At 35.9% G+C, this 72,089-nt stretch overlaps 3 protein-coding genes across 3 annotated transcripts; all 3 read left to right on the forward strand.

Moving 5' to 3' along the window:
• Positions 1-17,974: 17,974 nt before the first annotated feature.
• LOC145038576 (WUSCHEL-related homeobox 9-like) lies at positions 17,975-20,924 on the forward strand. Its single transcript, XM_078986891.1, has 4 exons — positions 17,975-18,311; positions 18,710-19,507; positions 19,622-19,867; positions 20,706-20,924. The coding sequence occupies exons 1-3, from the start codon at positions 18,182-18,184 to the stop codon at positions 19,861-19,863; spliced, it is 1,170 nt and encodes a 389-aa protein (XP_078843017.1). The 5' UTR covers positions 17,975-18,181; the 3' UTR covers positions 19,864-19,867; positions 20,706-20,924.
• Positions 20,925-29,596: 8,672 nt separating this feature from the next.
• Positions 29,597-32,068, forward strand: LOC145039691 (uncharacterized). The gene is made up of 3 exons (XM_078987713.1): positions 29,597-30,021; positions 30,097-30,394; positions 30,527-32,068. The coding sequence occupies exons 1-3, from the start codon at positions 29,597-29,599 to the stop codon at positions 32,066-32,068; spliced, it is 2,265 nt and encodes a 754-aa protein (XP_078843839.1).
• Positions 32,069-32,607: 539 nt separating this feature from the next.
• Positions 32,608-34,562, forward strand: LOC145042032 (putative calcium-binding protein CML21). Its single transcript, XM_078990385.1, has 5 exons — positions 32,608-32,976; positions 33,341-33,552; positions 33,629-33,831; positions 33,934-34,099; positions 34,195-34,562. Exons 2-5 carry the CDS (start codon positions 33,372-33,374, stop codon positions 34,287-34,289), a joined length of 645 nt encoding a protein of 214 aa, XP_078846511.1. The 5' UTR covers positions 32,608-32,976; positions 33,341-33,371; the 3' UTR covers positions 34,290-34,562.
• Positions 34,563-72,089: the final 37,527 nt, after the last annotated feature.

The following is a 72,089-nucleotide window of genomic DNA, read 5'->3' on the forward strand; positions in this document are numbered from 1 at the left end:
GTGGGAGGTTTCGTGATGGAAGGTGTCAATCTTTTGCATGTCGCAGGTGTGTCAAGGAGGGACGATTCTCTAGGGATTATAGGTAGAGTGTGAAGGTTTGTTTTCATTGCAACCAGGATGGCCACATAAGAGTTTATTTTCCCCTCCTCATTTTTTATGAAGTGCATAACCCTACACCTTTAGCTTGGCAGATGTCAGATGGGCGCCAGGGGAGAGCTGAGGTGCTTGGGGTCGAATGAGGATCCTACTAGCTTGTTGCATAGGATTCTAAGTGGTGGAGAGTGGAGATTTCATATTGGAAATACTTCAAACCATGATACAGCTTTCAGCCAGATTGCTCAAGTTCCAAAATTTCACATTGTTGCTTAATCTTCTGATTTTCGCGTTGGGTCATTTCCAATTGAATGATTTCCTTCCGGATTGTCTTAATTGCAATTGTGTTAGTATTTTTGTAGGGCATCATTGTGCTTAGCGTCCTAGGGTAGTAGGAGCTTAGGTCGAGGGTTGTGATGAAGATCTCCTCGTCTGTTCTTGTTTATTGCGAATTGAGGGTCCGAGTCACGACCCAATGGCCTGATAGGGATAGTTAAGTTTCACAGGTTCAGCATATGCCTAATAATAGGTTGAGTGGAATTGTTAATGGTTGGTGGATCGGGGTTAAGCTTGAGAGTTTTTAGTGTATAACGGATCCAGGCTCTTAGTGCCTAGTGAGTAAATAATCTATTTTATTATGCATTCATTGGGTTCAAGTCTTCGGTGGTGCATTGTGCGTGAGTTTATCGTCCATGGTGTTCAGCTGTGGGTTCCGTAAATTTGGTTTACTAGTAGGACGATGTGTGGCCGGGAAGATCTCGGATCGATGAAATCTGCGAATTTTAGATCAACCTGGTTGATGTGTGGGTTATTTTAGTCTTTGCCTGCTAGGATTTTGTTTAGGGTTTTGTTGCTACGTATGTGTGTGAGATTTTCGGCTATGATGTTTGGTTGAAGATTCGTTCTTCGATTATTTGGAAGACAATGTAAGGTTGGGTGGTCTGGGGCGGATTAGGTCTGTGAGCTTTCTGTCAGCATGGGTGACGTATGGGTGGCTCTATTTAAGTGAAAGTTAGGAATGACATTGGAACGAACAAGGAAGTTAGTGTTGCTAATTGTGGGTTAGTGGTGTTTTGTTAGTGTTAATTCTTCTTCTGGTCATGTTGTTCTCTCTAAGGATGGATTCAACATCAGTGCTAGAGGGTGGTCGTCAGATTTAAGTTTTGATCCAGTTTTGAGGCATTCGAGAGATCTATTATAAGTCATCTAGTCCATGAATAGAATTTTCTTTTATCCAGGAAGGTTTTGCGGTGGGAGTTGCAAACCATAACAAGAGACTCGTACCGGCCATGCACTTAGAGTGGTATTAGAAGAACCATGAGGTGGTCGTGGTGGATATAAAAGGAAATTGTAAGAGCTGATTTCAAGGACAAAATCTAAATTAAGTGGCGGAGAATTGTAACACCTGTTTTCCAAAATAGATCGGTCGACGGATGAGAGGGATGAAAGGTAAGATTTTTGGGAAAAAAACTTGTCCCACGACGGGGTGAATGGAGCACCATGACATGGCATGATAATGCGTGAAATGCGTATCCGGATGGCTTACACGACATGGCAAGCAGAAGGACACTACATGGCAGCGAATGCAACCCATGCCCATGATTTTAAGGCTTTTCTCCATATTTAAGCACCTAATCTCTAGGATTAGGGCATTTCTCTAGCCTCATACCCCTGACCACAAAACCCTTGCCTCCATGAAGAATAGAAAGCTCGTTTTGTTGATTTGAAGCTTATTTCTTTGATTTTGGTGAAGCGTGAGAAGAAGGAAGTTCACAAAGAAGCAAGGAAGTAAGGAGTTGATTTGGATCTATCGTTCTCTTCAATTTTATAAGTTACTTGGGGTATAAAGTTCTCACCTTGAAATATTTTCTTCTTATTTAAAGTTTGTGGTCATTATCGAGTGGTTTTGATTCTTTCCATGAATGCTCTTGGAATTTGAGGAACTCCAGAGCTTGTTATGGCTTTCTAATGATCCATAGGTTCTGTTGAGTGAGAAAAGGTCTTAGTTTGGATGATTTTTGGTTCCATGCACAAGTTTTGGCCCCATTAAGGACTTAATTGACTTAGGGTTGTAGATCTAGCCTTAGAATGGAGTCCTAATGGATAAAGTTGGAAACTTTATCCATTAAGTCATTGAAAAGAAGTAGATATGAAGTTTTAGGATTACATTTATAAGGATTAAGCACTTAATGAATAATAAAGCAATCTACCAGTTCCTACGATGTGGCAATGGGATGCCCACGACGTGGGGTTCTCTGTTTCGTGACTATTTTGTGCTGGTATTCCCACGACATGGCTAGGAAGTCTCCACGTTGTGGTGAGTGCTGACTTGGTTGAATGTTGACTTTTGTTGATCATTAACTTTTGACTAGTTTGACTTTGTGTTAAACTTGAAGGAATTAGGTTATTAATTAAGGATTTATCTGTATTGGTGTCAGTCTGTTCGCAAGGGTGATCAGTGCAAGGGAGTGGGGGTGTTGTTGTACTTCTTTGGGTCTTCGTTTCATGTGAGTTTCTTCACTATACTATGTATTGTAGCATATATCCTTATGTGTTAGGATATAAGAGTAGAAGTGTGTCGGTTAGAGTACCAGGGGTCAGTGATCATCTAGTTGAGTGCCATAGGGGTTGTACGTAGTCATGTAGGATAGTGTGATAACTCTTGATCTAGGTTCTCTTGCCGATTCCTTTTTTTGGTTGTAGCTCAAGAGGGGAATCACTTGTTCGACTGTTTATCTCACGTTTAATTACATATACCTAGGCATTTATTAGTTATATTCCAGTAGTAACATAGAGTATTGTGTGAGGCTTGGTAGGTTGTAGTTAGCTGTTAAACATGTTGAGTAGAGTAGAAAGTTGCATGTGTTTATGCTATTTCTTGATTGCTTGTTTGTGTTATATGTCGACATATGTGGTTGGTTGGATTGAGACGGTCATGCTTTATGTTGTAGGCCAAGATACCTGAGTGGGCTAACGGTGTGCAATAGGCCAGGTGCGGACCATTTGTATGTTGTAGGCACAGGAGGGTGACCATGTTGGGTTTTCAGTACTATAACACTCCTGTGGTGCACATACAATCCTAATGTCATCGATCAAAGTTTTCTCCAGTTATACATGCAAAAAAAGTTATCCAAAGCATGAAGCCTATCTAGCATATGAATTTGTTACATGAATCATAAAACTTGTTAGAAGAATACCTCTTATTTGTAACTTGTAGTTGTTGGCCTTTCAAGAGCTTAGCACCTCAAGTGTGATGCCTCAAACAAGTCACAAACACCATGAACAAAATGGATGACTTTGAGAGAGAGTCCAGAACCACCAAAATCGGCTAGATTTCTCTTAGAACCTTTGGGGTGGTGAATTTGGAGCTAAGGGGTTACTTTTATAGTGTGGAATTCCTAGGGTTTCATCTTGTAAACCCTAATTCACCTAGGATTTTAATCCAATAACCCATTAGCCTTATGGACTAACACTTCATGGACTCTCAGATAAACTTAGTCCATCACTAATCAATCAAGGATCATTGGGAAAACTATATGTATCACAGATTTACATAATCAGTCGTCGTTAATTTAATTAGTCTCTTTTGATCACTAAATTATTCCAAATTAATTCTTTATCAATACCAATTAAATAATATGATTTCTCAATTAATATATTATTCTTATAATATATTAATAAATCACAAATAACCTCTTTCTCAATTATCCATCCTATCATATTGTTCTGGTGAAGACAACCCAAAATGGACCATGCTACTCTCGGATCAAGTACATACTAATTATAGTTATAGGCTTAGACACCTAATCCAATAGTGTCCCTCTTGGATAAGTCTAATAACTATAACTGCAAGTATGACTTCAAAACCCTAATTGCAATCGTAGCTCTCAAAATCCACTGTTGAACTCTAATCTTATCAGCAATGTGTCTATTAGATAAGGGATCATATATTCCTCCATTCTAAATATCGTATGGACATGAGACATGGATTATAATCATTCTCTCTGTCCATGTGTTGTTTCCCGATTTTCGATTTATGACGAATGACTAATTGAACAAATCAAATCAGTCCAGGCTTGGCCAAGCACTTAGGGTTGTCATCACTAAATCATCGAGGGGCCCACAAATATCGCTTTTATCCCTTTTAGGGTAAAAGAAACAAATAAACTTCAACTCATATGCTTGCTCAATTTACTCATCAAATCACACACAACAATACATTTTACAGCACCAAGTTATTGGTGTGGTTACATATCATCAATGTGGAACCAACTTGTAAACTGTAACTCATATCTCTCAGTTTCAAGAATATAAGATATTATTGTCTCACAATCACTCGTGATAAAATCCATGAAGTGATTCAGATGAGCGTCGGTTTAATACAATATTCAAATCTTATTACAAGAGTACTCATGAACAATGCAGCAAACTTGTGTTGTGTCTAATACTTAGACAATCTACAGACGGATTCATGACAGTTTTGCCTCAATACCTACTTCCAAAGTATGATCGACTGTGGCTGGTTTGAATAATCTTATTATTCGGGAAGTCAAAACATGAGAAGTGAAACACAAGAATAATCGAATCCAATATGGTCTCAAAACTTTTGAATATAAATAAAACACCTTTTATCTAATCACCATATCGATTACACATTATTCATTGTATAATGTTTCGACTGATCAACTTAATACTTCAATTAAAACAATAGCCATCCCATGCTCCAAGCATGCACACTATTTTTATGTAAGGTCCTTACTTCGTGAAATAGGTCAATTGTAAACATTTCCAATGACACTCATTTCATAATTCCAAATCCTTATCATAAGTGTAAGAATACAAGTCCTTGCCACTTACTGTAATCTGTTAGATTCTAACTTATATGCAGTGATCCTTTTGTAACGACTATGTACACAAGTCATAGAGACTTTGCAGATTACAAAACTTTCCATTGGAAATTGTTATAAGACAATTCCATAGATACGAAGTCTCATATTCAAAGAAAATTCCTTTGAACATCCTTCTTGCATAAAAGTTTCTAACTTGCTCATAAATTCTTGATATCCAACTCCTATTATGGAAACTTTTCCATAATTTCCATATGACTATTCATTCTTAATAGAATCCTATCTATTCAGAATTATATCAATATGGTCCATTCATTACCATACTTCCAACTATACACAAGCATCCAATCCTTGGTAAACCTCAGATTGTCCTTGACGATTGTTTAATGACTTTCAGTCATAACCAGTTCTGGTCCCTTTTCCCTCTCAATGCCCTAGGCATTTGGAAAATCAGTACAGGTGAATATTATAGCATATGCAATAGATCCTATACCTGAAGCATATGGAATACGATTCATAATGTCTTACATAAAGACATGATACATGACCAGTCCTTTGCTATAATATTGCCATGTATAGAATTTCTTACGTTGAAACATTTCAACATGACATTTATGACCAAGTCTACTAAAATTTCAATCTAAGCTTTTAGATACGAAATGAAGTATGATTGCCTCTCCCTTAAATCCTTCTATAGCGAAACAACTTTTCAAACTTTGCAACTTGGCAAATTCTTAACCTTTGTTTCCTATAACCAGTATCGCTAACTTGCAACACTTCACATAATAATCATGCTCCCACTATCATGATAATTAAATTCTTACTAGCATAACACTTATGCTCCTACTAGCTTTGACATGTACCCAAAAATCAACTAGACTTCTAGAAATCAATACTTATTGAATTTCTTATCAAAGTTCAGATTTTTGATACAAGATGCTTTAATAAGACTTTATCTAGTCTTCTGAAACTCATACACCTTTCCTTAGATAGCTCATATGTGTGTCTAAACTATTTCAGAACTCACAACAGTAAATCCCGAATGTTCATATTATTTGCCATTTTTCATAATTCGAACTATGAAGAAGGATGTCGTAATCAGAATCGAACTTGAGAATGCAATTAACACAACTGCTATATCCTTAAAATCTACTTAGTGAAAGTGTTTTAGTTGCATAAAGTGTTTTAGTTTACAAATATTTTCAAGATTTGATAGAGTTTTCGAGATTTATGAAGTTTCTTCACATAATCACAACATATAACTTACAAAACACACATAAACATGCACAAATACATAGATCTATCACATAATCAACTTGTATTCTCCCCCAAAACATTGTGGAAACCAAAAACAAGGGGGTATGAACTCACATTGCTTTGATGTTTCCGGTTTTTGGTGATGTGATAAGGAGTTATCGGCCCTAGCAACCTTCTTGAGAAGGATTTTTGAACTTCGATGGTTCTAAGAGGCATGATTCATGAAAACATGGGTGTAAGAGGGGTGAATGAGTTTAAAGATGAAGTATATGAACTTGGGTTTGTAAGATCTTACCAATATATGAAGCTTGAAGTGATTCTTTTGGTGATCTTCCTTATACCTATGATTTTCTTGAGAGGAAAAAGGGTGGAAGAGTGTTGGATGATTGAGAGAATAAGGGTTGAGTTTGAAATGAGAGAGAGGTTAGAGAGTGAGAGAGTGGCTGGGAGATAGAGCGAGAGATAAGAGGGAGGTGTAAAGTTGACCTTGGAGAAGAGTGAGTTGATGTTGCATGGTGGTATGGGATTTATTGATACATGATGGATAACATGCCTAGGTAACCTCTACTCCATAGTGAGGTGTCATGCAATTAGTTAGTTAATCTTGCTCTTTTTTGTATTATTGTTGGGCCGAGAATAGGGTAAGGAGGAAGGAAATGAGAAGATTTGGGCCCTCTCTTGTCTTATTTCGAGTTTGTGAGGCCTAAAATAATTGTTTTTCGTCCTATTTGGCCTTTATGAGGGTTCACGGCCCAATGAAGCACAAGGATGTAGTTTACGGCCCATTAGGGCTTATGAAACTAGTTATGGTCCATCATGGCCCATTAGAAATAAGATGGATCATTCTAGGCCCACATGGCCCAAAATGCCTTAATTTCATGTATGTGGGTCCAATTAGAGCTCAAATAGGGTACCTAGGCCCACAGTAGTCAAATTGAGGTTTATTGGTCCATTAGGCCCAATACGAGAATCCTAGTCCATAATAATCTTGAATCGGGATTTTTTTTAGGGTTTTCAATCCATAGTTGAAAATATGAGATGCATTGTATTAGGTTTTGAACTTCAATCCAGAATTTGGATTCAAATGGATCGTTTCATCTTAGTATATAACATGATATCCCTTAGAGTACAAGTTTTTACAATAGCTGATGTTTATATGAAAACAGAATTTCCTAGCTGAAAATGCTAGTTGCGACAAGGGATGTTGTAATCCAATTGTAAAATATTTAAAGGTACCTTTTCAATAGCACCTTTAATCTTGATTACGCCCTTCAAGTTTGTGACTGGGATACCGAGGATCACAAACAATGTGTGAATAACCATGCAAATTAGCTTGTGCGACAACCCGAAATTTCATTTTGTACAAATTGTTCAAAATCAATCAAATCAGATTTGTTTCTGCTATTGTTTAACATTGTTTTGGGTCTATTTGGGGTTTTCTAAACTTAGTACAATCAAGGTTTGAATTCAGGGATGAGTTATTCTAAGTCATAACAAAGCATTCGGGCCAAACACTCCTTCAAGAGGAGTGTACGGCCATAAACATGAGTTTACGACCGTACACCCCCCCCCCCCTCATGGCTGTAAACTCCCCCTATATAAGGTGTGACATCCCCATTTTCACGGCCAGAAAAGACCGATTTGTTTATGCTTTGTTTTATAAAATCAGAGTAATCTTTTAAAGAAAACGGTTGCGGAATTTGTTCCCAAAACAAGATATGATAATAACTTATCAAAACATTTCTCAAAGAGAATGTATTTTCATTTAATAATAAAACCTCGGGATGTCATGTTCCGATACAGACATATAAGCATAAACAGAACGTACATTTAATTACACTAATCATTTACATCTCCTTTAATCTCTTAGTGCAAAGCAGCTTCGTATCGATACCTGTGATACAATTAAACTGAGTGAGTCAGGCTTGGGAGCCTGGTGAGCATATAGGGTTTTCAACCCACAATATTATATCATATATATATATATATATATATATATATATTAAATCATCAAACAATCAACCCAATTACCCATCCCCGTTATCTCCATTTATTTCTTAAGTACCTTCCCTAAGGAATTATTCTAAGGGTCATCTCCTACATCGTATTTATCTCTCATCTCCTTACATCACATTTCCTTGTATGTTTGTTCCTAAGGACTTTTTCCTAAGGATCATCGCATGAATACGTACTCACAACATCGTCTGGACTAGTAAGTCATAATAAGGGTTAGACTATCATCGCATGAATACATAGCCACAACATCGCCTGGACTCGTAATTCATAGTAAGGGTTAGTCTATCATCGCATGAATACGTAGCCACTACATCGCCTGGACTCGTAATTCATAGTAAGGGTTAGAGTATCATCGCATGAATACATAGCCACAACATCGCCTGGACTCATAATTCATCACCTACAGGTTATGAGCCTGCTGGTGTTTCCACGGGGTCACCTAGAATAGTCCGTAGTCGCCATCTATACTCTGGTAGATGACTACATCGCCAAATTGCCACCTCGCCAGTCAAGGTTATGGTATCTCCTCTCATCTCACATCACCTATTTATCATCACCTATTTCTCATCACCTTTCTATCATCACCTATTTCTCATCACCTAATTATCATCACCTATTTCTCATCACCTAATTATCATCACACATCATCTAATTCATCTACCCATGTTCTACCCAACATATTTTCCATTCCAGACTCACCTCAAATAAACAACAATATATAAACACATAGCACGTATTTCATAGCAAATACTTAATATATGTATGTTTGAAGAAAGTGATCACATACTCACACGTATAAACAACAATATATATACACATAGCACGTATTTTATAAAATACTTCATATATATGTGTAAGATGAAAGTGACTATACACTCACACATATAAACAACAATATATATACACATAACACGTATTTCATATAAAATACTTCATAATTATGCGTTAGAAGAAAGTAACCACACACTCACCCAAACATATACTTAATACATTCAAACAATACTTGTATTATACCTGTGTTTATGAAAGGGACTATACACCCACACATATAAACAACTTTATAATATACACATAGCATGTATTTTATATCAAACACTTAATATTTATGTGTTAGAAGAAAGTAACTACACACTCACTTGATCAGAAGATGATCGGACAGCACTACGGCTTGTAGAAGTAGTATTCTTCGGTAGATCTGGAAGATCTTCACAAAAACCGGACTTCTCGCGGACAGAGCTTCGGCTTGGGAATTGCACTTCTCGGGATCTTCAGGGCCTCGGGACTTGCTTCGGGGCTCGGGAATGATACCGGGGCTTCGGGATATTTCTTGCACGAAAAACGATGCAAAAACGCGAGAAAACGGGAAGAAACGAGAAAACTACTCGGCTGCCCTCAACACCCTTTTATAGGGGCTGGAAGGCCGATTTACGCGGGGCGTAATCTTAGGTTACGCGGGGCGTAACCTGGATAAGTCCGGTGACTCCCCCCCTTGGATAATATCGAAAATTTATATTTAAATAAAATATCGAAAATATTTAATAAACTTCAAAAATTCACATCTTCCTTACACGAACTCCGTTTTCGACGTTCTTTATATCCACGCGTAGGTGAGACTACGATCTACAACTTTCATTTAGACTCCGTCGGCTAATTTTGAATTTATTTTTATTATTTATTTTTAGTAGGCCGGAATAGGAAAACTCCGTTAAAAAATCATAACTTCTTTATCCGACATTCGTTTTCGCCTATCTTTTTATCGTTTTACTCCTATTAACGAGACATTTGATTCTCATTTATATTGTTTTGGCTAAAAACCGCTCGGTCTCAAATCGAGCATTCGGGCTGCATACTGCTAAGTCGAAACTTCGAAAAATCATAACTTCCTCATACGAAGTCAGATTTGGGCGTTCTTTTTATGCACGCTCATGGTTTAACATATTCTACGACTTTCATTTAGATTGCTAAGGCTAAATATCGCTCTAACGTAAATTCACTTTTTATGTCGCGCTGTGTCGTGTCGGTTCTGTCGCGAAATTTCGACAGGTCATAACTTCTTCGTTATAACTCGGATTTCGGCATTCTTTATATGCACGAAAACCTTGTAACATATACTATAACTTAATTAAGATTATTCCTTCAAAATAATCTTCCATCAAAAAGTCATTTTTTGATGCTTAACATCTCTAATTGACTAGCCCGAATCTACTGGCGTTACCTAAGGGGTACTTAGCCATCATTCATCACTTTGCACACTATCAATTCTAGAGCTCTCTCTCTTTCTCTCTCTACATTCATCGAGTTTTCATCAAGATCTTCAAATATGTAAGTGTTTCCCATCTTGATTTGTTGTTACATTCCTTTATCTAGTGGTGAATCCATATTTTCATCTCATAAATTTCATCTTTGGCTAGATCTTCATCTTTCAATAAGAGCACACACTAGTTCTTGGTGGCTAACAACCCTCTTCAAGCTTCCAAATCGTGAGTAACTGCTTTCTATGCTTGTTATTGACTAGAAATGCTTGAACACTTCCGGGAGGCTAGAAAGGACCTTAAAACACCTCAAAATGCACAGTGTACGGCCGTACACTCCTTGGCAGTACACCCATGGGCCGTATACCCATGGTCCGTACATTCTTGGGTCGTAAACTCCTTTTGTTCGTACACTCATGGTCGTACACACCTTAGTGTGGTCGTGAACCTCCCTCATTCAATCACATATTACTTTAACACTTAGTTTCAAGTGTTTCCTAGTCCTTAAGGTGGTTTCCTTTCACAATCATTTGTGGTTTACTCAAATATAATACATATATGTGCTTTTATATGTTAAATAGGATTCGTTTGTGTTCGAGACTTCACTTGACACTCAGCATCCCTATCGACCTTACATTTGAATCACACATCAAACAGTGAGTTCATACCACTACACTTTTATGGTTTTATACATTTTCAGGGGGGATACAAGACAAACACAAATGAATTTTTGTGAATAAAACAGAAGGGTTTTCAACCAGTTCAAAACTTATGCAATTGATACAATCCAACGATTTCCATAAAATATATAGATATTTTATCCCTTTTGTATTATTCGGAGCATAAGGGACATTTTTCTAAACATAATTACATAGTTTTCAGAACAATTCACAAACATAACATTTAAGTCAAACTATAATAGGCATAGTTTGGGGAATTCATTACCAGTTTTACCGATACAAACTACTTATTTGATCAAACATATAAACCATGACAGATTTAGTTTATGATATTCATTTCTACGTTCAAATAACAAGAGTATAACACTAAGTAATTATTTAAGTATAATTATTTATACTCTACCAAGTATACAAACGACTTCATTTACGAGAACATGATACAGAACAACACGTAAACTAGTTAATACAGGATTGTGAGACATCTCTTCATTATACCCTTCGGGGTACTGGTTAAATCCTCTACATTTAGTATAGCCAGAGTATCCTAGAGGGAGAGCATGAGATTTGTGAATAGATCTATTCGGGACTGACAATCCCACACCTAAACTGCTAGCTACAGTTAGGTAGACATGCCTGGGGTGACAAATATCATACCATACGACGCCTGAAGAAACATCATGGATGTCATCAGTCATATCAAACATGGTTATGCGAACTCACAATAGTATAAACTAACCTTTGTTTACGGGATTTCATTCTTCACTGGTTTTATTTTAAGTAATAAAACTACTATACATACTGGTAGTAGCCAGGGTTTTGAAACAAAACATATTATACATACAGTAACGAACAACATGTTAGAAAATATTGAATTTTCTTGGGAATCATGCATACATTTTTCATATTCATTAACAGGTTTTCGCTACAAAACAATCTTATGAACTCACAAATTTAATGCTAATACACTTTCAAAATCGCTTGTATTCTCTGGAAATCAGTAAACAGGTATTGTTGCAGCATTTTTAGAAGATGGAGGATATCGAGACACATCTTTCACTTATTTTTTCATAATTTTGATGTATACAAACTTTATATCAAACAGATGTAAATATTCATATCTTAATGTAATGGTTGTGTTTACTTTGATTACTATGATGTAATTGTTGTGATACTATACATGATGTCCTCCACCCTCGAACGTTTCTAGCAATCCGGTTTGGGGTGTGACAGTTGGTACTCTTGAATCATTTGTCACCTAATCAATGTGCTTGTTAACCACACACGCTCCATTAATCTATGACAAACTACAAGCTACCCATTGTCATCCTTCATTAGTCACATATTAGTGTGCGAGTTATCCATTCACGTTCCACTAACGACTAATAAGGTGCAATGTGTAATTTCATGGGTTAGCATCAAATTCACATTTTTCCTAAGTAACTAAGATTGGGAATTTATAAAAGTATTTAGTTACTTAGTATTTAAGTATACTTTTAATGAGAATTAATGTCATATCCTACATGTTCGGCTAACGCCTCCACCAGTCAAGGAAGCGGTGGGTGAGAGTGGACACCCATTAAACCATAATTTTATAGGAATTATCCCTATACCCCCTTATAGAATGGCTTCGTGAATGAGGCCCACTAATGGTAAGATTGACATTTTACTTATACATATGTAATATATTAAACTTTTAATTTTATATAGTATAAGGGTGTATTTTTAAACTTTTAAAATACTAGATGGTTTAATCTATTAATTATACTAGACTTTAAATTTAATTAAACTCAAACCGTATATTTATGGATTTATTAATACTATTTTAATTAATCTTTTAATTAATTATCAACAAAACCATAATTAAAAAACTTTTAATTCTAAACTTAAGTTATCAAGTCAAAAGGAGTATTTAATATTTCATAATTAAAACTTTTTAATCAAATTTTAAATTCCAAAACTTGAGGGAAAGTTTTGTAACTCTTTAAAACCTTTTGGATTCCAAAGGTTTTGTAACCTTTCAAGACTCTTGAAATCCATAACTTAAGGAGTTAATTTGTTTCATGAATAGAGACTTTTCAAGCTCCATAACTTGAGGACACGTTATGAAATTATTCAAGAAACATTTAGATCAAACTTTAAACTAATAAAACAATCATATCATTTTATCTATTACTAAATTGATCTAATTCAACTTTTGTAGCAAAATGATCCAAATTTTACAAATAGTTAGTTTTTCACAAAATCAATTAATTATCTTAAAATTTAGCAATAGTCATGTTATCGGATGGGGATAATCATTATCATACCAACAAAATAAAATTTTATGGACCAAAACATTTTATGGTAATGATCCTAATCCAAAACAGACCAAAAACTTGAAAATTCTACTAACAAACTACCTAACTCGTTGAGTCGGGGCATGGACTCGACGAGTTATCCCCAAATAATCCAACTCGGCGAGTCCACTCATGGGACTCGTCGAGTCCAGCAGTCAGACAGTAAAAATTGAAATTTTCCAGCTTTGAAAATTAGCCATGCATCAAATATAATAGAAAACAACTCATAGCTCTGATACTATTGTTGAGTTTTCAGTATTATAACACTCCTATGGTGCACATACAACCCTAATGCCTTGGATCTAAGTTTTCTATAATTATACATGTAACAAAAATTATCTAAAGGATGAAACGTATCTAGCATACAAATTTGGTACATGTAAAACAAGTTTGAATAATACTTCTTATCTGTAGTTTGTAGTTGTTGGCCTTTCAAGAGCTTAGCACCTCAAGTGTGATGCCTCAAACAAGTCACAAACACCATGAACAAATGGAGGACTTTGAGAAAGAGTCTAGAACCACCAAAATCGGCTAGGGTTCTCTTAGAACCCTTAGAGTGGTGAATTTGGAGGTAAAGGGTTACTTTTATAGTGTGGAATTCCTAGGATTTCATCTTGTAAACCCTAATTCATTTGGGCTTTCAATCCAATAACTCATTAGCCTTATGGAATAACACTTCATGGACTCTCACATAAACTTAGTCCGTCACTAATCAATCATGGATCATTGGCCCAAACTATATGTATCACTGATTTACATAATCAGTCCCCGTTAATTTAATTAGCCTCTTTTGATCACTAAATTAATTCCAAATTAATTCTTGATCAATACCAATTAAATAATATGATTTCTTAATTACTATATTATTCGTATAATATATTAATAAATCACAAATAACCTCTTTCTCAATTATCTATCCTATCAGATTGTTCTGGTGAAGGCAACCCGAAATGGACCATGCTACTCTCAGGTCAAGTACATACCAATTATAGTTATGAGCTTAAACATCTAATCCAACAGATCAGTTGTGGACTAGAGGACCAAGGGAGCAGTCTAGCTATTATATACCTTGTGAGGCGATCCAATAGACTGTAAGCTTAGTAGAGCGATCATGGCCGGTTTAGACGGTGGGCAACCCGGGCGACCGCCCAGGGCCCACGACTCCAGGGGGCCCAAAATTTATGGGCTATGTAGTGTACATATATAAACCAATTATTACCAAAATGATTTTTAGGGCCTAAAGTTGGTTCAAACTCAAACTAGCTTAAAAGATAAATAATTTGTCTTGCTTGCTTCTGCTAATTGAATATGTTTATAGTGAAGAATAAATGATATTTTTTTTTGAATCTTTATTATATTTGTCTTTAAGGGGTCATTTTTTTCCTTTTGCCCCGGGCCTCATATACATTTGGACCGGCCCTGAGAGCGATCTAGGCATCTTGTAGGCCTTACAAGGCGGTCCAGGCAGACTGAAGGCCCATGTGTTCATGCATTGTATATGTATTGGCTGTTTGATATTTTGGGGGGAGTCACTAAGCTTTGTCTTACAGTTATATATTAAATGTTTTTCAGGTATCAGTGGTGATTGTGGGAAGGCGAATGCGTAACTGCACACACTTATCAACAACAATTTAGATTCCACATTATTTATATTACTCTTATTTTCAAACAACTGTATTTTGGAACAAATGAAATTTCATAACTTGAGTTTTATATAAATGATGATTTTACCTTATTTAGAAAATAATAGTTTGCTTGTGAAAACGAGACATTACATTCCAACTTTCGATTACAACCTGAAACAAGAGGACAATGAAAGAAAGGACATGTTTGATTTTCTGATTTCTAATTTCTCTTCATTCTCCAGCTGATTTGGGTGAGTTCTTTATTTCATTTTTTCTTAATTTGTTTCTTATTTTTTATTTCTCTTTATTCTTTGATTTATTTAGGTGGATTTTTTTTATCTGTTGGTGTTCGATTATAGTAAAAGAGACTCAAAGTCTCAAAGATTTCTACTATGTTTGAGCTCTATTTCTCCTCTGTTTGAGTTTAAATCTATTGTTTTGTATATGAATTTTTTGGTTTGCTTTACGTAAAATTTCTAATTATATGTGGTTTGCTTCTAATACAAATTTCTAAAGTTTATTTATAAACTTTTGTGTTCTTGTTTCTATGATGTGAATCATAAGGCATATAATTCTCCATTGAACTTTTGCGTTCTAAATTCTGATTATTTTGAATATATAGACTTCTAGAAGTAGCAGAAGGTTTAAATTTATTTAATTATTGCTATTAGACAATAGTTTTTAAAAATGGATTCTTTTTTCTGATTCTTTTATTCATTTTTTCAGATCTCTTGACATCTTGAAGTGGAAAATAAAACAAAACTTTAGTCAGCTTTTGTCTTTGTTTTCTTAGCTTTATAATTAGATTTGTTGTGTTTTAAATATGTTTTTCGAAAACAACCATCTGATGTTCATAACAGAAAACGAAAAAAAGAACAAGAAAAGGATAATCGTTTAAGAGGGTTTTGAAATTTTTTTTTGTTAAAAATCAAAATGTCAACGAAAATACTTCTAATGATGATCAATAGTTTTAATAATCTACGTGATCCTTCTAATGATTCGCTTGATATTTAAAATAATGACTTTGTTGATAAAGATAAACCAAAGTGAATTTAATATTTTTGATCCTACGAGATAATTTAGATTCATAGATGATAAATTTATTAATAGTAAAAGGGCCTAATAGAGAAATTGATACCATCATAATTTTTCCAAAAGATTCACTTCTAGACATTTTTCATGTGTTTTTTTATTCATAAATTAAGAAATGACAATTCTCGTTCGGACTAAAAAAATCACATAATAATTGTCTTAGTCATAAAATTCAAAATGATTTACTCGAAATGTTGGCATATTAGTTAAAAGGTTGTAAAATATAGCAAAAAAACAAGTTTTTTTTTTGTGGTACAATTGAAAACATTATGAAATTTCAAACGGTAAATTTTTAAGTGTACTTGAAATGATTGTTGAGTTTGATCCGCTAACGAAAGAATATTTTCGAATGATTACAGACAAAGAAACACATAATCATTATCTTAATTATAAAATTTAAAATAATTTATTCGAAATGATGGCATCTTAAGTAAAAAGTACAATTATTATAATGTTTTGTTAACGGTGTTGGTTAAGGTTGCTTCCATGGAAAAAAGTTTTTGAAAATTGAAACTCTTGAAATCGTATCTCCGAAGTACCATGATTCAAGAAATATTAAATCGATTAACAATTTTAAATGTTGAAAGTGATTTTTTACTAAATATTGATTATTATTGTAAAATACAATGTGTTTATTTTCGAAAAATACACGAAGATGTCGTTTTATTTAGATGGTTTTTGTAGGTTTTTGTTTGTATTATTTGTATTATAAAATTCATATCTCTTTAGGGATAAAAACCAATTACCTAAAAACCAATAGAACCGCATGGATCTAAATACACTATTTGTTTTTTACAAAATAATCTAAATTTTGAAGTTTAAATGATGATGCCCTAGATACTAGTGAGTAGTGAACTAATGTTGCAATAGCTAGATGCCATTTGATTAAAAAAAATTAAAAATGAAAAATAAAAAATACCACTTGAATATGATTTCATAGCTCTTTGCCTCTTTCAAAAGAACTTTACTCCAAATTTTCATCCATGTGAATTAGTTTTTATCTCTCATTGAAAGATGGAAAAGGAAATAAATTGCCCTCGAGTCAATCCAAGAAGAACCCATATTATAACTTTGCCTGAAATAACCGAACTAGCAATAAATCCACTACCACCACCACTTTCGCACTCCAACCCTAACATGCCTTCTTCTTGGCTTTCAATTGCTTCCTATTTCTTCTTTGCCTGCAAACCAACCTTTTTGCCGTAGAATATGTCCTAAACAAAGTAAAAGAATAAGTCTTTTCTCCCTCTCCCTCTTTCACCATCTTATGATGATTATCTCTCTCTCTCTCTCTCTCTCTCTCTCTCTCTCTCTCTCTCTCTCTCTCTCTCTCTCTCTCTCTCTCTCTCTCTCTCTCTCTCTCTCATACGCATTAATACTTCACTCTGCAGTATTCCCATATAAAAATTGAGGTAATTAAAGGAAGGAGGAATATAATTCTTAGAAGATAGCTAGGTGTGTGTGTGTATCCTCTCTGGCACTATGGTACTTAAAACCCTTAGCAATATAAGAACTTGCACCATCTCCTCTTAGAAAGATACAAATACAGGATATCAAATCCACTCTTCTAGCATTTTCAGTACCTTCGAATTTTAACAGTTACTTTCGAAAAATTCATTAAAATTTCATATATATATTGAAAAACATGCAATGGTTCTAAGGCGTGCTTCCTTTTTAGGTTTATAAACTGTATACTTTGTCTATTAACTAATCCAGTGTATTGTATTATTATTTGTTGTTTTATATGAATTATAACTTAACTCAAATGCAGGAGTAGGTGAGAAGTCTATATGGCCATAAGAGGCGATGTTATATATGCCTAGACTTTTCATTCTTCTTCGGTTATAAACCAGAAAAGCTAGATAGAGGCAAAACACAAAGAGGGTATAGTAGGAGATGTTTTTTTGTCTCTAACTTTAAGTGGGCGAAGAGAAGTTCATTCATCATCAATCAATACAGAATTCATAGCTATAGTAATTTAAGATGACTTCTTCAAATAGGCACTGGCCTAGTATGTTCAAATCAAAGCCCACCTACACCGCTCATCAGGACCACCATGGCTCGAACCATGTTGTCACTTCTGCTCCCCACAGATCATCTCCTCACACTTATGGTAATTTTCTCAATTATCCTTGTCTTCTTCTTCCTCTTCTCTCATAACTTTTTCAACTTAAAAAACAAATTATAGTGATAATCATGCGGGAATTATGATTTATTGGTCTATATTCTCCATCTAGCTACTTGTTGAAAAGTTTGATTTAAGATCTATATCATGATTATATATATGTTTCTATTGTGATAGTGAGTTTTCGTGAAGATTTGCTTTTTGGACGTATCTAGAACTGTTCCTGATAATCTTGTATTGCTGATGAATTGCATAAGTTACTGTTTCAGTTTCTGATGCATACATCCGGAAAAAAAGTTGTGTATGCTCCATACGTTACGTACATGATGCAAGATTTTTAATTATAATAGTATTATCACAGAAACTAACGCATTGAAACATGGCAGGATGTGACGAAAGGACCCCGGAACCAAAGCCTAGATGGAATCCTAAACCCGAGCAAATTCAGATCCTTGAATCCATTTTCAACTCAGGAATGATAAACCCACCGAGAGATGAAATTAAAAAAATCCGAGCTCGACTGCAAGAGTATGGCCAAGTCGGCGACGCCAACGTCTTCTACTGGTTCCAGAACAGGAAATCTAGAAGCAAAATCAAGACCCGCCGCCTCCAAAAATCACAAAGTCGCCAAGCTCAGCCTGTCTCTCCGGCTGCCACCAAGGCAGCAACCACCTCTTCATCGTCCTACTCAGACAATTCCTCATCCAAGTCAACCGAGTTCCTTTTGCACTCCTATTTAGGTGGTGGTGGGGGGGCTGGTTCCCACCACCAACACCATGGACAATTCTTTCAGGAATCGTTCTCTTTCCCTGTGGTGCAACAAGAATCTCTGGCACCTACGACTGCGAGTTGCACACAAGATTTCTTCTTTCCCGATGTGAGCACGATGATTAATCAGGAAAATCGTCCAATGAATAATAATGACCACACGGTTTTGAGTAGCACTAGCATGTCGTTTACTGATTTGATGATGAATCCTCAATATGGAATCCCAAATAAGCATTCTAAAGGCAACGAGGTTGAAGAAGAGGATATTATCAAAACGTTAACTCATAACACACCATCGCCACCAACGACAGCTTCTACTTGCATAACACCACCACCACCACCTGCAGTTCCTACTGCACTTGTCCCTCCCGCTCCTACTTCAAGTATTATTCCATTAACGATAAATGATGTTGAAGGTGTCTATATATCATTCCTCCTACTCTTTTTAATTTAATTTTCTGTACGCATATAAGATGTAAAGAATGATGTGCATGTGTATGTACTTAATGGTCTTGTGTGTTGAAATGCAGGTGATGAGGGAGTTGGAATGGGGAAGAAGTTAGTAGTGTTTATCAACGATGTGCCTTTTGAGGTGGCGTTTGGACCCTTTAATGTCAAGGAGGCGTTTGGGAGTGATGTGGTGCTCATAGACTCCACTGGACATACTGTGGTGACGAACGATTGGGGGGTCACTACACAGTCTCTCCAGCATGGTGCCTTTTATTACCTCGTGCGTCTACACACAACTGATCATGCTGGCGTACGTTATTGATTTGGTAGATTTCTAGCTATCCCTTCAGCATCCTAAATTTTGAGAAAGCCATATATTACTATAAATATATCTTCTGAATGTAGCAAGAATTAAAATATACCACAATAACAAGAAATAATTACTGGAAAGGAAAAACTAAAGACCAAATTTACATAAACATTTACGATCGATTTAGAAGCTCTTATCAGTTTGCCTATATACAGGATCATTATTTAATTCTTGGTTATATTAATAGTAGCACATGAATGCAGTACTCTATTGCACTAGCCCCATGCATGATCAATTAAGCTAAATTAAGCTTCATGTCAATTTATGAAAAATGGTGTTATATGATATACCAGTTGTATAAAATCTTGTAAGGCGTAATTTTCTAGTTAAGTGTCGACTTCAGTTCATGGCACATATACAGGCCCTTTAGTTGAAAGGACCAAAATTTGTTTGATTCATATAAATTGAGATTTATTGCAGTAGCCCCATGAATTAATGCGATAATTGTAGATATCATATGCTATTAGACAAGGAAGGAAGAACATGTTACTCCCAGTCGCTACCATTTGTATGCTTCTATCATAACAGATATAGGTAGATAGATGTCTAGAGTCTATATCTTTCCATCATTCGCTCTTTTCAAATAACAAAACCATAAATGGTTTTACCTAAATTGCTCAACAATCTTTTTTTAAGGTAATATATATTAAAGATAATACTATAAGACATTCTTATAATAATTATTTGAACTCATGATCAATAGGTGCAAAGTCTTTTAAATATCAATTGAGTGACATACAGGTAGTTTCTTACAAGTTGATGTACTTACTAGTTTTTTTGGGGTGATTTTGCAGATCTAGAAGTAAAATGAAGTATAATTTAAGGACTCTCTCCCTCCCTCTCCGTCAGCAGGGTTATCGGAGCTAGTCAACTTTTAGATAAGCTGGATTATATGTAAGGGTGTTACGTATATTTTATGCATCTAGCAAGAATCAAACTGAGACTCGATGATTTATAAGGAAAAACCCTCATTTATTGGCCATTATTTATTGTGTGCCAAAATAAAGAATTGACATTATGCTAGGAGCCAACCCACATTATATATATATATATATATATATATATATATATATATATATATATATATATATATATATATATATATATATTAGACAATATATGTGAGTGTTATGTATCTAATATTTGGTATAGAACCATAAAAAACTAGATCATTTTAACCAAATGCAATAAAATCTCTGTAGGGTCTTTCTTGCATCTTCTATTAGACCTTATGCTAGGCTTTGTATATATATTTTTATGGAGTTTTTTAAATTTAATTTTACACCACAAATTAATCGTGTATAAGAATATTTTATCAACTACTTATAGGTCTTCATATAGAAATTTAATACAGAAAACTATAGTGAAAAATTGAAAATACTCATTAAAAAACCTAATAAACCTCATTTCATAACCCGCCAAAAAAACTATGCAACTATACATAAGGTAGACTTCGAAGGAAGTTATAAAAATTATTAGATGTCTAATAAAAAAACACATTCGAAATACATAGATGTTGGGATGAATCACGAAATCTAAATTAATATGAGTTCAAAAACAATAGGAATAATCTAAAAATGAAAGAAAATTGTGTTTTTTAATTAAAATGAAATTATTTTTTATGGTTCTATACCTAATATTACGTACATGACATCTATATATTCACTTTTTCCTCTATATATATATATATATATATATATATATATATATATATATATATATATATATATATATATATATATATATATATATATATATATATATATATATATATAACATCCCAAAATACAAGCTAAAAATTTCATTTTTTTAAAATCATTTAATAAACATAAATCTCATTGACAATAAGTAAAATCATAAAACAATTATCTCAATCCATAAAATCTGATAAACAAATAACAGTCTCATAGTAAAATCAGAGTAACTCCAAGGCTGATCAATAGTGGTGGGTGCTATGCCATCAGCTCGAGCCATTCCCTTTACTAGTTGAAGTACCTGAAACTAAAACTGAAAACTGTAAGCACGAAGCTTAGTGAACTCCCCCAAATTACCACATACCATACAAAACATATATAACAATTAACATAACTTTGGGACTCTTCCCAACTGTATCGGGATGAATCTCGGCATCGGACTTCTGTCCGGTATCAGGCTCACCCCAGCATCTGAACGCATCGGGCATCGGGCTCACCCCGGCATCGGGCTTACCCCGACACATGCTTAACAAAACATATATCATAAACACATAACATAATCACATAATCTGCATCGGGCTTGCCCGATATCGGACCGAAGTCCAGAACTCATAACAAAACATGCATGAATCACAAAGACATCAAGCATGTAACAACCCACTTTTCACGACCAAAAATTTCATTTTTTGATTAAGTGATTTGCACAACATTTATATCAAAATATAAACAGATCATATCATTTAATAAAATCATGTCTCGTATCTGAAAACCGAATCGTAAAAACATAATAATGTCAGAGTACAAATCCCAGAATAACTCATGATGCGGAAAACAAAGATTGTGTGTATGATGTACCGCTACCGCACCAGCTCCTTCCCCTTCGCTGAAGAGGTACCTGAAACCAAAATTGTAAAGTGTAAGCACGAAGCTTAGTGAGTTCCCCCATCGTACCACATACCATGCAATCACATAACATACATATTGCCGAGCAATTATGGTGTGCCCGACCTACCTGGTAAGGCCATTCTTGGGTGCCGACCTACCTATGCGGCCATTCTGGGGTGCTGTCCTACCCATGAAGCCATTATGGGGTGCCGTCCTAGCCATGTTAAGTCATTCTAGGGTGCTGACCTACCCGTCGATCCTAACAACCGACCTTCAGGGGACTATTCCACCCCTTACTGCTACTATCACATATATCATAACATAAACATACTATCATACATATATGGGGTGTCCGAACTACCCTTCGGTCCTAACAACCAAACTTGGGGACTATTCCCCTCCTACTACCGCTATGACATAACATATCATGCCAACATATAAACATATCAACACATATTATCAGATATATCTGGGGTGTCTGACCTACCCTTCGGTCCTAACAACCGAACTCTACTACTATCACATATAACATATCATGCCAGCATATAACATATCAGGTAGTAGCAAACCTACATGGTATCACAAAGACAATCATCTAATCATACAACTCCTACTGGTAGGCCGGCATTGTGGCTGTAGACCCACTGCTACTAGAAGGTAACTCACCTCGTAGTAGTTACTGATCTTTGCGAGAATCCTCTGATTGCTACTGATACTGCTCCGGAAATCCTCCGGCTATAATTCCCACAAAACACTTAGTTATACACTGCTAACTGTTCTTAGGATAAAATGACCATTTTACCCCTGACCAAATCAAAGTCAAAGTCAAAGTCAACTTCTAGTTAACATAAAATAAGATTACTTCATGGATTAAATCTCAGGTAATTCTAAGATGATAATATCTACTATTCTTAAAACAGAGGTATATAGTTCATAATTTACAAAGCAGTTATGTATTGGTTTGCTCAAACACATCTCGTAACTAGGTGTCATAAAGAGTACTTATATGTATGATTTGGTAAGTAAAATGCATGGTTATATAGTCAAAGTAATTCGTTCCTTTTTCCTTAACAAGAAAAGCGATATCTTTGCGCCCCTCGATGATTTGAAGTTGACATTCATGTGCAAGGTCTTATCTGAACTAAGTTGATGTGTTCGATTAGTAGTCTGAATCCAGTCATCATAAATCGGAAATCGAAAAATGGAATCTTGAACCATGAGATTGATTCGTATCCATGTCTTATGTGCATACAATATCTTAAAGAACAAAAGAATAATTGATCCCTTATCTAAGGGCCAACGTTTGATTATATAAGAGCTCAGTAGTGGCTTTGGAAAGCAAACATTGCTACTTTTTCAAAGTCTATATTTGAAATTGTAGTTGATGACTTATCCAAGTGGGAGACTGTTGGAATAGGTGTCCAAGGTCATAACTAAATTGGTAGAAGTCAATACTAAATTGGTATAACTTTATGGAATAATAGTAAAGTCCTTTTTGGGTTGCCCTCATAGATAGAAATGGTGTAGAATGATTTTTAGAGAAAGAGGAAATAATTTGTTAATTTATTATGGTTAATAAATTAATTAGAAATTGTAATATTTAAATTAAGAATTAATCAGAATTAATTAAGAGTTAACTTTGGGTTAATTCGAATTAATTAAAAAGTGCAAGGACTGACCTGTAATTTTTTAATAGTTGAGCGATGGAGAAGTTCCAGAACCCTCCTGGTATGGACAGTTTTGGTATTCCCTTAAGGGTATTTTTGGAAGCCTCCAATTAATATAAAGAAACTAGATATTCATTGATTTGAAATAATATTATTTTACGTTAAATTTTGTAGTTATCAGAGATTTCATGCAGCTATATAAAGGGTCCTAAACCCTTTGATTTTTGGCTATATCTCTGTTGGTTAAGCATAGCCAAAAATTCCATGCTCCTGCCTCTCTTCAAAAGATCATCTAGTTTCTAGGGTTTGAGTGTACGCCAATAGAGGCATCATACTTTTGGTGCTGAGCTTTATGAAGTTCTATCATGTAATCAATGATATTGTTTTCTATAACGATATCAAAAGTATGCATCGCTATTTGTAAATTTCGATCAAAGCATAGGGATTTAGTAGTTTTATAGTATGTTGTTATTTACGTGAAAAGACAAAGATTATCTAGATTGCATGTATCATTAAGTGTTATAAGTAAAATTTTCCGTATAGACTTGAAACCTACGAAATCCATTAATATCATATTTGTCCTTAAATCCTCCTTGGCTACTATTGATTGAAAAATATTGTTTTCCGAAATCTGTTGGTAATTTTCCAATAATTCATTAGGAAATTTTATTGGTTAGTCAAGATATGGGAACTGTAGGTGTTGGTCAACAACACTATAGATCTGTCTAATTTTCCACTTTTATATCATCTACAAATATATCATCCATAATAAGATCATCCAAATCATCATCAAACTAACAGTAATCATCCAAGTGAGGAAAATCTTCATTAATATTGTTAACAAAAGGATCATCCATATTGTTAACAGTAGGACCATCCATATTGTTAACAAAAATGATCAATTACATTGTTAATAATAAGATCATCTAAAATGTTAATGAACGGGTCATCCACATTCTTAACAAGAGGGTTATTTACATTGTTGACAATAAGATCATCTATATTGTTAGCAATAGGATATTTCTTGTTATTAAGAAATCAAATGGATTCATGAGTAACTATCGGAGCATCACCACTGCCACATATTGTAACCTTATCAGCAATCACCTTGAAATAGTCTTGAAGTACATGGCTACTTATGACCAAAATACCTAACCTCCTTCTCATTAAGTTTTAGGGATGGGTTTAGATAATCATTTAATTGTTCCATCAATACTTTTGAAGTAGTCATGAAGTACATGCAGGCCCTTGTCTTCCTATGTTCAATATACTGCAACGCCTGTAGATCCGGACTTGTCAATTTAGAGACGTTAAGCGTCAGAAATGACTTTTTGATAGAAGATTATTTAGAAGGAGTGATATTAACTAAGTTGTATTTAATGTTACAAGGATTCCGTACATATAAAGAACGCCGAAATCCGAGTTATAACGAAAAAGCTATGACCTGTCAAAGTTTCGCGACAGAACTGGCACAACGCTGAATGACGTAAAAAGTGAATTTACATTAGAGCAATATTTAGCCTTATTGATCTAAACGAAAGTTGTAGAGTTCGTTAAACCATGAGTGTGCATAAAAAGAATGTCCAAATCTGACTTCGTATGAGGAAGTTATGATTTTTCTAAGTTTCGACTTAGCGATATGCAGCCCGAATACTCGATTTGAGATGAGCGATTTTTAGCCGAAACAATCTAAACAAGAATCGAATTTCTTGTTGATATAGTCCAACGGTAAAAAGACAGACGAAAACGGACGTCGGATGAAGAAGTTATGAATTTATAACGGAGTTTTCCTGTCCCGACCTACTAAAAATAATATAATAAAAATAAATTCAAAATTAGCCGACGTAGTCTAAACGAAAGTCGTAGAGCATAATCTCACCTACGCGTGGATATAAAGAACGTCAAAAACGGAGTTCATATGCGAAAGTTATGAATTTTTGAAGATCATGGCACGCATACCAAAGCTTATCCGAAGATTACGCCCAGCGTACTCTATGTACGCCCAGTGTACTGATTACGCCCAGCGTACTCCAAAATTACGTCCAACGTAATCCCAGACCCAACAGCCTATAAACAGAAACTGATATCAACCGATTCTTTTGCTATTTTTCTTCATTTCTCTCTAAGTTTTGCATCGTTTTGCGTGTCAATTATATTCCAAAGCCCCGGTATCATTCCTGAGCCCCAAAGCAAGTTCCGAAGCCCCGAGGATCCCGAGAAGTGAGATTCCCGAGCCGAAGTTCTGCCTGTGAGAAGCCCGTTTTTTTTGTGAAGATCTTCCAGATCTACCGAAGAATACTACTTCTACAAGTCGTAGTGCTGTCCGATCATCTTCTGATCAAGTAAGTGTATAGTCACTTTCATCTTACACATAGATATGAAGTATTTTATAAAATATGTGTTATGTGTGTGTGTGTCTATATATATATATATATATATATATATATATATATATATATATATATGTATATATATATATGTATATATATATATATATATATATATATATATATATATATATATATATATATTGTTGTTGTTTATATGCGTAAGTGTATAGTTACTTTCTTCTACCGCATAGATATGAAGTATTTGCTATGAAATGCATGCTATGTGTTTATGCGTTGTTTGTTTACTTGAGATGGATGTTGAACAAATGTTTTATACAGGTTTTTAAATAATTTAAATTATATATATGTAATTTATATCTACAAATGTGTTGGGTAGAACATGAGTATATGAAATAGTTGGTGTGTGATGAAAGATGAGTTTGAGGATCAGACGAAAGATGATATAGATCGTGAGATGAGGGTGACATGTGAAAAATGAGTGAAACCTTTACCCAAACGATGGCCCCCGTCATTCAGCAGAGTAGGGATGACAACCACGGACTATTCTAGACAGTCCAGTGGAACACTAGCAAGCTCGCAACTTGTAGGTGTTGTGGACTTGATGTTCACCGGTGTACTCTAAAAACCCTGACAGCTATAGATTTAGTGCCTCATAATAAAACGATGGTAGCTATGGATTTAGTACTGTGTAAATGAACGATGGTAACTATGGATTTAGTACTATGTAGATTAACCTCAGGCAGCAATGAGCTTTGTGCCAATTCCTTAGGTCAATTCCTTAGGAACGAATGAAGGAAAGATAGTCGATTCTTAGGGTAAAACCTTAAGAAATAAAGAAGATAATGGGGATGGGTAATTGAGTTGATTGTTTGATGATTGAATATAATAATTATATTATTATGGGTTTAAAACCTTATATGCTCACCAGGCTCCCAATATTGATCCACTTAGTTTTCTTTGTATCACAGGTATCAATACGAAGACATATTGCACTAAGAAATTAAACGAGATGTAAATCATTAGTGTAAATAAATGTAAGTTATGTTTATACTTATGTGTCTGTATCGGAACATGACATCCCAAGATTTTGTTATATAATGAAAATATTTTTCTTTGAGAAATGACTTGATAAATTCTTATCATATTTTGTTTTGGGGACAAATTCCGCAACAATTTTCTTTAAACGATTATTCTGATTTTAAAAACAAAGCATAAACAAATCGGTCTTTTCTGGCCGTGAAATTGGGGATGTCACATATACACACAAATTACTTTATTATTAGGAACATAACTAGCTAATTTAAGGACATATATGTAATTCCCAAGAGGTGGGAGGCTATAGTCCAAAGTCGATTGAGGTATAACAAAGTGGTAATGCATTCTTTAGCCATTTTATACCATACATCTTTACACATTACGTCTAGCTCATGAATTGAAAAGACACCAAATTCTACAAAATCTATGTAATCGACTATGCCATCAAGGGAATGCCTACCGGGAAACATTGTGAACAATCTACCATTATGAATCCTCACTGTGAAATAGATGTCTATTCCTCCTATATAAACCAAGTACACCTATATATAAGATATTGTTTAGAAATCAAGAAGAATGTTAATAGCATGAAATTGAATTTTTTTCTTTCCCACATAAACATATTGTATAGTTTATTTACATCAATTTATGTTGAGTAAGAGCGAACTTTCCAAACGTCAAAACCAGTCCCGGCCCAATACATGGGCGAGGTGGGCTTAGGCCCAGGGCATCAAAAAATTAGGGGCATAAAATTTGTCCAACAAGTTATAGTATATATATATATATATATATATATATATATATATATATATATATATATATATATATATATATATATATATATATATCGGAATTTTGGCCCAGAACTTAAGTCCAGCAGTCCAGCACCAACATCAGTCCAAGAAGAAAAGAGGCGTGACTCTCTTGAGGCGTGTATACGAGCCAAGCGGGAGATTACTTCGTGAGCGCCAAGATGCTGTCGAGAACTTCAATCGTCAATTTTGTAACGGGAACCCTTGAAAATCGTGGAGATCGAGACTCTTAATCGCTGTCTATGGTCCGATTTCTATTCACCTTTTTCCGTTTCTTATTCTATCTCTCTTTCAGTCTCTATCTTATTCCCAATTTTGTATTCTATCTCTCGAGACTCTTAATCGTGGAGATCGAGACTCATTCAGTCTCTACCATTCGATTAAATTGGATTTTTTTCCTTCATTCGGAGTTGTATCAATGATTCACAGGTGTAGCAGCGATTTGGGTTGGATTTTTTTTTTCTGTCTAAAGCAAGAGGAAAACAGAATTTCCGTCTAAAGCAAGAGCCAAGAGGAAAACAAATTCGTAAAATCGGTGAGTTCTTTTTTTCGTTTGTTTGTTTCTTATTTCTTTCTAAAATTTCCAACATGAATCATCAATTCATCATATTCATATCTTCACTGTATTTGATTAAATGATTGGGTGATTAGGTCAATGGTTGATTACTTGATTTTGTGATGTGAATACAGGAGGCTTGAAGAGTTGAAGGCAAATCTGAAAGCTGAAAATCAAAAAAGCATGGTCTGATTTTGTTTTTTTTTTATTTTATTTTATTTTATTTTAAATTTTGGTGAGTTCTTTACTTCTCTACTTGTCTTCTGATTATGTATTTCATTATTTATGATTATGTATTTCATTATTTCTGATTATTTCTGATTATGTATTTCATTATTTCAGAAGGCATATATGAAAAGTGAAAGCTGTAAAACGAAAAAGAACTGTGATTTTGATTTTTTTCCTGATTTAGGTGAGTTATTTACTATTCTTCTAATTCAATTTTACCGTTTTCTGTTTCAATTTAATATATATAATTTCGTTTTTGTAAACCTTTTGTGTTTTTGTTTCTTGTTTTTGTGATGTAATCAAGAATCAGGATTCAGGAGGCTTCTTTATTCTGATATTTGACAACTGTGAAGCTGTGAAGGTTGCTCAAATTTTGCTGCTGTGTGTTATTGTTCAGGTTGTATCTTTCCTTCATTCCTTGTTTAGTGTTTATAAGTAGATTTGTTTTGTTTTAAATATGATTCCCCGAAAACAACCATCTGGTGCACAAAATAGAAAACGAAAAAAAAAGGAACAACAAGAGGCTAATGAATTAAGAGGGTCTTTGAATAAATTTTTGATTAGAAATCAAAATGTTAGTGATTTTGAAAAAAATGATAATTTTAATATTCCACCAAGTACTTCCAATGATTCGGTTGATCTTTCTAATGATTTTGATAAAAATGACTTTGTTGAGAAAGACAAACCAAGTGATTTTAATATTTTTGATCCTAGAGTATGGGATGATTTAGATTCAGAAATGAAAGATTTACTAATAGAAAAAGGGCCAAATAGAGAAATTGATACAAACATAATTTTTCCAAGAGACGCACTTGGTAGACATTTTTCTTTTGATTTTTATACACGTAAATTAAAAAATGGTGATTGTTTTGATAGAAAATGGTTAGTGTATTCAAAAGAACTTGATAAAGTTTTTTGTTTTTGTTGTAAACTTTTTAAAACCGTTTGAACTAAAAGTAATTTGGCAACCGAAGGAATTAAAGATTGGAAGCATCTTAGTGAAACATTAAAACAACATGAAAATAGTTCTGATCATATGGTTTGTTTAAGAACTTGGACTGAAAGACGTATTAGGTTAAATAAAAATGAAACAATTGATAAAGAGCTACAAGAAATGATTAAAAAAGATACCGAACATTGGAAAGAAGTTATAGTTAGAATTATTTCTGTTGTCAAATGTTTAGCAAAAAATAACTTAGCTTTTTGTGGTACAAATGAAAAAATTTATGAAAACTCAAATGGTAATTTTTTAAGTGTAATTGAATCAATTGCTTAATGGGATCCGGTAATGAAAGAACATTTTCGAATGATTAAAGACAAAGAAACACATAATCATTATCTTAGTCATAAAATTCAAAATGAATTAATTGATATGTTGGCATCCGAGGTAAAAAGTGCAATTATTAAAAAAATAAAAAATGCAAAATATTTTTCTGTAATTCTTGATTGCACTTCGGATGCTAGTCACCAAGAACAAATGACTTTGATTATAAGATGTGTAGATTTGGAAAACGTTCCACTAAAAGTAGAAGTGTTTTTTTTAGAGTTTTTAAATATAGAAGATACATCCGGTCTAAGTTTTTTTAATGTTTTACAAGATGCTCTAAAATCTCTTGATTTGGATATTAATTATATTCGTGGTCAAGGGTATGATAATGGGGCAAATACGAAAGGAAAACACCAAGGTGTTCAAAAACGATTGCTTGATATAAATAATAGAGCTTTTTATATGCCTTGTGGATGTCATAGTTTAAATTTGGTTTTATGTGATATGGGAAATTCTTGTCAAAAGGCAAAAACTTTTTTTGGTACATGCCAAACGATTTATAATGTTTTTTCTAATTCAACAAAAAGATGGAGTGTTTTACTTCAATTTATAGATGATCTAACACTTAAATCATTATCATCTACTCGTTGGGAAAACCATATTGAAAGTGTTAAAGCAATAAAAACACAATTTTCCCAAATAAGAAAAGCTTTAAAAAAATTATCTATAGAAAGTGATAATGGACAAGTGTGTAGAGATGCTGATTCATTAGTAAATGGTGAATTTTCTAGTTTTGAGTTTATTTTAAGTTTAGTTATATGGTATGAAGTTTTGTACAAAATTAATTTGGTTAGTAAAAAGTTACAATCCAAAGAAATGCTTATTGATGTTGCTGTAAAAAATTTAGAGGGGTTAATTAATTATTTTGAAGGATATAGGGAAAGTGGGTTTGACTTTGCTATTAGTGAAGCTAAAGAAATAGCAAATACTGTTAAAGTTAAACTCGAATTTTTAAAAAAACGTGATTATAAAAGAAAAAAACAATTTGATGAAATTCCAAATACCGAAAGAGAACACCAATCTTCTCAAGAAGCATTTAAAAGAGATTATTTTATTGTTATAGTAGATATGGCTCTTGTTCAATTGAAAAGTAGATTTGAACAAATGCAATATTTTGAATCTATATTTGGTTTTTTATTTGATGGTTCCAAATTAGTTTCTTTAGATGATGATAAATTAAAAAAATGTTGTTTAAATCTTGAGTCCAACTTGACAAGTGGTGAAGAATGTGATATTGATGGAATTGGTTTATTTATTGAGTTACAAATTTTGCAGAAAATGTTACCTAATGAAGCATACAAATGTGAAGGTCCTTGGACATCTATTCAAATAATGGAGTATGCAAGAAGAATGGATATGTTCCCTAATGTTTTGGTTGCATATAGGATCTTATTGACAGTGCCGGTTACGGTTGCTTTCGTGGAAAAAAGTTTTTCAAAATTGAAGCTTTTGAAATCGTATCTCCGAAGTACTATGTCTCAAGAAAGATTGAATGGATTATCACTTTTAAGTATTGAAAGTGATTTTCTACAAAATATTGATTATTGTAAAATAAGAGATATTTTTGCTTCAAAAAATGCACGAAGACAACGGTTTAGATGATTTTTGTAGGTTTCGTTTGTATTGTATTGATTGTTTGATTATAAAATTTACTATATTTTTGATTTTCTAAATTTTTTATATATAAGGGCATAAAATTTTTTATCTCGCTCCGGCTAGCAAAAAACAATGGACCGCCCTGATCAAAACCATTTTTTTTTCTTCGTAAACTTTGCCATTATAAAGGTTTGATTTTTGATCAAGTTATGACTTGAGGATAATGTTGATGGGTTTCTTGGAAGGGATGATCACAATTGATATAGGGGCTATTTGTGTCAAGTCTAATCTTAATTAATGACATAAATGATGATAACAATTAAAAAATACAATATTGCTCTCAATTGAGGTACATGTGTGCCATAATTAGACAGAAAGTGAAAAAAGGACAATTTATGTCATTTTATGAAACCATATGGTTAGCTTCATAGTCAGCAAGGACCATTTATGGAGTAATTCTAAAAGTTATCCTCACCTTGTTACATTTTTGAATGCACAAGGACCATTTATGAAACTGTTTCTTTAAATAATAAAGAGGAGTTTGAACTCCCGGGAGGAGAGGGGAGAGGTGGGGAGGAGAGGGAGATTGTAAAGGTTGAACATCGAAGCAGAGCGTCAACGTGTAGGGAGCAGCACGAATCCTGGAGATAAGAGAAAATCTACCCATGCTCCAAACATCAATTCAACAAAAAAACCAAAATTCAATTTTTCCCCAAACTTTATTCCTAAACGCGCATGGATCTTTGAAGGATTGTTTGTATTATCATTATTATTCAGGCTCCCCTGAATTAATTTTCAGATTTTCTGCCTAATTTGTGTTTTCACAAAGCCCTAATCTGATTGGAGTTTCATCGGCCTACATCTCTCCTTCGTCGATTCACTTTCGTTGATACTTAGATAAGTATCCCCAATTCGTAAGTATCCCCTATCCATGAAAGCTGTACCTAATTTTGTTCGTTATCCTCAAAGTTTGTTCGCAAACCCTAAAATATGCATGTTGTGTGCAAATGCTATTTTGTTGATTGGTTTTAGAGATCTTTGCCTTGATTCTGTAACATTAACAAGAGTCCATCTTTCCCACCATTATAGACGGATCTTGACTTTGTAACATAGTTCCCATTTGAGGATTAAAAACCATGTTATCCATGGCATACGGTTGTTTGGATCCAAATACATTCACATCATGTTATCAATATCATTTTTAGATAGGAATTTGTTACAATTAGTAATTTGTTACCCCATGATTTTTGTTCTTTTATTTGAACTTGAAATGAACAGGCTTCCATATAAGCCTCTCGACTTGTTGATCATGGGCGATGGTTCACCCACATCTTCTGCACCTACATCCAAGCTTGAAGCCCAGATACTGGATGCAGTATTACAACGAGAGCTAAAAGGAACTTCCATAATGTCATTTAACAAGATAATCTTAAAATTCCCAAAAATCGATGAGAGCCTAAGAAAATGCAAAGTCATATTCGAACAGTTTGGTATGTACACTGAAACATCAATACCTTGTAAAGTACTATGACAAAAAACTTGTTACTTTTCCCCTGTTGCTTACAGATGAGGATAAAAGTGGTGCAATTGATCTTAAAGAGCTGAAGCATTGCTTCAGTAAGCTTGAAGTGAACTTCACAAATGAAGAAATCAGTGATCTTTTTAAAGCATGTGACTTAAATGATGACATGGGAATAGACTTTCATGAGTTCATTGTCCTTCTTTGCCTTGTCTATCTTTTGAAGGAAGTTGACACTGCTCCAAATGCTGTATCCAACTCTACTTTATATTCCAACTAATTTTGGTTCATTTCATAATCTTTTGAAGTGATATGTTTCTCTTTCCTATTGTTGCTTTCTTGACATTTATAGAAATCACGCATGGGAATCCCGGATCTTGAGGCAACTTTTGAAACATTGGTTGAATCGTTTGTGTTCTTGGATAACAACAAAGATGGTTATGTCAGCAAGAATGAAATGATTCATGCAATAGAGGAAAGTGGGCGATCTGATGGGCAAATTGCCATGAAAAGATTTGGTCCTTCTTTCTCTCTCTCTTTTCCCTTACACATGTATAAATAAGCACATAAAATAAGGTGAGAATTGTTGAATTTGGTTGTTTTGTGTTTACAGAAGAGATGGATTGGGATAAAAATGGAACAGTGAACTTCAAGGAGTTTTTGTTTGCTTTTACAAGTTGGGTTGGGATTGAGGATGATGAAGACTAGTGAACTGAAACATTGTTGGGTGTTCTTTTCCTCTGATTGTGTATGTATTTTCTTTTTCTTTTTTTCTTTGTAGCTTTTGGTTTCCTAAAAATGGAACTTGTTGCATTTTTCTTGTTGATGTCATCTCATTATGTTCTATGTAAATAAAACAGTGTCTTGGATCAATATACAGTTGTTAGGGAAGTATTCAACAAATATTTTGGTGTATTTGGCTTGTTGTAGCTATGAGAATTGCATTTAAAGGATATGCGAAAGAAGTGTTATCTTTTCCAATGTTTTTATGGGTCTCAAAAGGAAAAAAGATGTTTTACATTGTTGTATTTAGTTTATTGTTGCAAATGAACCAACTTGCAACAGATCAAGGGTTTTTTTTTTTTTTTTTTTTTATCAAGTGTGATTTAAAAAAAACACAGTTACGTGATGTTTTTATTTTAAAAAGGGTTAATGTCATAATGACGCAACCAATAGTTGAGTTTTGTTCAATGAAGTTGTGTGATGAAGAATGGATATCAAATCAAATATAACAACAATGAATACCTGGTTGTATGTTTGATGTTGATTTTTTGTGTTTGAATTTGTTCTTTTATCTCATCATCTTGATTGTAACCAACAACGAAACAGTGTAATCAAATCTAAATAATTATATTCGATATTTTTGAGTTTCGTTTAATGATTTAGATTTGTTTTTTCCTTTGTGTGTATCATCCTAAATTGGGGATTAGGAGTTGCCTTTTCAGTGGTGAAATAAAATTTTGGAAATAAAATAAAGTAAATTTAAATAATAAATAAAATAAATAAACCTCAGGTCATAACGTCTCCAAACTTCTTCCTGTTTATCTTGTTCCTCGAGTTATAACGTCTCCAAACTTCTTCCTGTTTATCTTGTCGTCTAGCTCTGAAACTCTGTGTTGTTTCTCTACATTATTATTGAATAGTTTAATTTTCTTGACTTGATCATTAGTGCTTTGAACGTCAGCACTTTCATCAGCAGAAACAAACAAGAGGTTTAGCAAGTTTGGCAGACAAACGTTCTCCTTTTTAGCTTCTTTCTTTTAACGAATAACCTCATTATTCTCTATCATGATTTCTCTTACTTCATCAACAATTATATCCCATATTTCAGCAACTCATTCAGATCAAAAATGAGTTTGCTTTTTATTGCTTTTCTTGGAATGAAGGGGTGCTGAAGGATCACCAGTAGCAGAACTTTTAGCTTCAATGTCATGAGCTACCCCTGATAAGGAAGCTTCCTCTTTCGAGGATTGAGATGATCATTATCATAATCAATGTCATTATTAGTTCCTTGAGGAACGTCCCCTTAAATTAAGAATCAGGGTAGACAACGTTTAAAGGAACAGTAGGCATAGCAAGTTATGGCATGATACCAAGATCAAGAAACCCTTCATAGTCGTCAGTCTCAGATTGATCACCAGTGTCTGGAATGGGGTGATCATCAGCTTCTGGAATGTCAACAACAATAATTTCTTTTTGAAGGATAGCTTCAACCCTTCAAGTTTCATACATCTCAGGTTGAGATGGAGTTGATGCAGTTATCACCATTTGCATTTATTGATCAGAACTCTCTTGATTATTCCTCCCCTTTTTGGCGGAATCGGATTAGGGAGGATAGCCAGTAGGTGGTGAAGGGGTATGAGGAGGAGAATGAGATGGTGGAAGAGGTAGTGGAGGAGGATTTGATGATAAAGGTGGAAGTAGAAGAGGGTTATCACCTGGAGAGTTTGGTAGGGTGTCATCAACAACCATATCATCATCATCATCATCATCATCATCAACCAAGGCCAGAAAATGCTTCATTTCAGCTACATCCCTTTCTACTTTAGACAACCTGTTTCCCAACGATTGAGTTATCTGCACTATGAGAGAAAGTTGAGAAAACACTGCAGTTTGAAAGTTGGAGTTGGATTCCCCTTGATAAAAATCAACAGTTTGAATAGGAGTTGGAATAGGGGGAACAATCTCAGCATGAGGAGAAGGAGATGTTAGTTTCGGAGAAGTTACATCCTGGATCATTGGTTTAGCCGTTTCCACAAAAGGAGGGATTGATCCACTTTGTACAACGTCATATGCAGAGGAAGTGGATGAAGAGGTAGTTGAAAAACGAATGTGCTTGTTCATCCTTGGGGGCGAGTTCATCCCCTGAGCAAAGTCTTCTCCCTTATCAACGATTGATTCTTCTTCATCTTTATCAGAGTCTTCTTCCTCATCACCCCTTTCACCATTATTAGTGCCTTCTTCATCATTATCCTCATCGTTCTCTTCTTCAGATTCATAGGATTCAACAACGTAGGGTTTTTCAATCCATTTTTGTATTTTCACAATAATATGCAAATCATCTGTAGTAGGAGTAGTATTGATGATCTTTGAGGAGAGAGCAGGAATATGAATGGTGATCCCATGAATTTCGACATAGCTTTCTTCACGATATAAGATCAATCCAATCCAATGGGGATAGGAAACATACATTGGCTTCTTGTTCCCAGTGATGCAATCAATTACTTGATCAACAAAAAGTTGAGAAAAATCAAGTCTTTTGTTGTACACAACAGAAAATAAGCTTATTTGCTCAAAGAGAGTCAGTTGATCCAAACTCCCAGTCTTGTGTCCAAGACACTTGCCAATGACCCCAGTTAAATACTTCTATCCTACACCAAAACACTGACGAAGAGTGTATTTGTAAGGATCACGAGTGGTGCCCTTAATATTAAAGTTATACTCTAATCTTTCAAAGATGGATTTTCACCTTTCTTCCTATGGAGTTTCAGAGTAACTTTCTAATCGAGAAAGACGAAGAGCAGTTCGAAGAGATTCCACATTAATAGTAACCTTATATTGACCATATTCAATGGTTCTAGTAATAGTTTGAGGATCAGCATAAATTGAGCATGAATAGTAAAACTCGCAAACTTATTTAGGATAGAATGGATTTGATAAGTCGTAGAATGCATATCGAAGAGGACAACTCTTGACGTAGTCGACAAAGTCTTTGATTCCTGAGTGTGCGAATTGGTTTGGGATTTCATCACCACCAAATTGTTCTCTTGAATGATGAAGGGAGAGTCAGGGGCGTGAGGATCTTTGACGACATTAGCGCTAGGTGCAAACTCGTACATAGGTTTTGACATGGTGAGAGCTTGAGGAAGATGGTTGATAGAGCCTATTTCGCGAGAGAGAGAGAGAGAGAGAGAGAGAGAGAGAGAGAGAGAGAGAGAGAGAGAGAGAGAGAGAGAGAGAGAGAGAGAGAGAGAAGAGAGAGAGAGAGAGAGAGAGAGAGAGAGAGAAAGAGAGAGACTCAATTGCTCAAATGGCTTGTAAAAATGCCTAGGACAGATAATTCCTAATTTATACAAAAAATTACTTCCCTATTACATAATCATTACTAAAGAGATCTTCTCCCTAAAAATCTCGTATCCCAAGATAATGATGGATATTTTAGTTGTCATCCAAAAAATTACCATTAAGGTAAGAAAGATACATCAGTGAGACACGTCATCAGCGACAATGAAAACCGGCGTAAGAAATCAACAAGTGGCATGGAAAGATTTACTCAGTAAGTTTGTGATGCCTCTTAATAGTGGAGCTTAAACTCACTGACATAGTATCGTGAGATCTCATCAGCATATGGTTTCATATGCCAACTCTTTCACTTTTATTAGAAGAGAAGGGCATGAGTGGTATATATTATGCGTGTAATACATTCTGGTATGAAACTTACCCATCGGCAAAGAATATCGAAGTTTTATCGGTATATGGCTAATATAGTGAATCATGAACTTCTTAATAGAAGAAATATTGGGAAAGAGTGGGTAGATGTGTGTAATATACCACGGACAATGATATACCCATCGACAAAGATTTTCCGAATTCTCATTAGCGTCTGGCTTCATGTGCTGAATCATAAAATTCTAAAGAAGAATTGTGGAAAGAATGGCTTGATGCATGTGATAAGCTATGTTGTTTTAGCTTAACCATCGTAGATTTTTTAAGTTCTCATCAGCGTATGGTACATTACACTGAATCATAAGCTCTAAAGAAGAATATGAGTGCAAGAAGGCATTGGTGCGTGTGATAGTCTACGGTACATAGACTAACCATCGACCCAACATTTCAACTGTTATCAGTGTGTGGTATATCACAATGAATCGTAAAGTTTATTAAGAAGAAATTAAGTAAGGAATGGATTGTTTTAGTCATGCTGAGGTGGAATCAGCGTGAATTATAAACGGTGTTAGCTCTTCAATAAGAAGTGGTTTAACTTATGTATTGTCACACCCCCAAACCGGGTAAAATGGCGGAAATGTTTGGGGGTGGATGACTTTCATGTACAATATCATAACAACTGAATAATAGAGATCAAAATATTACAACCATCATATTGATAATTTAATATTTACATTGAGTTCAAATCATTGTTTGTTTGACTCCAAAAAAATGTGACAAAAACATAAGACGTAACAATACTAAGCTTCGTCTTCACAAAACCTGTGTGGGTACCTATCTATTGATTCTCTGAGAATACAAGTGGTTTTGAAAAGTGTCAACATTTAAGTTGGTGAGTTCATAAGTATCTTGAATGAGAAAGATATGTCTTTGTTCCTTGAAAATGATAGTATGTTCTTCCAGAAAATCCAATATTTTATTTTAAAGTGAATTATGGTCTTAGGAACCCTAAGACTGAAAATATATATATGTATTGATGTGCTCTGAATTAGTATAATGTAGTTTTATATCTTTATAAAACTGTTTGAATGAATGTTTCCAGAAATATAAGCTGTATTGTACTGGAAAATAGTGTAAGGAAATTTTATTTAAATAAAATCATTTAAATGTATACTAGCCCCATAAACCAAATGTTTGATAATACCCCTTGTGAGTTATTATAACCATGCTAATGACCTGATGGCCGGATACGACGTTCTTCAGACGTCGGAATGGTACGATATTTGTCACCCCAAACCTGCCGGTCCAACTGTAGCTAACAGTTTAGGTGTGGGATTGTCAGCCCCGTATAGATCTATACACAAGTGTCACGCTCTCCCTCCAGGAGACTCTAGTTATAATGCAGGGACTTGAGTATGTACTGTGGTAAGTAAGATGAAGGAGTATCTCACAAAGCCGCATTAACGGTTTATGTGTAGTATAATGAAAATCCATTTTGTAATGTGGAAGTATTACCCTTCCATAGTAGTTATGTGGTGTAAAATAATTATGCTTTTAAATAATTATATTTGTATTGTATCCCGAAATGGTAAAATATAGTATATATCCCATAAACCATACATATTATAGTTTATAAAATTATTTCATTGTATTGAAGAATCCTTTGTATGTACATTATCATTTTGTTACTATGATAATAAAATGGAATGAAATAATTATATATGTATATTTTTATATAATTATACATTTTTGCTCAACATGTTACAAAAGGTTGAAGTCTTACAAGCTCTATTTATAAAGTTTATTATTGTAATCAAGTTTGTACCCCAATATATATATATATATATATATATATATATATATATATATATATATATATATATATATATATATATATATATATAAGAATAACATATGTAATGGTTTGTATATTAACACAAGTTTATTGTGTTTTACTTATATCCCCTCCCCCCCCCCCCCCTCTAAAACATAGAAAAATCTTGAAAACTGTAGGTGTATGAACTCGCGTCGAGTGTGTTCTTGGGTGGATAACGAAGTGACAAGAATGTTCTTCAAGTTAGAACACGTGAAAATAGTTGTATCTATAACTTTTAACACATAATATAATATGTAAATTAGATGAACTGACAATTAAAGTGTTGTAAAATACTAGATTATATAAGGAAGACTTACTATAATTCTAATAATTAGCTTTGAGGAATTGATTTCCTGGGAAAAGTTTGAAGATGTTATTGGGAATGCTTGATGTTTCTGGGAATTCTTATGAAGATATGGAGATGTTCCTATGAATTTTTGAGAGAAAATGTAAAGATTTTGAAGGTGTAAATGAGAAATGGGAAGGGGTTTTCGGCCAAGTATAAATATAAGGGTAAAAGATGATGTGACATTTGCGTTGGAATGTATAATTTATCATATTGGTAAAAGTGCCACACTATCCAAATTGAATTTTCGGCCTATCCTCACCGAGAACCCTCTCTAGCCACTGAAATCTCGCATGATCTCGGTCTAGAAGGCAATTTCGGTCTAGTGTCTTCGGTTAAGAGTGATCTCGGTCAAGTAGTATTTTGGTCTAGGCTAGTGATTTCGTTCCAAAGGTGTTCTTGGTCTAAAGCAAAATTTTGGTCTTGGTGATTTTGATTCCTAAAACTAAAAACCTCAAAAGCAATATGAATTTTCATGATTTAATTTTAACTATTTGACTTTTGTTTAACTTTGGTTTGACTTTTATTGACCCGAAATAACCGGTTGTTACATGTATCATAGAGTTAAGTTGCAGTCTAGAATTATAATGTTCACCATCAATTCAATTAATATGGTACAAAAATAATAACAAATAATATAATAATACAACAAAAGAGTTAGTCAAGCAAGGAAATATTCCAAACAACGATATTTTTGCAGCTTTTTTAGAAGCATGATAACGACTCGATCCATCAAATCTTTTGAATTGAATGGCCATAAATGCACTTCCATTTTCCAAGATATCTACTCTTCAAACACTGTCTATAAAAGAGTGCAAACAAGATCAAATATATCAAGCAAGGAACACAATTCATAGTAAACAGAGAGAGCGAGCGAGAGAGAGAGAGAGAGAGAGAGAGAGAGAGAGAGAGAGAGAGACTGAGAGAGTATGCATTTAGTTGTTGAGAGTTTGCAGATTGATTCCAAGCTTCATGTTCACCAAGAACGAAAAAAGAACATGAACCAGTCTTTGTAACCAACGAGTTAAAGGGATCCAGTCTTTGTAACCTTTGAGTTATAAGAGTCACCAAGACAAAACTCGAAGGTTCCACTCGTTGTGATCCATGAGGGAAGAGAAGGTGTGGCCACTATCTTGTTGAAGACGCCTTTGGATCTCATATGGGATGGTGTTGCAGTGATAGTGTCAATGGAAATTAGACGTGTTATGTCACCTGACATCACTTCATCCCATTGCAACAGAAATAGGCTCTTCAAGACAGAAGAAATATGTGTCTAGAAGAACATCCATTAGACGCAGTTATCTCTTCTCTGGTCTCATCAAAATGAAGAAACATGTCAATCAGCATGAGCATCAGCGTCGGGGAGAGAACAGTTGGTGCTGAACAAAAGATGTAGGGCTAGCATCAACTAGCTCTTACAAGGAGGGTGATGCATTCAAGGAATGGCACATTGGTCTGATCAGTTAAGATCATTGTCGAGATGGAGATGGAAGGTCCTGACACATACAGAGGGAAATAGAAGAACAAACATTCGCAATGTTTGTAGCAAAATGTACAATATATACTCCTTTGGTAATTAAAGTTGAAAATAAATTTTGAAGCAAAAGAAATCATAAAAATAAAAGTTCTAGTAGCTTATATTTAGAAATTTAAAAGTAGCAAAGCATAAAGTAAAAATCATAGTGTAGCATTGTCTAAACAAGCAAAATCAAACCATATAAACGTTGTTGTCTCTGAGTGCAATAAACACAATTTTTTTTCTAAATCGAAAACCTTTCCCTCATGGCAATCGAAAAGAACTTTATAACCAGAATCACAAAGTTAACTAATGGAGATGAGATTGCTTTTTAACCCTTTGACATAAAACACCTCCTTCAGCTTGAATGCCCTGCACTATAAAGTTCCAACTCCAGTTGTCACACCCCCAAACCAGAATGGCGGAAACATTCGGGGGTGGATGACTTCACGTAGTATCACAACGATTGAATATTGTAAAGAAAGTAACACAAACATCATATATATATAACAATGAAAACGTGTATTGTTGCGTATTACATGTTATCAAAAGAATATTACAATATGATGAATAAATGTTTATTGATAAAATCATCCTTTGTGTTCCTTCTTCCAAAAGCTGGTAGTTTACATGTATCACTGATTCCCTGAGAAATACAAGTGGTTTTGAAAAGTGTCAACAATTAAGTTGGTGAGTTCATGAGTGCTCTGAGTTGAAAAGTATATTCCTTTTGGTAGTAAATTGGTAACCGAGGTTTTTAGAAAATCCAATATTTTCTTGTAAAATGAAAATGGTTCCAAAGCTGGAAATGTATTAGTAACTTTTATAAACAACAAAGACAATAATTTAGTATGAAATTATAATGTAAGAAAACTGCGATGCACTTGTGAATCTCGTAAATCAATCTTGTTTTATACTTTTTATGTGAGTTTTATAACCATACTATTGACACTGACGGCCTGTAACAACATTCTTCAAGTGTTGCAGTGTTATGACATTTGTCACCCCAGACCTACCGGTCTAACTATAGCTAGTAGTTTAGGTGCGGGATTGTCAATCCCGTATAGATCTATACACAAGTATCACGCTCTCCCTCCAAGAGATTATGGTATATAATACAGGACTTGAAATGCATACAAAAATGTACGTTGAAGTTTAAGTATCTCACATTACCTAGTATAAGTAGATTTACAATGAAATGACCTTACTCCTTTTGAAAGTGTTTCGTTTTTCAAATTGTATAAAAATGTAGGATTGACTTGCTAACTATACCCATTATAGTTTTTCAGATAGTATGTTCCATTTCGTAGACATAATTTAGTGATATAATCGCTCTTGTATACATAAGATGTTTGTGTCGATATTCGAAGTTAGAAATTTCATTTATGTTTAGAAAACGATACTTTTAACGTGTAATGTACTTGTATTTCCCCCCTAAAACATGTAAAAGAATTGAAAAGTAGGGGTATGAACTCACTCGTTAAGTCCGAAGAGAGGGGCTAGAGTTGAGCAGAGTTTCGATCGCGGATAGTTGCGTCGTCGGGCTCTTCGGGGATTTCTGCAACGTAAATCTTTCGTCGGGGGCTCGAGTGCGGAAACCGAGGTGAGAAAAAGGTCTCTGGAGCTGGGAGAATGGCTGAGAAATGGTGAAGGTGTGCCTAAACTCGAAGCTTATGCCTTCCATTTATAGGGCTGGAAAACCCCGTACGCGGCGCGTACGTCCGGAGTACGCGGGGCGTAATGTGGCGTCATGGCTTACGAATCGGGTCTAGCCGGTGTAGCTTGGGCGGGTCGATGGGACTACTGGGTCTAGCCAGTGTAGCTTGGGCGGGTTGATGAGACCCGACTCTGGGTCTAGTACGTGGGGCGTACTCCCAGAGTACGCGGGGCGGAATCCCTGCTTCCGACTTCTAAATTCCGTAACTTTCACGTACGAGTTCCGTTTTTCGCGTTCTTTATATCCACGCGTAGGTGAGATTATGCTCTACAACTTTCATTTAGACTCCGTCGGCTAGTTTTGACTTTATTTTTAATGATATAATTTTAATAGGCCGGGCCTCCTAAGGTTCGTTAAAATTTCATAGGTTCTTTATTCGATGGCGGTTTTCGTTTGTCTTTTGATTGTTTTGTTACCACCGAGGAGATCTTCAACTTCCGTTTAGGTGGCGATAGCTAAATAACACTCGATCTTTAATCCGAGTTTTTAGCCCTCTACTACTGTTACGAAACTTTGAAAATTCGTAACTTCTTCATACGAGGTCCAATTTGGGCGATCTTTTTATGCACGCTCATCTTTCAACGAGATCTACGACTTTTATTTAGATACTTTAAGGCAAAAATGTATTTTATTGAGATTCCACTTTTTACGTCAAATTACGTTTTAACGATGTGTCGTAATTATACGAGTGGTTATAATTTCTTCATTATAACTCGGTTTTGAGTGTTCTTTATGTTTTTGGAAACCTGGGCATGATATCTAATATTCGATGCATCCCAACTTAGATACCTGAACACTTTATTTTCGAGGTTAATTTCGTTGTTTTTAGCTTTCGAATGTTTACAGTGCTTTTGGGAAAAATAGGGTTGTCACATCATCCCCCTGTTACGGGAATTTCGTCCCGAAATTTAATCTAAGATAGATATTACAAATTTAGAAAAAGATGCGGGTACTTTTGTTTCATTTGATCCTCTCGTTCCCAGGTGTATTCAGGTCCTCGCTTGGCGTTCCAGCGGACCTTCATGATAGGTATGCGGCTTTGTTTAGTCCTTTTGACTTCCCGATCCATGATCTCTACTGGTTCCTCTACAAATTGGAGGTTTTCGTTTATTGCGATTTCGTCTAGAGGGACGACAAGGGTCTCGTTGGATAAGCATTTCTTCAGGTTTGATACATGAAAGGTAGGGTGTACATTGTGGAGTTCCTGAGGTAGTCTAAGTTTGTAAGCCACTGGACCGATCGTCGCAAGGATCTCGAATGGTCCGATGTATCTGGGGTTCAGTTTCCCACGTTTTCCGAAGCGTATCAATCCTTTCCAAGGCGAGACTTTTAGTAGGACACGGTCTCCAACTTGGAATTCCAAGGGTTTTCGTCTCTTATCTGCATAACTCTTTTGTCTATCCCTTGATGCCTTTAGACGTTCTCGGATTTGAACAATCTTCTCCGTAGTTTCCCGTATGATTTCTGGCCCAGTAAGTGTGTTGTCAGTTGCTTGTCCTTTTGCTAGTTGGGTGTCTCCCACTTCGGCCTAGCATAAAGGTGACCTGCACTTGCGGCCATAGAGGGCTTCGAACGGGGCAGCTTTGATACTGGTGTGGTAGCTATTGTTGTACGAGAACTCGACCAAGGGTAGATGTGTGTCCCATGCTTTGCCGAAATCGATTACGCAGGCTCTCAGCATGTCTTCTAGGGTTTGTATGGTTCTCTCGCTCTGGCCGTCGGTTTGAGGGTGATAGGCGGTACTCATGTCTAGTCTTGTCCCCAAAGCTCTTTGTAGCGACTGCCAGAATCTTGAGGTGAATCTACTATCTCGGTCCGAGATAATGGATACGGGCACACCGTGCAGTCGTACAATTTCCCTGAGGTACGTCCTTGTTAACTTCTCCAATTTATCCGTCTCTTTGATCGGTAGGAAATGCGCTGATTTAGTTAACCTGTCGACAATTACCCAAATGGTGTCGAGTCCGTTTGTCGTTTTGGGTAACTTGGTTATGAAATCCATAGTTATCCGCTCCCACTTCCATTCGGGTATTTCTGGTTGTTGTAATAAACCTGAAGGCTTTTGGTATTCTATTTTGACCTTAGCGCACGTCAGACATTTACTCACGTAGGTATCAATTTCGGCTTTCATGTTCGGCCACCAGTACAACTTCTTGAGGTCGAGATACATCTTGTCGGAGCCGGGGTGTATGGAGTATCGTGTTTTATGGGCTTCGTCCATGACGATTTCTCTGAATCCACCAAACTTTGGTGTCCATATTCGATCCATGAAGTAACGAACTCCGTCGTTCTTGATTTCAAGATTCTTATCCATTCCCCTTAGGGTTTCTCCTGCCACATTTTCAGCTTTCAAGGCTTCTATTTGGGCTTCCTTGATTTGCGTGGACAGGTGGGAATGGATCGTCATAGTTAGGGACTTTACTCGGCGACCTGAGTATTCTTTCCTACTGAGTGCATCCGCCACTACATTAGCCTTTCCGGGGTGATATCGAATTTCGCATTCGTAATCACTTAGTAGCTCTACCCACCGTCTTTGTCTCATGTTGAGTTCTTTCTGGTTGAGAATATGTTGAAGGCTTTTATGGTTAGTGAAGATCGTGCATTTAGTGCCGTAGAGGTAGTGTCTCCATATCTTTAGAGCGAAAACGACTGCTCCTAGCTTAAGATCGTGCGTTGTGTAGTTCACTTCATGCGTCTTTAGTTGTCTTGAGGCATAGGCGATGACCTTCCCTCGTTGCATCAGGACACACCCGAGTCCTTGGTTTGATGCATCACAATAGACCACGAAGTCCTCCGTCCCTTCTGGCAGGGTTAGGATGGGCGCACTACATAATGCTCGTTTTAGTGTTTGAAATGCGGCATCTTGTTTTTCTCCCCAGTCGAAGGTCACATTTTTCTGAGTTAGTGTGGTGAGTGGCTTGGCAATCTTGGAAAAATTCTGTATGAACCTTCAGTAATACCCGGCGAGTCCTAAAAATTGTCGGATCTCTGTAGGGGTTCTTGGAATCGTCCAATTCTCTATTGCTTTGATCTTCGAGGGGTCCACGTGTATTCCTTCCTTGCTTACTACGTGTCCTAGAAAATCCACCTTTCAAATCCAAAATTCGCACTTGGAAAATTTTGCATAAAGTTTCTCTGCCCTTAATGTTTCCAGAACTTGGCGGAGATGTTGGCTGTGTTCTTCCTGGTTTCTAGAATAGATGAGTATATCATCTATGAACACGATCACGAATTTGTCCAGGAAGGGGTGACATACTCGGTTCATCAAATCCATGAACACTGCTGGAGCGTTTGTCAATCCGAAGGGCATCACTACAAACTCGTAGTGACCATATCGTGTTCGGAAAGCCGTTTTGGGGATGTCTCCTTCTAGTACACGTAGCTGGTGATAACCGGATCTTAGGTCGATTTTCGAGAAGTAGCTCGCTCCTTGTAGTTGGTCAAAAAGATCGTCTATACGTGGAAGGGGATATCGGTTCTTGATTGTCAGTTTGTTCAGTTCTCGATAATCGATGCACATGCGAAAAGATCCGTCCTTCTTTTTCACGAACAGGACTGGTGCACCCCATGGTGAGAAACTTGGCCTAATGAATCCCTTGCTCAACAGCTCGTTCAATTGACTGGACAGTTCCTGCATCTCGGCTGGAGCTAAACGGTACGGTGACTTTGCTACTGGGGTGGCTCCGGGAATCAAGTCGATTCTGAATTCGACTTGACGTTCTGGTGGGATTCCTGGGAGGTCTTCTGGGAAAATGTCTGGGAAGTTGCAGACTTCTGGAATATCTTTAATGTTCTTTGGTTCTTTCTTCTGGTCTACTACGTGGGCTAGAAAGGCATGGTATTCCTTGTGAAGATATTTTCGTGCTTTAATACAGGAGATGATTTGTAATTTTGCACTAGGTTTGTCTCCATATATGATGAGGTTTTCACCGTTGGGAAGATTGAGACGGACGGCCTTTTCATGGCAAAGAATGTCGGCATGGTGAAGACTCAGCCAGTCCATACCGATGATTATATCAAAACTTCTTATCGAAATGGGCATAAGGTCGATTAGAAATAAATGTTCGTTTAAATTTAATGTGCACCCGACGTACATATCACTTGTGCTTTCTGTTTTTCCATTAGCCATTTCTACAGTGAATATTTTATTAAGTGGTTGGGGTCTCTGGTTAAGTAGATGTTTGAATTTATGGCTCACAAAACTTCTCTCCGCACCGCAATCAAATAGTATGCATGCATAAATGTTGTTGAGGAGAAACGTACCCGTAACTATTGTTGGATCAGTTATTGCTTCATTTTGACCTATCGCCAGCACTCTCCCAATACCACCAACATTCCTTGTCTTGGGGCAGTCCCTCTTGAAATGCCCGGTTTCTCCACATCCATAACATGCTTAACTTACCCCAGTACCAGGAACTTGAGTGAATGGTCGCGCTGGTGCCTTACAGAAACGGGCTGTGTGCCCTTTCCTGTCGCAGTTCTTACAGTACATTTCGCGGCAATTACCGTGGTGATGGTAGTTGCATTTGCTGCACTTTGGCAAGTTCCCTGCATACTGTTTTGTTGGCGTCGAAGTTGTAGGAGTTGTGCTGGGAGTAGTAGCAGCATGAACCGCCACCATTTGTCTCTTTGAAGGTTCTTGCGAGGTTAGTCCCTTCCTCTTGTTCCAATACTTCTTCTTGTTGTTGTTATTGTTGTCATTGTTCCCTTTGGTTGGTTCAGTTGCGATAGTCGTGACTCCTTGGCAGACGCCATGATCCACAAGCGATTGCGCCAGTTCTTTGGCACTGTCGAAGGTCATGGGCTTGGAAGCTAGCACACTTCCTCGTAGTTGGGGTGATAATCCCCAGATGTATCTCTCCACTTTTTGGCTTTCTAGAATTAACATCCCAGGACAAAGCGTTATCAAATCGCTGAACCTATTGGTGTAGCCTGCGATGTCCGATCCTTTCATCGAAAGGTTCCACAATTCTTGTTCCAGCTTCTGAATCTCGCCCCTTGGACAGTATTCACGTAGGAGCATTCGCTTCAAATTCTCCCAACCCATGGAGTTTGCCACCACCAGGGTTAGTGTCTTGACGTGGCCGTTCCACCATGTCAAAGCGCGTTCAGAGAATGTACAGGCAGCAAATTTTACTTTGCTTTCTTCCGGGCATGCGCAAATTTCAAATACAGCTTCCGTCTTTTCTATCCATTGGGACAGAGCCAATACTCCTCCAGTTCCATAAAAGGGAATAGGTTCTCCATTAGTGAAGTCTTTGTAAGTGCAGACTCCAGTACGGCCTTGGCTTGGGCCGTTGGTAAAGTTATTTATTCCACCTCCCGACCCATTGTTGCTCATTTGAGCCATCGCCGCAGTTACAGCGGCCGTTACAGCAGTTTGGAACATAGCTGCATCCATAGTTGGAGGAGGTGGTGGAGGTGGTGCTGGAGTTGAGTTTCTGCGTGTTGTTCTACGAGGAGGCATGTTCTGGTAGAGAAAATAAGAATGAATACTATAAGTTTCTAATGTTTTGACAATCGTGTAATTGAGGGTTAGTCGTATCTTGTAATTTGTTTTGACTTTAGTTTTTGGTTTCAAATTAGATATAACAATTTAATTAATTTCGAGAGGTATATAAAGAGGCACTGCATATATATATATATATATATATATATATATATATATATATATATATATATATATATATATATCACACCTAAGGTGTGTTTCATTAGGCTTCTAGGAAAATTTGACCTATTTAAGAGGTCTTCGTTTTACAGATACAAAAGAAAATAAGAGAAAAACTTTATCCGCGGTCCTAGTCTATATCAAAATTTGTTGGAGCTTGAACAAACTCTACTTGTGGCGTTTGGAACTGGATTCGGCATCTGACCGTTTGACTCCCATCAGTCGCCTCTCAAATTCCGCTTGTTGTTCTTTCATCTCTCTTATATCATCTAGAGCTGTTATCATTTGGTTCTGTAGTGTCCCCGTGTAGATTTGGAGATTCTCATGTAGTCCTTCCAAACGGCTGATGTCGGAGGCGTTACCTTGGGTAGCAGCATTGATCTCTCGAATTCTGGTTGCTTGTTGGTCTGCCTGGTAGTTCTGGTTAGCTATAGCGTTCACGACAACGGGAAGTGCTCGATCAGCTGAGCCTCCTCCACTGACGTTGTAAAAATCCCGACACATGCCAAATGGAGGGCGCACGCCTTGCTGACGGCTCCAGTAGTAGAGGTGGCTCCCCCAGATGGGAATGGGTCCCGGTTGATGTGGCCTGATCACTGGAGGATGGGGGATGGGAGGGTCAATTACTTCTGGTTCGGAATCTGTTCCGCTAGAAATTTCCACGATCTCCTCGTCGACTTCGTATTCCTCTCCGACTTCGATTTCGAATTCTTCTTCGGCTTCTTCTTCGATTTCCTCTTCGATTTCTTCTGGGTCTTCCTCCGGGTCCTCTTCTATCCAGCCGCCGTTACCTTGATTTAGGTAGTAGGGGTCTCCTGGTAAAGGAAATCCGGCCATTTGTCTGTACTGGGATAGAGGTATGAGATTTTTATAAGAAAAGAATTTCTAATTAACGAATTCCTAAGCCTATTTATATCTTTACTGAGCGCAATGTTTTATCGTTTAATAATAGACTTATATTATTTCAATTTAGCGAATTTAGATTTTATAAGCTTTTTGGCTTGTTGACTACTACGACCATTCCTCGACGTATATTGGTCAAATCCAGGATAAATATAGTTGATCAGGCTATGTTTATTCTTGATTTGATTACATACCCCAAGGCTCGATCGTGGTATTGCAACTTGCCATACTACTTTTTAGAAAAACTTGTCATGACGCGAGACTGATACGTGCGGTAAAAATGTATATATTTAAAAGAAAATATATTTCTATGAAAAATGTTGTTATCAGAGGGTTTTTGGTTCCCATTGTATTTATAGTTTGTATATCTTATGTGGTTTGATATACTTAGTTCACTATAAACAATGCTCTGATACCAATCTGTCACACCCCCAAACCAGAATGGCGGAAACATTCGGGGGTGGATGACTTCACGTAGTATCACAACGATTGAATATTGTAAAGAAAGTAACACAACCATCATATATATAACAATGAAAACGTGTATTGTTGCGTATTACATGTTATCAAAAGAATATTACAATATGATGAATAAATGTTTAATGATAAAATCATCCTTTGTGTTCCTTCTTCCAAAAGCTGGTAGTTTACCTGTATCACTGATTCCTTGAGAAATACAAGTGGTTTTGAAAAGTGTCAACAATTAAGTTGGTGAGTTCATGAGTGCTCCGAGTTGAAAAGTATATTCCTTTTGGTAGTAAATTGGTAACCGAGGTTTTTAGAAAATCCAATATTTTCTTGTAAAATGAAAATGGTTCCAAAGCTGGAAATGTATTAGTAACTTTTATAAACAACAAAGACAATAATTTAGTATGAAATTATAATGTAAGAAAACTGCGATGCACTTGTGAATCTCGTAAATCAATCTTGTTTTATACTTTTTATGTGAGTTTTATAACCATACTATTGACACTGACGGCCTGTAACAACATTCTTCAAGTGTTGCAGTGTTATGACATTTGTCACCCCAGACCTGCCGGTCTAACTATAGCTAGTAGTTTAGGTGCGGGATTGTCAATCCCGTATAGATCTATACACAAGTATCACGCTCTCCCTCCAAGAGATTATGGTATATAATACAGGACTTGAAATGCATACAAAAATGTACGTTGAAGTTTAAGTATCTCACATTACCTAGTATAAGTAGATTTACAATGAAATGACCTTACTCCTTTTGAAAGTGTTTCGTTTTTCAAATTGTATAAAAATGTAGGATTGACTTGCTAACTATACCCATTATAGTTTTTCAGATAGTATGTTCCATTTCGTAGACATAATTTAGTGATATAATCACTCTTGTATACATAAGATGTTTGTGTCGATATTCGAAGTTAGAAATTTCATTTATGTTTAGAAAACGATACTTTTAACGTGTAGTGTACTTGTATTTCCCCCCTAAAACATGTAAAAGAATTGAAAAGTAGGGGTATGAACTCACTCGTTAAGTCCGAAGAGAGGGGCTAGAGTTGAGCAGAGTTTCGATCGCGGATAGTTGCGTCGTCGGGCTCTTCGGGGATTTCTGCAACGTAAATCTTTCGTCGGGGGCTCGAGTGCGGAAACCGAGGTGAGAAAAAGGTCTCTGGAGCTGGGAGAATGGCTGAGAAATGGTGAAGGTGTGCCTAAACTCGAAGCTTATGCCTTCCATTTATAGGGCTGGAAAACCCCGTACGCGGCGCGTACGTCCGGAGTACGTGGGGCGTAATGTGGCATCATGGCTTACGAATCGGGTCTAGCCGGTGTAGCTTGGGCGGGTCGATGGGACTACTGGGTCTAGCCAGCGTAGCTTGGGCGGGTTGATGAGACCCGACTCTGGGTCTAGTACGCGGGGCGTACTCCCAGAGTACGCGGGGCGTAATCCCTGCTTCCGACTTCTAAATTCCGTAACTTTCGCGTACGAGTTCCGTTTTTCGCGTTCTTTATATCCACGCGTAGGTGAGATTATGCTCTACAACTTTCATTTAGACTCCGTCGGCTAGTTTTGACTTTATTTTTAATGATATAATTTTAATAGGCCGGGCCTCCTAAGGTTCGTTAAAATTTCATAGGTTCTTTATTCGATGGCGGTTTTCGTTTGTCTTTTGATTGTTTTGTTACCACCGAGGAGATCTTCAACTTCCGTTTAGGTGGCGATAGCTAAATAACACTCGATCTTTAATCCGAGTTTTTAGCCCTCTACTACTGTTACGAAACTTTGAAAATTCGTAACTTCTTCATACGAGGTCCAATTTGGGCGATCTTTTTATGCACGCTCATCTTTCAACGAGATCTACGACTTTTATTTAGATACTTTAAGGCAAAAATGTATTTTATTGAGATTCCACTTTTTACGTCAAATTACGTTTTAACGATGTGTCGTAATTATACGAGTGGTTATAATTTCTTCATTATAACTCGGTTTTGAGTGTTCTTTATGTTTTTGGAAACCTGGGCATGATATCTAATATTCGATGCATCCCAACTTAGATACCTGAACACTTTATTTTTGAGGTTAATTTCGTTGTTTTTAGCTTTCGAATGTTTACAGTGCTTTTGGGAAAAATAGGGTTGTCACACCAGTGACATTTTCTTCATTGTTGTCGCCAAAAACCACCTTGGGACCATATTTCTTCACAAAATCTATTAAGAGGGAATTGAGACCAGTCATGTTTCTAGAGCACCCACTGTCTAAGTACCAAGTATGATCTAAATTCAGACTTGATCCTTGGACAGCATGAGAAGTAATCATCGTCACACATGCCATTAGGGGAATCGTTAATAAGAGCCATTAGACCCTTAACATTCAGTCCCTCATCTTCAGATGTCTCTTCTTCTTCCACCCATTCTTCATGATACTCTTGTTTTGCAATGAAATCTTTTGGAAAAGAGATGTTTTCCTTATTTATCTGGGCAACCATCTTCTTGTAGAAAACTTCATAGTTCTCAAGACTTTGAGCTTCTTTCTTCTCTTTGCAATCCCTAGAAAAATGTTCAGGGATACCACAGTTAGAATAATTACTTGATTTTTTCTTCTCTAAAGGTGATCTCCTTGTTGAAATACTTCCTCCAAACTGAGCTCTTCAAACCCCGTTTGATCTGCTTTCTTCAAAGCGTTTGACAATAAGAGCAACGCTGGCAACAAGTTCATCAGTGAGATCTTCATCACTCTCTTCACCCTGATCTGAGATATCAGAGTTTCCGATATGCTTCATCACTTCGTTTCAAGAAACCAGGGACCCACACTTTTCCTTTCTAAAGTCCTTCATGATGTCTTTATGAAGAGCTTTGATCTCTTTGTAATTTTATGGATTACCAAACAAGGAGTTTTGATCCATGGCATTGATATCTTCATTATTCTTAAAGACATCAATGTGATGTTCGTAGCTTTTCCCAAGAGAATCTAGGAACTTTAGAACCAACTGAGAGGAATTATTGACAACTCCCAGCCTATGCATATCATTAACCAAACAGTTAAACCTATTAAAGGTTTAGGTTAAAGACTCACCTTGTTGAGCAAAGAAATTCTCATATCTCTGATTGAGGTTGTTGATGGTTGTGGCCTGAACTTCCACAATGCCTTTATAGGCCACGTTCAACGTATCCATCATCTTTTAGGCTGAGTAGAAATTCTACACAAGATGGTACATATGATAGGGAAGAGAGTTTCATATCGCCGCTCTGGCTTTAACATCAAGATTGATCAACCTCTTGTCATCGTTTTCATAGCTAGTCTCTGGTTTTTGCTTCAAGGGACTAACACGAGCATTGTTGGCCATAGGTTGACACATGGGAACATGATGACCTTTTTCAACAATTTTGTGCATATCATATTCCATGGTTTCGATAACAACCATGGACTTTGTTTTCTGTATAGTGAAATTGTGTTCATCGAAGGGAGGAATTTTGTGGAGACCAAAGGATTTGGGATTATTGGAAGTCGACATTATTACTTGAGTGTATCAAAAACTTGATCTGATACCAATTGAAGGTTTATATCGATCGGATACACTTCAAGTATGAAGAATAAAATTAAATTAATATAAAAAAAATAAAGAACAAAAAGCAAATAATACAAGGAGTTCTCCAAATTGTATTTCACCAAGAAAAGGGGTTGTCGCAAAGACGGTCACCAAGATGAACTTAACATTAGGGTTTACCCTAATTTTGATTATATACTAATCTATATAAGTATATCCCTTGATTAAAGGTATTGTATCTTATCTATACTACGAAACGATCCTTATCATAAAGATACCGAATTTGCTCTCTTTTCTATATATATATATATATATATATATATATATATATATATATATATATATATATATATATATATATATATATATATATATTTGTATTATTGCCTAATATACAAAAGATTACATGGATAACTATACTAAGCGCCGAAGTTGATAGGCTTAATACGTTGGCGCTAATGGTGATGTAGACAATGACAATGACATATTGCATATAGAGTGTTTGAATCATCAGATCATAAGGTGTGATCTTACACGTGTTTGTTTATTTTCCTGTAACACCCAGAATCAGAGAGACCAAGAAAGGAAAGGAAAACCCTTAGTCAAGGGGGGTCAACTCGTCGAGTCCAGGGTGGAACCCGATGAGTCTGAGTAGGATCCGGGTCGAAGAGTAAGTGACCGACTCAACGAGTCGGCAAGAAGACTAGGCGAGTCCAGTCTGAAGAGGAAAACCCTAAATCCAGGACTTTGTGCACTATATAAACATCTCATTCTCTCCCTTAGGGTTCTTTATAGCCTCTCTTATCCAGAACACGAAACCTTAAGCCTCCATTTTAGCACATTCAAGCTTTCTTGCCATTTTGGGTGATTTGAAGGAAGAAGGAGGAAGGGAACCTTTGGTGATTCAAGTATTGGCTTTAGATCTAGAATTGTTGGGGCTTTTCAAAGCATTAGGAGGTAAGAAGTCGTTACCTTCACTCTTTTGCTTAAATTGTTACCTTTTTTATGAGATTTGGGGCTTTTATGGCGTGATTAAGAGCCATTTCGAGTTAGAAGTCCAGATCTGAAGTTGCTACTTCAGATCTTGTGACAACCCAAAATTTTCATCCGGTCAAACCCTAAAGTCAATCACTTCAATTTATAAGTCAAGTTCATTTTTATTTTTTTTTTAGCAAATTTAAAGTTCGTTTGATTATTTTAATAATTAATCTTTAAACGAACGGGTGAAAGGAAGTACCATCTCGAGTCTTGAAATTCCAAAACCGCAAGTACCATGTAGTTAAGAGATTCACTGCCAAACTTTTATGTTTGGGCCGTAAATCCCTCCAAAACCGTAAACTCATGCCTTAAGCACGAGTTTACTCCCCAAAATACTTCACTTCTTACTTACAATCTCAAGAGCAAACTCCAAACACTCTCAACTACCATCCCGTCTTTCACCCGATTTCCCGAAAACGTAAGTACTTCTTGGCTTGATTTGTTGTTATATCATAACAACTAGTGATTATACATCTTTTAATCCATCAAATTTCATGTTTTGATTAGATTTCCAAAACACCAAGAGCACACACTAGTGTTCTTGGACTTTTAGCTCATTTCAAGCTTCCATATAGTAAGTACCTCTATCCTAGGGTCTTATAAAGCTTGTTATACATCCTTACATCAAGGAAATGTCCCACGAACACCAAGAACAAGGTGTTCACGGTTTGGGAAGCTCCCAAAACCGTAAACACCAAGTAAAGGTGCCAAAGGGTGCCTTAGTCCATTCACAAGCCTTAGGGACATGTCTAAATCCTTCCTTGATGTGTTTATCATTTGAAAAGCACAAAAATCTCTCATTTATATGTGTTTACGGTTTGGGAAGCTCCCAAAACCATAAACACCCCAAAGTATGTATAAATGACCCATATTCCTTCCTATGCCATAGTAACTAACATGGATCCATTCTTTGATGAGCATAGGACTTGAAAACATGAAAATACCACTTTCCATATGGGTTTACGGTAGTAAACCCAAAAGGAAATGGCCTTGGGGCCGTAAACTCCTCAAAGGAGTGTAATGATGCCCTAATCTCTTCCAAAGGCCTAACCATCAAGTGGAAATGCTTCAAAGGACTTTTAAAACATCAAAACAACATATGGTCAAAGAGTGATGAGTTTACGACTGTAAAATCTTGAGTTTACGACCATAAACTCTTTGGGTAATGGTCATGAAAACCGTAAACTCCAAAGGAGTTTACCCTTGAACCCAAAACACAATAGCAAGGTCCTTTAACACTTAGATGCAATCCTTATGACTTGTAGCACTTATATAAGGTGTTTTACATGCTTTAGGATATCTTAGGATGTCTTAAATTTGTCAATTAGTGGTTTAAATTCTAATTGAATAAATATATGTGTGATTATATGTTAACTAGGATCATTGGGTGTGAACAAGTCTTCACTTGTCACCTAGCAATCCTACATCTTTCAGTTCATCCAAACCACCATCTACAGGTGAGTTCATACTCCTTAATCAATGTTTTAAATGATTTTAAATGCTTTAATGGGGGGGGGGGGGGGGAATACAAGTAGATAACAACATGCTATAGAATCAATCATATGTGATTCATAACCGTGTTTTCATCCAACTGAGTTCACATGCTTCAAAATGTGATGTATGAAATGGTTTTCTATCTTAAAAATACTTTGTTATCAAATGCATTACTTTTGAAATGTTTATTAAAATGACATCAAGTCATTGTTATTTATTGTTCAAAACTCTTAAATGTCTTACAAAACCATTTTCGTATTCTTGATCAAAACTATATCTATACACTTATGTTCTTGTATATATATATATATATATATATATATATGTATATATATATATATGTATATATATATATATATATATATATATATATATATGTATGTATTGATATGATAGTTTTCATCCTTCATTCAATTCCCACACTCTTGTGTAGCAAGGGTGTATAAACCTTCTTGGACATCAATTACCTTCCAGTAAACTATTATAGGGATAGTTAAGGGATGCAAAATATTATTCCTATTACAAGGAATTACACCAGAGTTAGTTCATTCATGAGTCTATACTAAATGCTATATGAAGATACAAACTTACATGGATACACTTACATGGACACACTTACATGGATACTTGTACCTTGATGCTATATGATGAGATACTATTACAAATCATACGTGTAGTTTAGTTCTGTCTATCCTATTACAAAAGGATATCATATGGGACTGAACTTTCCGGTACCCACCTGTTAGCAACAGAGGTAATAAACATCTTCGGATGCCTAAGGTTAATACTTATACTAGGAGTACCTTTACGGGACTAACCATTCCTACACCCTGCTGTTAGCTACAGAGGATAATGAACATCTACAGACGTTCAAGGTTAATACTTTTCGGCAGTCGCGATGTCGTGTTTATCCTAATACAAAAGGATAATACTTATATGGCTATATTTTCCCTATTACCTTTATTTTGTAATACATTCACATAAACAATGAGGTAGATTATATATTGTTAATAGTAGTCATAAAAAGGGAAAAACCATCTTTGTTACTTTCAAAACATTCAAGTCTTGGTAGAAGACTACTTTTATACTACTAGGAAATATGGGATTTTCTAGGGTTTTCATACTTATATCAAAATTTCATTCAAAGATTTACATAGCATTCATAACAACTTTCCAAAACAGAGTAATGACACTTAAATACTTATGAATTCACCAACTTTATTTTGATCTACTCTTTCAAAATAACTTGTATTCTCAGGTCACCAGTAGACTGGTATGATGACCAGGTTTTGAGAAGACGGAGCACAGACAAGACTCGTCTTTTATTTTGATTACATATTTTGGTGTCTTATTACAATGAAAGAACACACATGTATTAAAACTTTACTTTTAATGTAATGGATGATGTTGTTTCTTGTTTACTACTTTACACTGTTATGATACTTCACATGATGTCCTTCACCCATGACGTTTCCACCGTTCTTGGTTTTGGGGTGTGACAGATCTAGGTGTGTTTTGGCCTAGAGAACCATAAAGTATCAGTCTTGGGGGTGTTGGTGAAGCATGCTTGTCTAAAACCCTAGCCCTAGAGTGTTTTGGGCTTTTAGCTTCTTAGTTTCACGTAAAGTTTGCAACTTTACGTGGGGGATAGACTCTAGAAGAGTAGATCTATGGTTTGGAGCCTCTGCATGGCTCGAAAAGCCACTGTATGGATTAAGAACTGAAGCTACTTGGCGAGTCACATGGGTGGACTTGGCGAGTTGGATGAAGATGGGCAGGAACTCGACGAGTCTGTTGAATATTGCCATGGACTCAGCGAGTCTGTTCTTAGACTCGACGAGTTGGATCACAGAACCTCAAACTCTTCTGGTTAAGGCTTAGATCGATGAGTTGAGTGGAGACTCAGTGAGTTGGGCAGGATGGGACTCATAGATCGTTGAACTCGATGAGTCTTGGGGTGACTCGGCGAGTTGAGTCATTTTATGTGAGTTTCTGAATTCATGTACTCGACGAGTCTTGGGGTGACTCGGCGAGTAGAGTCAGTCAAGAGGGTTGAATTTGACCAGGACATTGACTTTGGCAAGAGTAGGACTTAGACGACTTCTAAGAGTTCTGTTTGGATCTAAGTGTTATGTATATTGATATTGGTAGCTCCGGGAGCTAGTGGAGCAGCGGTTCAGAGAATTGTCGGTTAGCAGCCAGAGGATTATCAGCAAGTTCAGCAGTGCAGGTGAGTTTCCCTTTGTGTGAATGGGTCTAAGGCCACAATGCCAACCCATGTAGTTACGAGTAGGAAGACCCGGGGGTTAACTCTAGGCACTGTTTGCTATTATGATATTCGGGACCAAGGTTCAATGTCGGGCTGGTGCCCAAGGAGTGGTTTACATGATAGAGTATACTTGTTGTCTGTGTGATGCATGTATATGCCTGGTAGAGAGGTGAGTGTGGGCAAGGTCCCGTATATTACCAATAGCAGAGTATGGACGGTGTTCCATATCTCATTAGTAGCAGAGCAGGGGCGAGGCCCGAGATAGGTATGGAGTGAGTGTGGGCGGGGGCCTATATCTCACTTACAGTGGGAGCTTGGATGGGGTTCCATGACTCACTATTAACAGAATAAGGGCGAGGCCTTAGGACAGGAATACAGTAGGGTATGTTCAGTTATGTGTTATATGCTAGTTTGTATTATGTGGTTAGCGGGCGGGGCCCAGAGACAGGTGGGGCCTAAAAGAAACAGATATGTATCCGAGCGGGGCTCGAAGCCAGGCGGGGCCGTTGTAGCGGGCGAGGCTTTGGAATAGCGGGCGTGGCCCAGTATGTACAGTATGTGTTTGTGCAGGGTATGTGGTAGGTTGGGGAACTCACTAAGCTTCGTGCTTACGATTTCCAGTTTTGGTTTTAGGTACTTCCGGTAGCGGAGGGAAGAGCTCGGGGTGATCGCATGGCATACACCGTTGATTAGTCAGCCTAGGATGTTTTACTCTAATAATGAAATATGTTTTGGAATTAATACTCTGAATTTACATTATGACTTATGATATGTTTTTATGAATATGGCTTTGGTAATGATTTAAAGAAAAAAATTTGGGTACAAATTTTTGGGATGTTACATTTTCACGCGTGGATCTTTGGATGTTAGTAAATTGTTGAGAGTCAAGAGACTCAAGGACCAGTTGGTTTGGATCATGTCGGTAGTAAAAGTTTGTTTTGGTTTATGTATTGGTTGTGCATCAAAAATCGCTTAATGAAGGTTTTGTAATGGTGGACCCCGTTTGATTGCAGGTTGTTTATTCGAAGCTTGGTTACTAGTGTTGGGTATCGATTATGGAACCTCAATTAGGAAGTTCATTATGAATGTCTTGAGTGATTTGTCAAGTGGGAGTACACTTGAGTTAATCAGGGATTTGGATACAACGTGAGAGTTTTTGGATTGTGCGTCTTTGCTCGTAGGAACAGTGGGTTTGTAATGACGTGTCAAGAAGTCAAGGGTGTATTTAAGGTTTTGGTACAATTTCAGGATTTGGAATTGGTTGAAATTCATGATTGTTGTGTTTTGAGTATTCTTGCTACATGTTTTGGTGGTGTTCCTAGTCATGGACTAAGGATAGGTACGACAATCGGATGATCATAAGTCTTAGGGTATGTTTTCTGAAGTTTAAATTGATGAGTTCCCAGTTTCATGAAGTACATTTGTGGAGTTAGTTTGTGGTTATAGTTTGGAGAGTTTCTGGTGTAAGAGGTTCTCACTAAAAGTTGGGTCTTATAGAGTAACATCTTGTTTCGAGGTACTTTCACTTTTGACCATTATATTGAGATTTATTACATTTTGGTCCTTATAATGTCATATTTGTGGATGGGAGGGGCTATTATTGCCACTTTTGGAATGGTGGGGGGAGCAATGTATGATGGGCGTACGTATGCATACGCTGGGTGTACGGGGTGAAGTACCAAACCCTAATATTTAGGGTTTGGACCTTATTTATTCGACATTAACTCTCAAACCTTGAAAAATCCAAAAATATGGTCCCAAAAATTTCAATTTAATAATAAATAAAATAGTATTTTTCCCCATATCATCCAAACATTTGAATAAAACCAATGTATCAATTTCTTATAAATCAGAGTAAAACATCATAACGGAATCTCAATGGTGTGTGCAATGTAGTCATCTTGAGCTCTTTCCTTTACAACCGGAAGTACTTGAAACATAAACTAAAAACCGTAAGCATAAAGCTTAGTGAGTTTCCCCAAAATACCACATAGTAACATACAATAAATAGATAGTGGGCCCCGCCCAACATCAGGCCCCGCCAGGCATCGAGCTGAGCTCGATAAAACGGGCCCCAACCCATGTACAATAACATATATCAAATAAACACATAAACATGCTATAATCATAGAGATACATAGCATACAAATATCCATTAGGTCCCACCCGGCATCGGGCCTTAGCCCGGAAAACATATAAACACAAGCACATGCAAGAGTCACAAAGACAACTCGCATACTAACAACAAAACATAAACATGGGCCAAAATTGATTCCTTCGACCCGCTAAACCCGGTAAGGAAACTCACCTCGAATACAGAAAGGTAATTGAATGGATCCCGACTCCTAATATCGACTCTACCTAACCCCGAAACATAAAAGATTTCCTTAAGTTTAGCACAAAAAGCCCAGAAGCCCCTTATAGGTCAAACTTGGTCAAAGACTAAAGTCAAAGTCAAAGTCAACAATCCGAGTTGACCTAACTCACCGAGTTCATCCATTTACTCGCCGAGTGTATCCATCAGTCTGCAAAGTCGGGAGAATCCGATCCAACTCACTGAGTTCCTCCATGAACTCTTCGAGTTGGCCAGAAATTTAACATTTTAATCCATTAAGCCGTCCTTAATAAAACTAAGAGCTTCATGACCCAGATCTTTACTCAAATGGCCTTAAGAAGGATAAAATTTCCAGCTTTACCCCTAAGAACCACCAAAATGGGTCCAAAACCCAAACCCTAGGTTTAAAAGGGTAAAGACTTAATCATTAAGCACTAAATCATAAAAAATATAACCCCATACTATAGATCTATCCCTAAAAGTTGAAAGATCATGTAAAGTTTCCAACTTTACCTTCAAGCATGCAAAGAAGAAGCTCAAATGCTCAAAAGAAGCCATAAAATGGACTTAATGGGTGCATAGAGCCCTTAAGACCATATAGTTGGCACCTTTATGCCAAAAGAACCGGTATCACAGCCGGTTCCCAGTTAAACCGGTTCAACCGGCCGGTCCGGTTTTCAAAACAGTGATGATAATATGTTATTATGTTGTAGAGATCTGTTAGATCGGTATCTTGATATGTAGGATGTTAGCATGTGATAGTGATATGTAATATGCATGTTTGACTAGTTATATATTTATCTGTTTTATATATATATATATATATATATATATACACGTCGACATGACATGTTATGTTTTGTTGAGTTGAGAGGTGAGAGGAACACCACACCCTCTAAGTGAGTGAGAGATGGTGCGGTGAACCTCACACAAAGTTAATACACCACATGATTTTCCTTCTTTTAATTTGTTATTAAATCATATATATATATATATATATATATATATATATATATATATATATATATATATATATATATATATATTAAAAAATTATAAAATATATATATCAAAATTCATGGTTTTTAATTCCCTATAAAATGAATATAATATTGATATATTATTGATACATATTTGGATATTAAAAAATGAGGGGAGTGACAGTTCAGGGTGAAGGGAAATGACATGGCGATGAGGTGGTATGCAAAGATGATTAATTACATCACACACAAACAATACAAGCATTTAACAACTACAGATAATTAACACAATGATATTAAACCACACACAAACAATACAAACAAAAAAACACAATGATCAGTTATACCACACACAAACAATACAAGCATTAAACAACTAAATACATCTAACCACAACCTGAGCAGTTAATCGCACGCTATAGAGGTGCTATAGCGGTTCGCAAACTTGTAAGAACAAGATTTATCAAATAGCGGTTTGGAATAACAATGGTGCTATTAGCAGCGCGATTTGCTGCTATTTGTGTCAACACTATAGTGTCACTACAACCGTTAGTACTTGTAAGTCATTATTGGGCTAATTGCTATAGTAAAAAACTGATTTGTGGGCATTCTTTATAATAAAACTTTGTTTTTAATGATCCCAAACCAAAACTTGAATTTTTTGATGGGTTGACATAATGATAAGGAAGCCTTTGTTCCCCTTTTGGGATGTTAATGAGACCAAACGGGGGCGGAAATAGTTGCCCCCACCCCTAAATTCGTGTGTTTCCCTAACCCTGAATTCCCCGTTTCCTGACCCCCAATACCACCCCCCGAATTTGAAGACCACCCCTAATTCCGCTCCCGTTTCCCCTAAATCCCAGTTAACCCCATATGGCCTAAAATCTTCCCTTTAATCTTATTTACCATATTTTTAACTCATCTATTTCATCTAGCTTTACACATTACACTAATTATTAAAATACAAAACATATATTACACAATGACTGCTCTAAGTTTAATATTTATTTTTATAAATAAATAGTTAAATATAATGTAATTATTTCATGGCCCACGCAGGGTATTCGGGATGGAACTCCTTGCCCCCACCCCCAAAAACTAAACTAGGGTAAAACCTACCCCAAAAAACTAAATGAGGGTAAAACCCACCCCGAACTCGAAAAAAATTGTAAAAATACTCCCGTACGGAAACGGGGTCCTGCAAGGTGAGGGTCCTATAGAGATTTTTGCAAGGTGAGTTTTTCTATCCAAGCTCATTTTTTTTAAATTAATGAAGAACGACTTGAAAGTTGCAACTGCCACCATATGACTTTTTATGATATTATTATACGTAGTATTAATACTCTAATATACAAATTATATATAAATATATAATATAACCTATACACAATATAATAAAATCGCTATATCCAATAGAACCCGGTGACAGCCGTTGGATTTTGACCGTAATAACTGCATAGACCACTACATTTAAACCACACACAAACAATACAAGAAAAACGAACGAAAGTCATTTCTTTACCTTGATTAGCAGCCATGGACTAAAAAAATACAGCAAAGAAAACCTTAAGAACCTTGATTCTAATTAACTGTTCCAAAGCATAAGATCAAAAAAACAGTAGCCATGAGGCCAAAAAAAACGCAGCCATGTGCATGAAGTAAAAAAGAAACACAACAATAAACCCTAGGAAACCTGATTCTAATGTTTAATTGTTTTAAACCTTCAAGTCGAAATTTTTTTTTTGCTCAATCCAACATAAAAATGATTTTGTTGAATCCAACATAAAAAGAAAACGCAGTCAAGAAAATGAAAAGCAAAATACATACCTATTGAAAGGAGAATGGAGAGGACAATGATGAATCCTTGTGGTTTGGTTAGGTTTTGCTAATGAAGATAGAACACTAAAAGAAATACTTCTTATTAGTGGCGAGATGCTTTTAGCGGCGACATCTAACTTTTATGTTAGATGTCACCACTAAAGGTGGTCATAGCAGCTAGGGGTTAAAAACCACGATACGCGTCAAAGGTTGTGTTTAACCCCTATGCGTTCGATCTGGCCCTAATCCAACGGCTGGAAATGAATATTACACATAGTAATAGTGGTGGCTTTAATGGCGGAAACATCTATCACCGCTAATGCTCGAAAAATATGCGCAGTAGAAGTTCCCTCCAGTGGTGTCGCTGCTAAAACCCTATCGTCGCCTCAAAAATGGCGTATCGATGTCACCGCTAATACCTGTCGCTGCTAATGTGCTGCCTAGATATACCCTCATCTTCCACTTTCCTGTCTAGCTTTTGTCTTCTATGCGTTTTTTTGCTCTTCTAATTCAACGACCACATCCTCTATCACCGGCGACCGATTAGATTTCCGATCACCACAACACATTTTTCACCGGTGACAACTACGGGATCATCGGCGATAGAAGCAGCGTCACCAGCGACATTTCATACGCACTGAACAAAAAATGGTCCTTCGCCCTCTATTCTCTTTCTCTTCTCTCCGGTGACAATGTAGTGAGTTTAAGACCTTGAATTTTGTGATTTGAGTAGTGTTGACCGAAATTTCCTTGTATCCAACCGGCACTGCCGGAATTTTGCCGCCACAGCACCACCACTCTAGTTTTGTTCCACCACAGGTTCTATTCCTATTCTAGAACTATTTTCTTTCGATTCTTTATATTGATATTGAATGTGATTATAATGTATATGTATTAGCGGTGAAAAGCCTTGTGTAAAGGACCTTTTTTGAGTACGAAAAGCCTTGTGTGAGATCCAAACTAGAATAGAAGCCAAATGTCACTGACCAATTTTCTAGAAGTTTTCACAGCCATCTAGAGCACTTGAGAGTTCAAGAATACTCGGGAAGACTCTAAATAGATATGGATAATACTAGAAGACCCAAGAAGAATCTAGAATGTATTGAAAGACCCAAAAAGGTTCTTAAACATACTAGAGTATCGTGGAAGGTTATAGATCCACCAGAAAGATTATGGAATGTTCTAGAAGACCTTTAAAGATACAAGAAGCTTATGGAACCTTTTAGAAAACCTTGGAACATCCTAGACTTCTCTAGGACATGGTGGAATGTTCTAGAGATATTTAGAAACTTATAGATAGATATAGACTATGGTAAATACTTCTAGAATATTCATGTTTATGTCAAAATGGTAGGTAGTTCTAAAAACTCCCCATAAGGAGGTGGAACACGCGTATAAACAGGAGTAGCATATTCCCTTCAAACTATTCAAAGACCACATGGGACATTCTTCAAAATAAAGGCTTGTTTATTGCATTCCAGATTTTAGAGAGGTTAGGGGTCATAAGGAAAAATGGGGATTCGTTGATTAAAATGGTTTCTGCCTAAATCCGTGATACATACTAAAACTAATATGTGACTAAATAAGAAACATTTAATAAAAACAATGAAAGACTTATTTTTTATTATCCAACCATTATTTCTATTGTTAATGATATATCTAATGTATATAAGTAATAAACAGTTTGAGGAAACAAAACAGAAATATCAACAAAATATTAAAATAATATAACATCTGTAAATCCTAGATTCCTCCATATTGATAACGCATACAACCAACAAAGACTAGAAATAAGTTGAATTCATGTGCCACAGTAGCCAACCCAATAAACTTTTGGAAATTTGGTCGAGGAAATCATCATATTCAACACCATTGTAAACAGAAAATATATATCTACTACAAAAGTAAAATCTAAAACCAAGTTTTCTATATTGATTTTTTGATGGAATTGGCATTGATTCAGTCGCCGAGACAGGTGATATGTTTGATTCTAGGATAAATGAATAGAATGTGGAGAAAAGCGTGATTACATTGATAAAAAACCATACTAAAAAATATTATTTTCGACAATGTGTGGAAGCAATGATGATCGTGACTCAGAAGTTTGTGATATTTTAGCGGTAAGAGTTGAAAGATATGTTGCAAACGCCATAACAACATCAAATAGAGCCCTAGCAATCTTGTTGGCACTTGCAACATATCTTCCAACTCTTGTCGTCAAATTGTCACCGACATCTGAGTCATGATCATTACCGCCTCCACATACTGTTGGAAATGTTTTTTTTTGGTCTGGTTTTCAACAATGTAATCATGCTTTTCTCCACACTGTATTCAGTTGTCCTAGAATCAAACATCTCCTTTATCTCGACGACCAGATCAATATATATATTACACCCAAAATTTGGTACAGAAAACGTTTTTCTAGATTTACTTGTGTAGCATGTATATCTTTTATGTTTGAAGTGGTGATGATTATGATGACTTCCTCGACCAAATTCCAAAACATTATCGGGTTGACTATTGTGTTACATGATTTTCAGGTTTATTTCTAGTCTTTGTCGATTGTATGCATTATCAGTATGGATGACTCTAGGTTTACAAAGGTGAGTAATATTTTGTTAATATTGTTATTTTGTTTTCTCAAATATGTTTATTAGTTACATACATTAGTTATATCGTTGACAATAAAACTATTGGTTGAATCAAATAAATAAGTCTTTCTTCGTTTCTATTGAAGATTTTAATGTTTCTTATTCAGTTAGAAATTAGTTTTAATCTCATGTGTATCACTAATTTAGGCAGAAACCATTTTAATGACATAACCTCCTTCCTTCCCTACAAAGGCCATGATCCCTTGGCCTCTCTTTAATGGTAAAACATTGATCAATTTGGATAAGTCTAATAGCTACTAGGAATCAATTGTAACACCCAGTTTCTAGAACGGATTGGTTTAGGCATCAAGGAGTCAAAGACATGGTTTTTGGGTAAAACTGGGGGTCACGAGTCACGATGTGACCACAGAGAGGTCACGACGTGACAAGTGAATTAATTAAAAATGTAGATTTAATTGAGCTCATGACGTAAGGCACAAGGGCTCACGATATGAGATGGGCTACAGCCCAAGCCTATGATCTTTTAGGGTTTCCTTCATATTTAAACCCCATAAACTTCATTTTAAGGTTCATTAACAGCCTCCTTCGTCCTCCAACACAGAAAAACCCTAACCCTAGCCTCTCCTTGTGATTCTTGAGTTTTTTGTGATTAAAGTGAAGATTATTTGTCGGTTTAGATATCAAAATATAGGGTGTTTTTTCATATGTAAATAAGATGTAGTAAGAAAGATTTTCTACAATGTATAGTAGGTTAGTATTCCTTGCATTAATACCTTAACTCATGTAGGTAAATGCTATTGGATTAATGTCTAAGTCCATAACTATAATTGGTAAGACTTGACCCGACCCGGCATGGTCCATTTGGGTTGCATACCATCATGCACTTGGATAGACTATAATGAGAGAAATAAGACACTTATGGTTATTAATATATTATAAGTTCTAGTATATTAATAATAAGAATAATAAGATTATTTAATTAGTATTGATCAAGAATTAATCTAGGATTAATTAAGTGATCAAAAGAAGACTAATTAAATATATGGGTTGATTGTGTAAATCATCCATACTTATATAGTGGGCTAATGCTCCATGGATAATCAAGTAGGGCTAAAACCCATAGGATGGTCCATGGATGCTCCATGGTGTATTTGAACCCATGGATCCAAGGAAATGGAAAGCCATGACAATTAAGGATTTACCCTAATTGTAACACTATATAAAGATCTTATTCTTGACAAAAATCGGCCACTAGAATCACATTAGAAAGTGAAGAACAGCGCTAGCCGATTTCATGAAGTGTAGAACTCTCTCAATTTATTATAAGTGTTTTGATGATTGTGATTCCATTTGAGGCTTCCACACTATTGGGGCTAGGCACTCAAGCTTCATGAAGACTTTCTACATCAAAGAGGTATGTATTCTATCTTGTTACACTCATTGTTTTGTATGCTAGATTAGGATAATACCTTGGATGTTCTTATTTGCATGAATAATAGAGAAAACATAGATCCAAGGTATTTAGGGTTGCATGTACACTTAGGAGTGTTAGAATGCTCAAAACCCAACAGTGGTATCAGAGCCTAGGCTTGTTTTCTTGTTATACCTGCAAAACTGCTTAAAAAATCGAAAGTGTTGCTGTTTGATCATCAGACTCAGCGAGTCCATCAAGGGACTCAGCGAGTCCATGCCTAAAAATTGATCAAAACGATCCAACTCGCCGAGTCAGTTCATGCACTCGACGAGTTGGACCCCCAGACAGCATATTTTCGAGGTTTTTGGCTAGAAATGGACTAGGAACATTACCCTAAGTTGTTTTTGAACTTATAAACTTGTTTTTTTTAATGTGGTAATGTTCATGCTAATCCATTTTCAAAGATAATTGTCAATAGATTCATGTTTTGTATTAGTTTAAGGTTTAGACTAATTACATGAAGAAGTTTGATATGAATTATCTTGTTCTTATGAGTTGCTTAGATTAATAGAAAGGTTAATTGAAATAGTTGTTTTCAATCCATTTTAATCTAAGAGTTGAGTATAAAATGTGTTTGTGTAACTTGTCCTCAAGTTACATGAAGAGTCACATTAAAGACTCATAAAACTCATAAAAGTTGGTAATGGTTACAAAATGAAGAGTCTTGTGTCATTGATTTTTTTTTTATGACTCCATAACTTGTCCTCAAGTTATGGAAGTTCAAGAGTCACTTCATTAAAGAGTAAAAGTGTAACCTTAATTAATTACATAAGTTATAAAAATTAAGAAAAGTTAATTCTTTTATTAGTTTAAAGTCTTCCATAAGTTATGGAACTTGAAGAGTTTTTTGGATTAAAGCTACTTTAAACACATAAGTTAGGGAATTAATTAGTTTTGAATAGTTTCAAAACTTGCCCTCAAGTTTTGGAATTTGAAAAGTTTTCACTTATGAATACTTTAATTCCAAGTTAGCCCTTAGAATTCTAAAGAGTTAAAATTCAACACTTATACTATTTATAACATTAATGGTTAATTATTATATATATGTATAAGAACAAGTCGTTTTACCGTTAGTAGGCCTCATTCACGAAGCCGGTCTATAAGGTGGGTATAAGGTTGTTGCCTATAAAATGGTGACTTAATGGGTGTATACTCTCACCCACCGCTTGCTTGATCGGTGGAGGGTCGTTAGCCGAACGGGTAGGACAATGACTTTAAATTCTCCCTTCATTAAAAGTATTAATGATAAATACTAAGTAACTAAAATCTTAATAATTCCCAATCTTAGTTACTTTAGGAAAAATGTGAATTTGGTGCTAGCCCATGGAATTCACACTTTGTACCTTACCAAGTCGTTGGTGGAGCGTGTGTGGTTAACCGGCACACTAACTTGGACTAGTAAGGACCACAAAGGGTGACTTAATGTTTGTCATAGATCAATGGAGCGTGTGTGGTTAACCGGCACATTGATTAGGTGATAATATTAAGGGTACCAAGTGAATTGGTATGGTTATTCACACCTTGTTTTGTGATCCTCGGCATCCCAGTCACAAAATTTGATAGGGCACACTCGAGATTGAAACATGCCATTGAAAAGTTCAATGAATCTCAAAAGATCTAGGAATTTCAAATCCAATTAAAACCTAATAAATTATTTCGTTTTTCATGGTGGAAATTGGTGAATCGTCATTCGCCTACCTTCAAATATTTTATAGCTTGGATTACGGCATCCCTCTTCCAAATTATAAAATATTGTGTTGGGTCCTAGCCTTAATATTTCATATTGGGTGTCATATTAAGGACTTTAAATCAACTATCTTGAATATCTCCCAAAACATGTCTGGTTTAGACATTTATGATCTTCCCAAATCTCTTGAAGATGATGTTCCTCAACATCATGCTTCACTTCCTCTATCTCCTCCAATTATTCTCCTTCACCCACAAGTTCTTGAAAAGTTTAAAGTCACTCGAGCCCTATTGGCAAGTAAAGGTCTTGGTGTGGTCACATCTTGGAGATGTAGTCACATATTGACAAGCCGAGAGAGTTGGGTGTCAAAGTCTTGAGAAAGTTGGTGGTTCAATCACTTTCTAAGTCACATAGTGAGTTCTTTTGGAACACCTATGAAAAAGACTATGACAAGACCCTTAATGATTTTATCTATTTGTTAAGATCAACTTCCTCAAAACTTGATGGATATTGACAATAATGACACAAGAAATCCAGAAAAGCATTCTCTTCCCAATGGAAAGGGACCGGCCATAGTCAACTCGGTTGACCAAATGGTAAAGAGAAAAACTAAGTCTGTGATAGTCCCGTGTACCATTATCAAAGGGTCCATATGTTTATATTGCCAAAGAAAGGGGCATTGGTTGCAAAGCTACCATAATTTACCTAAGGATGTTAAAGTCGATAAGTTTGACTCTACTTCAAGTAAAGTCCACTATCTAACTCTGCTAAGTTTCTATTTGGAGATTCTTATTACATAATGTGAATGGGTCACATGCTGATATCTTTTAAGAATCAAAGAAAAGATAGGAAGCTTAAAGTAAGTATATGCTGATTTTGATTGCGAAGATGGGTTTCGATCGCATGGTTCGGTAATTAGAATTTTGAGCTGTTGCTTAAGAGTTATAATATATTGCTTGTGAATAGATAACAACAAGGTTTTCATGTGGATTGTAAGGATAAGTTTTTCCGCAAAGTTTTAAAATAAAAGAAAAAAAAAGGGTTTTAATTTTATTTATTTTTAAAATATCCTTACAATGGCATCTGTGGAAAATTGTTGTTTATATGTTTCCAGTAATAGCAATATTGGAAAATGGATTTGATTCTTTCATTTGTGGTAGTGTCTGAATTTACCAAATGAAGAAAGTTTTTCATCACCCAAGTTTCAATTGCACAGAAACTTGGAATCATACAAGTTGTATTGTATGATGAATGAGAATTTTCATCTTTGAAAAATTAAGACTAATTCTTTGATCACATGTATATGTGGGTCAATTGAAGGACTAAGGAATTAGGTACACTGGGTGTGCACTGGTCAAGGTCCACTACAAAGATTGATTTGTCATGATTTACTAAAGATTAGTAAATATGATTACACTTATAAGGTTAAGTATAATTTTGTAACATTGAAAAGGTTCCAATGTATGGCAGAGCGAATAAGAAGAATCAAATTAGGCAGAAGGATAAAAGTTTCTCAAATCTGAAAAGATGGGAGAGTACTTTAGTATCAGTTTTATGATCATCTTAATGATTTAGAAACCATATCACAAATTCATACTCTAAGGACGTCTTAGTGCATTGTTATGGCTAAGAAGAGAGGTCTTGAATTGTTGGATTGGTTAAGATCAAGGAGATGAGTCATACTTCGTTCCAAAACAATTCTTAAAGTCATACTCCAAGATTGTAACATAGAGTGACATAAAGTAAGGTTTAAAACACTTATCAAATGTAGTGTGAAATGTTTCTACTCTTGTACATTTGAGATTGGTAAGTTGTGATGTCTTGGATGAGACAAAGACCAACTAAGACCAATTGTGTGAAGTGTTAGTCTTGATAAGAATCCGCACTATCCCTTGAATATTTTTTTTGTCAAGGAATGGTTCTTGACTAGGAAAACTTATATGTCAAGGGGACAGTGGGAGCCTTAAAGATCCTGAAAGAGTTTCATGATTTAATCAAGAGTAAAACCTGTAATTTATCACTGGCACACGACTTAAGGTTTGCAACCTATCGTGTTGACATAATTCTCATTTCTGTACCTACTTCAAATAAGTTGGATTTGCATGTGAGTTATCAGAGTTCAACTAGGAAGCATTGGTGGGCCTTGTGCTACCAAGGTGACAAGAAACTAAGATTGAACAAGTCTAATCCATGTAAGGCTGAATTTGTCACTAACCTTACCTTGTGATTATGGTTTTGACAAATTCACATGGATAGGAACTCATACACTATAAAATCTAAGTGTCATAAGGTTTCTCTCCGATTCATGAAAATGATGGTGAGGAAACGCTTTCACTAAGTGGATTTTACGTAGATATCAATTGTGTTATTTGT

This window comes from Lactuca saligna, chromosome 4, assembly GCF_052625555.1.
Source record: "Lactuca saligna cultivar CGN05327 chromosome 4, ASM5262555v1, whole genome shotgun sequence".
NCBI lineage: Eukaryota > Viridiplantae > Streptophyta > Magnoliopsida > Asterales > Asteraceae > Lactuca > Lactuca saligna.

Coding starts and splice junctions, on each gene's coding strand:
- LOC145038576 (XM_078986891.1), top strand. CDS start 18,182: ATGACTTCTTCAAATAGGCACTGGCCTAGTATGTTCAAATCAAAGCCC. Junction 18,312..18,709: donor ATCATCTCCTCACACTTATG/GTAATTTTCTCA, acceptor GAAACATGGCAG/GATGTGACGAAAGGACCCCG. Junction 19,508..19,621: donor AACGATAAATGATGTTGAAG/GTGTCTATATAT, acceptor GTTGAAATGCAG/GTGATGAGGGAGTTGGAATG.
- LOC145039691 (XM_078987713.1), top strand. CDS start 29,597: ATGATTCCCCGAAAACAACCATCTGGTGCACAAAATAGAAAACGAAAA. Junction 30,022..30,096: donor GATTGTTTTGATAGAAAATG/GTTAGTGTATTC, acceptor TTGAACTAAAAG/TAATTTGGCAACCGAAGGAA. Junction 30,395..30,526: donor CAAATGGTAATTTTTTAAGT/GTAATTGAATCA, acceptor TTGGCATCCGAG/GTAAAAAGTGCAATTATTAA.
- LOC145042032 (XM_078990385.1), top strand. CDS start 33,372: ATGGGCGATGGTTCACCCACATCTTCTGCACCTACATCCAAGCTTGAA. Junction 33,553..33,628: donor AGTCATATTCGAACAGTTTG/GTATGTACACTG, acceptor TGTTGCTTACAG/ATGAGGATAAAAGTGGTGCA. Junction 34,100..34,194: donor AATTGCCATGAAAAGATTTG/GTCCTTCTTTCT, acceptor TTGTGTTTACAG/AAGAGATGGATTGGGATAAA.